The sequence below is a fragment of the Mytilus trossulus genome, chromosome 7 (genome assembly GCF_036588685.1).
Source record: "Mytilus trossulus isolate FHL-02 chromosome 7, PNRI_Mtr1.1.1.hap1, whole genome shotgun sequence".
Taxonomy (NCBI): Eukaryota; Metazoa; Mollusca; class Bivalvia; order Mytilida; family Mytilidae; genus Mytilus; species Mytilus trossulus.
In genome coordinates, this window is record NC_086379.1 from 50,545,139 (window position 1) to 50,617,227 (window position 72,089).

The 72,089-nt window shown below is 31.9% G+C and overlaps 3 protein-coding genes across 4 annotated transcripts in view; all 3 read right to left on the minus strand.

Moving 5' to 3' along the window:
• Positions 1 to 12,670: 12,670 nt before the first annotated feature.
• On the minus strand, positions 12,671 to 22,290 carry LOC134725228 (uncharacterized). Of its 2 annotated transcripts, none has more exons than XM_063588879.1 (8): positions 22,189 to 22,290; positions 21,095 to 21,870; positions 20,406 to 20,553; positions 19,799 to 19,972; positions 18,275 to 18,361; positions 16,930 to 17,022; positions 14,063 to 14,147; positions 12,671 to 12,927 (listed from the first exon to the last, which is right to left on the minus strand). In XM_063588879.1, the coding sequence occupies exons 2-8, from the start codon at positions 21,152 to 21,154 to the stop codon at positions 12,750 to 12,752; spliced, it is 825 nt and encodes a 274-aa protein (XP_063444949.1). In that variant the 5' UTR covers positions 21,155 to 21,870; positions 22,189 to 22,290; the 3' UTR covers positions 12,671 to 12,749. The 2 variants fall into 2 exon arrangements, with proteins under 2 accessions (XP_063444949.1, XP_063444950.1); XM_063588880.1 differs by having other exon boundaries at positions 21,095 to 21,873.
• Positions 22,291 to 27,447: 5,157 nt separating this feature from the next.
• On the minus strand, positions 27,448 to 39,610 carry LOC134725230 (uncharacterized). The gene is made up of 5 exons (XM_063588881.1): positions 39,460 to 39,610; positions 37,954 to 38,040; positions 30,565 to 30,651; positions 28,968 to 29,037; positions 27,448 to 27,848 (listed from the first exon to the last, which is right to left on the minus strand). The coding sequence occupies exons 1-5, from the start codon at positions 39,584 to 39,586 to the stop codon at positions 27,635 to 27,637; spliced, it is 585 nt and encodes a 194-aa protein (XP_063444951.1). The 5' UTR covers positions 39,587 to 39,610; the 3' UTR covers positions 27,448 to 27,634.
• A 29,875-nt stretch (positions 39,611 to 69,485) lies between these two features.
• LOC134726498 (uncharacterized) overlaps positions 69,486 to 72,089 on the minus strand; it is a 3,679-nt gene continuing 1,075 nt past the window's right edge. Inside the window, exons 2-4 of the mRNA XM_063590902.1 lie at positions 71,631 to 71,717; positions 70,746 to 70,850; positions 69,486 to 69,559 (exon numbers count right to left, since the gene is read on the minus strand). Of these exons, the coding sequence (XP_063446972.1) occupies positions 69,486 to 69,559; positions 70,746 to 70,850; positions 71,631 to 71,717 (266 nt within the window). The remainder of the gene's footprint in view (positions 69,560 to 70,745; positions 70,851 to 71,630; positions 71,718 to 72,089) is intronic.

Consider the following 72,089-nt stretch of genomic DNA (forward strand, 5'->3'; position numbering starts at 1 on the left):
ATAATTCAATAAAGATACAATGCAGAAGCATCGGAAATAACAGGTTCCAACTAGAGGCTCTCAAGAGCTTTTGTCGTTCACCTTGGTCAATGCATGCAATGCATATTCAATGCAGGATAAAAATAGAATTCATGACAAAATTTCTGTTATTGTGTTTTATTGGGTGAATTGACAATTTTGGTCATGCTGACTTATATGTAAATCTTATGTAACTTAACATTCTTGCTGTTTACAGTATGTCTATCTTTAATGATTTGGCCAAGTATTGTCAGAGGAGAAGATTTTTGTAAAAGATTACAAAAAGTTATGAAAAATTGTAAAAATCTGACCTTGACTTTAAAGGTCAATAAATCCTGAAGGAATAAATTGTCCGTATTTGTCATGCTGACTTACGTGTAGAGCAATTCTGCTGTTTACAGTTTATCTCGATCTGTTATAATATTCGAGAGAATAACCAATATTTGCAAAATTTCCTTGAAATAACAAATTCAGCGGCAGCAACCCAACAAACAGTCTGATGCGTCTGACAATTACAGGTCAGATAGATCTTGACCTGGTAAACATATCAACATCTTGTCAGAGATATATTTCAAAAACTGAGTTTTACCCGCATAATCTATTTTTAGCCATGGCGGCAATCTCGGATGATTGGCGGGTCATCGGATACATTTTTTTAACCACATACCTTCAGGATGATTTAGCCCAAGTAAGGGATGATTTAGGTCAAATAAGGTTTAATTTAGCCCTGTAGTTACAGAGGAAAAGATTTTTTTGTAAAAGATTACAAACATTTAAGAAAAATTATGAAAAATTAACCTTGAAAGGGAAAAACTCCTTACTGGGTCAAATAATAATTTTGTTCACGATTACCTTTTTACAGAGCTTACTTTGCTGAGTAATTTTGCTGTTTACAGTTTAACATTTATCTATTATAATATTCAAGAAATACTAAAATCTGCAAAATTGCCATAAAATTACCAATTCAGAGGCAACAACCCGGTTACGGATTGTCTGATGCATCGGAAAATTTCAGGGCAGATATATATTGACCTAATAAACTATTTAGTCCACCCATGTCAGACTTTCTCTTTATGTTTTAGTGTCAGAAATATATCCCCAAATTTGCAGTTTACCCCATGTTTTATTTTTAGCCATGATGGCAATTTTGGATGTTTGGCGGGATAATCAGATACAGTTGTTTTAAAATGGCTACCCTACGGATAATTTGACAATTTTTGTAGTTTCAGAGGAGAAGAACCTTGTTAAACGGATGACGACGACAGATGACGGACATCAAGTGGTGAGAAATGCGCACTTGCCACTGGGCCAGGTGGGCTTAGAAGGTGATTCAATTTTATACATCTGGTGCAGCTCATCCTTATATGTGTCAAAAAATTTATAATAACGTAAAATGGTTGCCTCAGTCAAATATACGTCCAATAGCAGTGAAACTTTTCAAATTTAAAATCTGCATGCAATTGTTATTCTTGACCCTGAATATTTATTAATTTAAACTAGAGGCTCTCAAGAGCCTGTATCGCTCACCTGATTCTACTTGGGTTTTTGAAATCATATAAAAAAATATAAAATTTGGCTAAAAGTGACAACACAACCTCATTTATAAGAAAAGGAACATGTTTAATTTCATTCAAAAGTCCCCCACTGGCGGCCATCTTGGATGACGGATCGGCTACAAAGTAACAACACTTGGTCAGCACCTCATAAGGAACATTCATGCCATGTTTGGTTTTATTCCATTCAGTGGTTCTCTAAAAGAAGTCATTTGTATGCATTTCCCATAGGGTCCTATGTTAAACTAAGTTCCCTGCTGGCGGCCATCTTGGATGATGGATCAGCTACAAAGTAACAACACTTGGTCAGCACCTCATAAGGAACATTCATGCAATGTTTGGTTTTATTCCATTCAGTGGTTCTCTAAAAGAAGTCATTTGTATGCATTTCCTTATAGGGTCCTATGTTAAACTAAGTCCCCCGCTGGCGGCAATCTTGGATAATGGATCGGCTACAAAGTAACAACACTTGGTCAGCACCACATTAGGAACATTCATGCCATGTTTGATTTCATTCCATTCAGTGGTTCTCTAAAAGAAGTCATTTGTATGCATTTCCCATAGGGTCCTATGTTAAACTAAGTCCCACGCTGGCGGCCATCTTGGATGATGGATCAGCTACAAAGTAACAACACTTGGTCAGCACCACATAAGGAACATTCATGCCATGTTTGGTTTCATTCCATTCAGTGGTTCACTAGAAGAAGTGATTTGTATGCATTTCCAATAGGGTCCTATGTTAAACTAAGTCCCCCGCTGGCTGCCTTCTTGGATAATGGATCAGCTACAAAGTAACAACACTTGGTCAGCACTCCATAAGGAACATTCATGCTATGTTTGGTTTCATTCCATTTAGTGGTTCTCTAGAAGAAGTCATTTGTATGCATTTCCCATAGGGTCCTATGTTAAACTAAGTCCCCCGCTGGCGGCCATCTTGGATGATGGATCGGCTAAAAAGTAACAACACTTGGTCAGCATCCCATAAGGAACATTCATGCTATGTTTGGTTTTATTCCATTCAGTGGTTCTCTAAAAGAAGTCATTTGTATGCATTTCCCATAGGGTCCTATGTTAAACTAAGTCCCCGGCTGGCGGCTATCTTGGATGATGGATCAGCAACAAAGTAACAACACCTGGTCAGCACCTCATAAGGAACATTCATGCCATGTTTGGTTTCATTCCATTCAGTGGTTCTCTAAAAGAAGTCAATTGTATGCATTTCCCATAGGGTCCTATGTTAAACTAAGTCCCCCGCTGGCGGCCATCTTGGATGATGGATCGGCTACAAAGTAACAACACTTGGTCAGCACCCCATAAGGAACATTCATGCTATGTTTGGTTTTATTCCATTCAGTGGTTCTCTAAAAGAAGTCATTTGTATGCATTTCCCATAGGGTCCTGTGTTAAACTAAGTCCCCTGCTGGCGGCCATCTTTGATGATGGATCGGCTACAAAGTAACAACACTTGGTCAGCACCACATAAGGAACATTCATGCCATGTTTGGTTTCATTCCATTCAGTGGTTCACTAAAAGAAGTCATTTGTATGCATTTCCAATAGGGTGCTATGTTAAACTAAGTCCCCGCTGGTGGCCATCTTGGATAATGGATCGGCTACAAAGTAACAACACTTGGTCAGCACTCCATAAGGAATGAATATTCATGCTATGTTTGGTTTCATTCCATTTAGTGGTTCTCTAGAAGAAGTCATTTGTATGCATTTCCCGTAGGGTCCTATGTTAAACTAAGTCCCCCGCTGGCGGCCATCTTGGATGATGGATCGGCTACAAAGTAACAACACTTGGTCAGCACCCCATTAGGATAATTCATGCTATGTTTGGTTTTATTCCATTCAGTGGTTCTCTAAAAGAAGTCATTTGTATGCATTTCCCATAGGGTCCTATGTTAAACTAAGTCCCCGGCTGGCGGCCATCTTGGATGATGGATCGGCAACAAAGTAACAACACTTGGTCAGCACCTCATAAGGAACATTCATGCCATGTTTGGTTTCATTCCATTCAATGGTTCTCTAAAAGAAGTCATTTGTATGCATTTCCCATAGTGTCCTATGTTAAACTAAGTCCCCCGCTGGCGGCCATCTTGGATGATGGATCGGCTACAAAGTAACAACACTTGGTCAGCACCTCATAAGGAACATTCATGCCATGTTTGGTTCCATTCCATTCAGTGGTTCTCTAGAAGAAGTTCAAAATGTAAATTGTTAACGACGACGACGACGGACGACGACGACGACGGAGGACGGACGCCAAGTGGTGAGAAAAGCTCACTTGGCCCTTCGGGCCAGGTGAGCTAAAAATGAGATAATTTCTCTTTGTGCAAAATGGGAAACCGTATATTTGTTTTAAAACTTTAATGCTCTTGATTCCCGTGTAGCAATAATCGAAAGTCAAATTATAGTGTTTTGATTAATGCAAGAACTAGCGTTCACGAAAAGCAATTCAATACATGGCATCATAAGTTTTGATGCTCACCAAGTAATCAGTATCATCATAACAATAACAAAGACAAACTACCTCTGTGTTTTACCTGTTTTTCGTCTATGAATTGCAAAGATTAACAACCCTGTTTCACCTTGACAGTAGATTTCATCTGATTCTTTACATACGTCTAAACAGTAATTGGTGAATGTGTCCACATCATGCACAATGTTAGTGATATGGACAATGCACTGACAAATCGTTTTCTACAAAAATATTTAAGATGAAAGAAAATATTTTACAATCATTCTTTCATTTCGAAATAATCAAATTATTAACAGTAGTTTAAACTAATGTTAATAATTTTATCATTTCGAAATTCATATATATAACTGTTAGATTGAAAAGTCACATGGTTGAAAGAATGATGCAAACAAATAAATTGCATTCTAATAATCTTTAGAACATCTTAATGTTGATGATCGTTTAAAAATTGTTTTTCTAAAATTCCATTTTAACAAGCATAATTATGCAACTGAAAAGACTCCTTGTACATTACTATTCCAAAGAAATCATTTCATAACTGATCAAATTTGGTAAATGAGTTTAGTCTACGCGGTTTTAAGAGCCGTATACAATTTAAACTTGCTGTCTTGCTCCAATTAGATATATTTAAGGTTCATGAAAATGTGTGAGTAATTTTTGAAAACGCGAATGTCAAGCGCAATATACTGTCGGCTGCAAAAGATATATTTGAACCGCCGTGATATTTTCAATTTATGTGAGTTTAACAACATATGAGCTATAAACGCCGTCACAGTCGAATTTTGCAAGAAGACGTACAAATTTATTTAACAGATGACAATAATCTGTAGGCTTTTTCGCATTACGTACTACATTTTTTTAAGCACTCAGATACAACTAGAGATACAATCATTAACGTCATTATGCTGTCAGGATATTATGTGCACTTTACTACTTAACATACTGTATTGAAAATTAAAGACATCAAATAAAGCGCGTTTATTTTATCCGTATTCTTTCAATTGTACATTGACCATCATATATCATATCCTACTCTACAAATTAGGCAGGATATTAAGTATTTTGTAAATCCGTATGTCCCTCCGTCAGACTCAATCATTTTTAAATTATTCATTTCGAAATGAATAAAATGCTTTGCCGAGCACAGCTTGACACGACACTGCGATCGTTCAAGTTTGGATACGATATTCAAGCTTGATAATGTCTAAACTTGGATTGTTATCATATTTTTGACATAATTTAGGTTTCTTACACCAAATAAATGTTGTCAAATATCTTGCAAATTTGAAATGAAACATTCAAATTTTAACTAGCATGGTCTCATATCCAAAATCTGGCAACATAGTTGGATTCGGCATATAAGACAACACCAACTATTCTATTTTGAGTTGAACGGAAAACAGTATATTTTAGACCTTTCAAACCAGTATGAACTTATTTCATGATTTTCCTAAGGTCCTATTATTTTTCTCTTTTACACAAAATTGAATTTGATTATTAGATAATACATTGAACTTTCAATAGCACACTTTTTTTTTTAAACACAACACTTTCTTTCTACAACGTTCCAAGCTGCTGCAATTCATTTTGCATTATTATCGAACAAGGGATAAATGGACTTGAAATTAAAGAAAACAAGAGATTATCTATATACATGTACTCACAAGGTAAACAAAGTAATTTGCATCTTCATTAGATGAACACTTGAGAACACAGTTATGCCTGTTTCTTGTGCGAAATGAATCGTTTCGGAACTCTTGACGAAATTTTTTTTTAACATTTGTTTGTGTGTCAAATTTTGTAAAACTTCTATATCCACAACCATAGCATTTACAATATGAAATATAAAAACAAAATAAAAACAAAAAATGGTCAACACTTGTGATAAATTGCCATTAATTTTAACCTGCTTAAATATTATAATCTTGTATTAAAATTAAAGATAATAGAGGATACTTATATCATTTTCATTCTAGTGATGTTATAATCTTTTTGTGCTTATTTCCTGTTATTTTTCTCCTTTACAAAAGAATAAAACGTTTAAATCTAATAATATATTCAACTTGCAAGGACAATCTTTCTGTGTTGTTTTTAAAGCAACGATGTAAACTCATGGGATGAATAAACATACATTGTAGATTATAGTAAGAAATAATAATAATAAAAAAAAGAAATGCATATCCTTAGCATTTTAAATTATGATAAAACTTTATTGCCTGCTCTGTTTGCAATAATAGTAATAAAATCTCATTTGGTTATACCTGCAAACGAAATCAACTGAGACACATCTATTAATTCTCGGTAGGGAGCTGCATAGTACTTGTTTGTCGCTGTAGGACTTTTCTTGCTTCTACTCAAAGGTAAATATTCAGAGGTTACATTCGGATACGTCAATACATTTCTGGTTGTCTGTGGTTTTTGAGCTGCAATCAATACACCATTTTATCATTTTATAAAGCAAAGTAAATACAACATCGAGATAATCACAAAATCACACATGTACTAATGATATAACTACGAAATAGATAATAATTTAATAAGGACATGGGCCATTTGCCAATTACCGATTTGATTCAGTTATTATACACTTTTTAAACAAATTACTTCCCTTTGTTAATCGTAGACTGGTTCCATACCGAAAAAAAATGGCTTTGGCTTTTGCAAAGTTTGATGACATGAAAGTGATGTATCGGCGGTTTAACCAATTTTTCATAAAAAAACAATTTTTGATTTCAAAATCATTTAAGATTAACCACAAATTAATGTAACAACGTATTAGATTTTAGCGAGAGAAATTTATGTATTACTGAAAAATTATTACACCAGGGTTTTCGATATCACAAACTGGTCAAAACATTTACTAAGTTTTATCACCGGTATAAGGAAATAAATCGTAAATATAACTCAACATGCAGACATCTTATACGTTCAGGTATTTCACATCCAAAATTTTATGGAAATATTCTTTATAAAGCACAAAAATGTCAGTATTCTCCTCAGAAACTAACAAAACCTTTAAATAGACTTATTAAAAGGGGATATACATTTTGTAGTTACGATACTGTTGTCAGGTCATTAAAGATTGCATATTTTGGCTTTAACATTGATTCACTGATAGGGTCTTTGCATCGGAACTAAACACATTTATTTCTAAAAAAACAGTTGTTGGCATGACACGGGTAATGTTCTTCTCATATATTTTATGATAGTATGATACTAAACCCCTAACGGGATGGGTGGTACCTGATATTCATATGATGAAGACATAATCTTTCAATCAGTTTGATTGAGGTCTGGAGCTGGCATGTCAGTTAACTGCTAGTAGTCTGTTGTTATTTATGTATTATTGTCATTTTATTTATTTTCTTTTGTTACATCTTTTGACATCGGACTCGGACTTCTCTTGAACTGAATTTTAATGTGCGTATTGTTATTCTTTTACTTTTCTACATTGGCTAGATGTATAGGGGGAGGGTTGAGATCTCATAAACATGTTTAACCCCGCCGCAATTTTGCGCCTGTCCCAAGTCAGGAGCCTCTGGCCTTTGTTAGTCTTGTATGATTTTAAATTTTAGTTTCTTGTGTATAATTCGGAGTTCAGTATGACGTCCATTATCACTGTACTATTATGCATATTTTAGGGGCCAGCTAAAGGACACCTACGGGTGCGGGAATTCTCGCTGCATTGAAGACCAATTGGTTGCCTTCGGCTGTTGTTTGCTCTGTTGGTTGTCGCTTTGACATATTCAACATTTCCTTTCTCAATTTTAATTAAAAGATTTGAAAGCCTTAAATATTACTCATATTACGCACAGATAAATTTGCTCGTTCTGCTTGCTCTCCATTATAAATTAAAATTAACGTCCCTCATAAGGGAGACAACTGAAAGTGGGACTCTAATCACAGTGTCAATTACGGGAATTGGCAAATAGCCTATTGATTCATCTACCTGGACGTTTTACCATCCATGCAACATGGAATATATACACCAAATACATTTTTGTTAACTTAAAATTGTAATGGAAGATACCACGGTCCCAATATGGCGGAGATAGAAAAAGGATTACATTTGGATAGCTGTTGTTTTTGTGAGTTCTTAATGAAATTGACGGCTTCGTTACCAAAATCAAAGCCTTCGAAATTTTTGGGAAGATAATCGTAATTTCATGAAATTGGTTTGATATTATAATATTAACAGGACTTTATAATAGTCGTTATGTGGGAAATGGCAATATAAATTAACAAGAAGTGTCTGAATCCGACCTGAGGTCGACTGCGAGTCAAAGTAAGACCGCTTAAATAATAGGTTGCAATCCTTAAAATATAATATTCCCCAAAACGCCAACATACTTCCACAATGGTTTCAAGTTGGTGACGATCATACCTTCAAAGAGTTCTAATGACTGTACATCATTTCAACTCGCCGATAACATATTCAACGGATCTCAGTATTATGTTATAAATAAATCTGTTAAACTTTCTCCACTGTTTTTTTTTTTTAATTTCCTTGTTTAAGTTTCTGGTTATCTGCTGTCTAGCGTACGACTTCACAACAGGATAGCAGTTTGTATCCTACAATTATGTGTCTTAATATCATACATGTACATATGCATTTACAACATAACATATGTCGCTAGCCTGTATGTTTATACAGGATCCTGATATTCAGTGGTCGTCGTTTGAATTGTTGATGTGGTTAGATGTGTTTCTCGTTTCTCTATTTTTATATAGATTCGACAGTTGTTTTTCCTGATTAAATGGTTTAACACTAGTAATTTACATGCTCATTGATGTACATTTATTGAATTTGTGTCAATGAAGGATAGCTTTATCCTTTTTACTATAAAAGAGGAGCGAAAGATTCCAGAGGAACATATAGATCGAAAATAAACTGACAACACCATGGCTAAAAACGAAAAAGACAAACAGAAAAATAATAGAACATATGACACATAGAAAACTAAAGACTTAGCAACACGATCCCCCTCCCAAATAAATAAATAAATAAATGGGGTTGATCTCATGTGCTCCGGAAGGGTGAGCAAATCCTCCTCCACATGTGGCATCCGTCGTACTGCTCATAAAATACGCAGTGAAACTTTTAATATTATTCATATTATAGGCTAAAGAGTTTCTTTCTGCTGAGTGTTTGTGTGTGCTTTTTCTGTATTCCTGTTACGTCTTGGTGTCATTTTAGTGGTATTGTGAACACAACTATAGATTCTATATATACAAATTTCTAAGGACAACTTTCATCTACTTTTAACTAATGTTTATTTGGAAGAAGCAGAAGGTTAATTAGTTAGCAATAAACCCATATTCAATCTTTAATTGTTTTTAAAATGGCGTGTACCAAGTCAGGGATATTGGTATTTATCATAAAATAATACGTTTCTATGTCGCTAAATCGAGTTATGACTCTTAAACAGCGGTATAGGACTAATGCCTTTAACTATTGTCATTATCTTCGCGGCCTTGCTGATAACAGTAATCCCTTGTGTTTTTCTTCTAAATCATCCAATGTCTTAATACATGAGTGAGAATGTCAAAAAGATATCTTAACAACAATTTATTTTGGTTTTACTGTTAGAACTATTCTGATTGTATTATGCTTTAAAATAGGACCAAAAGATACCAGAGGGACAGTCAAACTCATAGATCGAGCATAAACTGACAACACCATTGTTTTAAAAGATAAAGAAAAATAGACAAATAATTGTACACAAGACTAAGACTAAATTATCTTTTAAAACAGAACCTGAGTCAATGAGACAACAATACGACAAGACAGCAGAAGATTTATCAATGGATCTTTAACATGACGAGAACATCAGACACTTGGAGAAAAAAGAGGGGGGGAGCTTCATCTGGCAAATAAACGAAAATGTTTGCTTCTTCATAAAATATAGACGTTACTCTAAGCTCCGAAACATAATAATGAACCATAACATAAATCAAAGAATGTTTCATGCGCACTTACCGAGATAAGAACTAATATTACTCAATATAAAAATATACATAAACCACCACTTGCATGAATGCATTTTCAAGTTTCATTGACAATATGCTTTATGCAAGAGAGGAATATGATTAACTTGAATTTTGGAACTGTTTCCGGTTACACGATGACCTTGCACGGATAAACAATAGTGTGTTATGAAGTATTAACTTCCACTGTTCCAATAGAATTATATATATTTAACATATAGTTAATGCGTATATGTATTTTGGAAATATTTCCTTGTTTCCTAACAAACATTTTATTAGAAATTAACTTTCCAATAAAATGTATAAAAAAATGTTCGAGGGGAAATAAATCAACAATAGTTCATCATCTAAATTTTCACATATTTGATTTTGACTTGAACATAAATATTTTGAACGCCGGCAGACAACGTTAAAAATTAAAAGTGAACAAAAAACCCTTTCTCATACATATTGAAATTGACTAATTTTCATGCGTTTTTCGACAGTTAATTATAAAGTGATCATATTGCATTATGAACAGGTGGTTTTTAAAGACTGGCTGAGTCAAGATAACCATGATAACTGTTTTTATTTCACCTTATGATATAGATTAGAAATTTAAAAAAATTACGTTCATTGAATCGTATCAAATGGTGGTTATAACAATCACAAAGTTTGTTTCCCTGTTGTAGCAATGCAGAAAAGATTAATAACATTAAAAGAAAAACCCGCTGACAAATCTAGTTAAATCAGATAGCACATGTACATATCTCAGAGCAGACAACACACAAGTAGACAAGACATCCCATGCAAACCAAGCCAATTTATTCACATTGACACACTCTTACGTAATCAAACGTTAATAGTGACCAATTTTATTTCTTAAGATCTTGATTTGAGAATTTCTCTTAGAAATATGCAGATTGAAATTAAGGTCATCTCACGACATTTTTAAAGGTTACATATTTATAGTATTACTGATATTATATATATCTGTGTTACAAATGACCACGGATAGATGTTAAAAGAGGGATAAAAAATACCAGAGTAAAAGTCATAAATCGAAAATAAACTGACAACGCCATGGCTAAAAATGAAAAAGACAAACAGACAAACAATAGAAGACATGACACAACATAGAAAACTAAAGAATAAGCAAAACGAACCCCGCCAAAAACTGGGGGTGATCTCTGGTGCTCCGGTAGGGTGATAGGATCCTGCACCACATAGCACCCGTCGTGTTGCTATAATGTTATGTAAATGTTATAACATATCTGTTAAATAGTATAATTCGGTAGATCACATTCATGAAAGGGAAGAGGATTGTAGTTACGACGTAAGGAACATATCCGATATCATCTGTGAAACGATTATTCCAATACCATGGATACGGTCAACCAACTTGTAATGGCGTTCGTAAAATTTACGAAGGGATTGTCGCAACCACAGTTCTGTCTTGCCGTAAATTCTAATCAACTAGATATTTTTATTAGTTATATACTTTTACACGGATATAGATACAAGATGATTATATGATCAAAACGTTTAACTTGTTTGAAAATGAACATACAAACTGAGTGACAAGACTCCACAATTTTAATTAATAATAATTATTACCGTTATTTGTCATCTTTTTCTTTAGGTGTATATAGATATAGGATGATGTGGTGTGAGTGCCAATGAGACAATAACAATTAAAATACCCAGTATAGGTCAATGTACAGCCTTCAACACGGAGCCTTTGCTCACACCCAACAAAAAGCTATAAAGGGCCCCAAAATTACTAGTGTTAAACCATTCAAACGGGAAAACCAACGGTCATGGATTGTCATCCACATTAGCCATATATTTTTACCTTTGAGAGCAAAACCAATCAGATCACTTGTATGAGCAACACGACGGGTGAAGCAGAATCGGTTAATGACGGGGACATAACACGGTGTTTTTTTTTTACTTACTTTAGACAATATTTTCTTCAACAAGCTTCACGAAAACGCTATCAATGGGAAGCATTGTAACGGTAGAATGGAGAAATTACAGTAATATCAGTTTCGTAGCTTTATTGATATCCCAACTGTCGTTATTATTGCTGGTCAAACTACCACGAGAGGAAAAGCTTCTGAAGGCCATTTTGTAATGTGTTTGACAATAGATAAACAATCAATCAGTAATGATTGCCGTGATTTTCTTCTCCAGATGTGAAAAAAGAAGTCACAGATTTATAATAAATTGACGAAAGTCCTTATACTTTGTTTTTATTGTGCTAAGAAAACAAACAAAAAGTAAACTATATCTCGCTCAATATTTTGTATGAGATTGGTTAGCCAGACTTTGTGTCTTTTTATATATCCACATGCACGAAACAATTTCATTAATTTGCCTTCATCATAAACGTAAAAAACTAAGTACTTAAAAGCCGAGGATGCATAAGACCCGAAAAAGTTGATTGTTACATGTATATGACCACACAATACATACAAAAACAGCCAAATCAATCAAAGGTACATTTATATAGATGCATACGATCAACCAAATTGAGTCAGGTTTGAAATTTCAACAATATAAATCTTGATCCTGCCAATTAAACGCCCGTTTTGAAACAAAGCCAAGTACACATAACATGCATAATATCATCCGTATCCAATCAACAAATGGCAAATATTTTTATTTTAAATAGATCAAGTGGTAAATACATGTCATACATAAGAACAAAATATTAAAAAGTCGGTTCATTCAGGAATACATGTGTCGCTATACGTTTCATTTGTAATACGAAAAGGACGTGAAATGCTGACCTCACTTATTTGTTCGTAATTTGATGTCCTTGGTGATTGGCTGGTTGAAGATGTTTGTTCCTGTCTTGTGGATGATGCCTGCTTCTTGAGCGTCGTATCTTGTTTTCCTGGCCTAGAAAATTAAGAAATCAGTTTAATCTGTGTTATGCTAGGAATTAAATTCATAATGTTTTAGAGATATAAAACGGTTCATTTTTTTTCATAATACAAAATCACGATAATGACATTAAATGCGTGACATGCATTATTAACAGTATATTTTTAAAGCTTTGTTTTACGCTGAATTGCCTAATGATGGTCAAGCATTCATATATATTCAATCCATGTTTCGTAAGTTCTACGCCTTTACAGTTACTGTAAGGAATAGATTAATGTTCGTATCGTATCATGTAAGAATATTCAATGCATTTATAACTTGTTAAGTAACATTGCAAACTAAGGAATTGTCAAATGTAGTACAGTGCAACGAAATCATTCATAAACATAAGCACAATTCAAAATAAAGGTATATGTAACAGTAGTATACCGCTGTTTAAAAGTCATAAATCGATTGAGAGAAAACATATCCAGGTTACAAACTAAAATCGAAGGAAACACATCAACTATGAGAGGAAAAAACGAAATAATAAAACACAGAGGGTAACAAAAACAAACAACAATGAAACAATCATAGATACGAAAACCAAAATTCTTAAAACAGTAACTTTGAAATATTGTACTTATTTATGACAAGATTATCAAAAGACCTTACATCTAAACTAGAAAATGATGTAATCTCGAGTACTTGTGAGTACAATACACAAGCTAAGTTACACACAAGGATGTTATTATCTGTATAATTAATTGCGATGAAAAAAACAATTAGTCAAATTTGAATAAAATCAAAACTAGGAAGGTCACACGAGTAGTGCATCTCAAAATAAAAAAAGATCGGGATTTTTGTTGTTGTTGAAACTAACATGTATATGAATAAAGTAGACGGATGTAAAAGCAGCCAACTGAATACGATTGAACGAAATTAATCACTTCCTTGTGCCCAAATTTCAAAATAATTTTCACATTTTCATATTTTATAATATTTCAGGATGACTCAGTTTGGAAAGCCTTGATTATGAATTACGTGGTTTTCCACATAATCATACGTCAACGAGGATGTTTTAACGACATTAACTCCCCACGATGGTCTTGTTTGGTCGGCTTAATCCTACATTATGAATTTATAATGCAGATCTGTTATATCAGTATACCTGAAGTGCTTTAAGTATAATATGATCCAGACAAGAAGTACCAGCAAAAATAGAATACAGTTGCAAATTATTATGGTGTAGTTATCTGTAATGAAAGTATAAACATGATATTCTGAACATTGAAATAAAAAGCATTCTTAAATATGGAGGCTGGTTAATTAGTATGTGTAGTAATATTCCTTTTCAAGAAAAATGCATGTAAATATAAGTTTGAATATATACATGTAGATATAAGAAGATGTGGTATGAGGGTCAATTAGACAACTCTATATTCAAGTCACAATTTATAAAAGTAAATCATTATAGGTCAAAGTACGGTCTTCAACATTGAACCTAGGCTAGAATATGTATACTTTCGTCGGAGACACGTTTTTCAATGCAATACTGTATAGCATCGTATTTAATAGTAAATGGTAAATTTGAAAAAATAACGCAGTGTTTGTTTTGGCGAAAAAAAACCAACCTTACATACTTGATACAAATCAGAATTAAGAAACTGAATGGGTCTATCAATGCCCATTCTACGTCAATTTTTTAAGGCCCAAATGTTGGAAAACACCTATCCTACCTCCATTACAAATATGTTGTTGTCCCCGCAGATAAAGCCTCAAACAACATCGTTTTTATGTGTAAAACTCATTACATTAACTGCTTGATAAACGAATTAGGTATTGACAATTCACTTGGAAACCTAACGACACTTACCAAAGAGAAAATCTTAAGATAATCATAGGTCTGTTCTATGTTCCTTTGGAATTTCAAACAAAGATGAAGAACTGGATCTCCCATCACTGTATTGGATACCTAAACTACATAAGTGTCCTTACAAACAACGGTATATTGCTGGGTCTTCCAAGTGCTCCATGAAACCTCTTTCTTAATTATTAACATATATTTTATCAGCAATCAATGATGGGCTTCAAAGATATGGTGAAACTGCCTACTCTAGATGTGGCGTGAATCAGATGTGGATACTTAAAAATTCCAAAGATCTTCAAGAGTACATACGTTCTAACTCTCTTTCATTTTGTAACAGTATTAAAACATTTGACTTTTCTATTCTTTACACAAGAATTCCACATTCGTAATAAAAGACAAATTGAAAGACTTGGTATTGCTTTAGTTCATAAAAAAGAATGACCAACGTAGATACAAGTATCTTGTCTTAAGGAGGGATAAATCCTACTTTGTAAAGGATCACTCTGATTCAGTAAAAAATTTCTCTGAAACTGATATTATCAAGATGCTTGGTTTCTTAATTGACAACATATTTGTTACGTTCGGGGGACGTATATTTGAACAGACTGTCGATATTGCAATGGGAACAAACTGTGCCCCTCTTCTTGCCGACTTGTTTCTCTATTATTATGAGGCTGACTTTATGCAGGAACTTCTTAGAAAGAGTTTTAAGAAGAAAGCAATATCCTTTAACTCTACTTTCCGCTATATAGATGATGTTCTTTCACTAAATAATTCAAAAATGCGTGACTATGTGGAACGCATCTCTCCCATCAAACTAGAGATAAAGTATACTACAGATACAGTTAAGTCGGCCTCATATCTTGACTTACATCTAGAAATTGACAATGAGGGTCGGTTGAAATCTAAACTTTACGACAAAAGAGATGATTTCAGCTTTCCAATTGTGAACTTTCCATTTCTAGGTAGCAACATTCCAGTAGCACCTGCATACGGGGACTATATCTCCCAATTGATACGATATTCCCGTGCTTGCATTTCCTATCTTGATTTTCTTGATAGAGAGTTGTTGCTCACAAGGACACTATTAAACCAAGAGTTACAAATGGTGAAGTTGAATTCATCCCTTCGTAAATTTTACGGACGCCATCACGAGTTTGTTGACCGTTATGGAATAACCGTTTCACAAATGATATCGAATATGTTCCTTACGTCGTAACTACAATCCCCTTCCCTTTCATGAATATGACCTACCGAATTAGACTATTTACTGGATTTGTCTTCACATAAGCAACACGACGGGTGCCACATATGGAGCAGGATCTGACTACCCTTCCGGAGCACCTGATATCACCCCTAGTTTTTGGTGGGTTTCGTGTTGTTTATTCTTTAGTTTTCTATGTTGTGCTATTGTTTGTCTGTTTGGTTTTTTTTTCGTTTGTAGCCATGGCGTTGTCAGTTTATTTTAGATTTATGAGTTTGACTGTCCCTTTGGTATCTTTCGTCCCTCTTTTATAATCATGGTGATTTTCCTTGTAGAATTGTAAACAAATATACAAATGACTTCTTTGTCCCTGACGCGACAGTCTTTTTCGTCTTCAAAAAGTCCTTAACAATCTTTATAATCCAAAATACTTTGGTTATGCTTCTAGTGTACGAAAAGAAAAGAATGAAGAAAAAAGCAAAAAAAGCGATACTTTAGAATACAGCAATGGAGAAACTCCATCCAGACCCATTTATATATTTGTAGTGTGATCTACCAATAGGTCTTTAAATTGGAAATTGTCAATAGATGGAAGTCGGTAAGTTTTCATATGAAAAAAATGCATATTGCTGGTAAGCTTTTTCACTGGCATGTTCTTCTTTAATATCAATATTAGAAAAAGTCATATGTGTAATGATTCAATTTATTTTTATTTAAAAATGAAGAACAAAAAAGGAAGACAACAGTGCACAGTTAGTATTTTCTCGATGTATCACCTAAATTCATGCATTTTATTAATTGCATACGCTCAGAATACCTTATAATGATAACTCTCTAAGATATTTTGATTTCGAATACCAAGTTTACACTTTTGCTTGAATAATTGATATCGAATATTCTAAAACTTAGTTTGACTAGAAACATTAAATGAAAAAACAAGTAATACTTTATAGAATTCACTTACTTGGTGTTGGTACGTCAGCAAGTACAGGTGTTGTTGTGGATGTGTTCATGTATATGGAGCTGTCTGGCTTATTGAAAGCAGTGGTTGAGATTTCTACAAAACAGAGAAACAATTTACTGTAGTAATTTGTGCAACTTATCATACCTAAGTAATTTTTTTTAATGTATTACCGCTAACGTGAACATATGCGCATAGCTGCTACGACGCAAATTTTGAAAGGGTATTAACGATACCACTACTTGTGTTCAATGGTATGCTATAATGAACATGAGGTGCCTGTACATCTCATATGAAAATATCATCTATGGGATAATAAAAGGGGTACACCAAATTACTTGTCTTCACGGTTACATTTCAAACTTAATCATAATGTATAAATATTGCACTGATCGGGTTGTCCGAATTCTGCTGCAATAAACGACATAGACATTAGCAAAAGACCTGAAAGGACCCTTGCGTCCAATCTTTAACAACAGTACGGTAAGTTGATTCTGAAGGTTTAGATAACATATAAATTCTAGATTTTAAAGAGGGTATTTTTAAGGTATACACGACCTGTTAATATAGAAAACTTAAATGAAATTGAAATACAATGTTGAGGTTTCATCATGACTTATGAAATAATTTATTATTATAATTTGTCAAACGGAGACATTTCTTTCTTTATGGCTTTGGTTTGAAAACTGTAAAACCTTAAGACGACGAAGGCCGCTCCAACTACACAGATTTGATAAAAACAAAAATGTAAAGGTTTCTGGCAATTAACTGATAACGGTACCTTTTGAACCAAAATTTGTAGTATAAAGTCGAAAAAGTCTATATTATTTTATAAGACAACTTATTTCAAACGGGATAGCACATCCTCTATTATGCGTAAATTTATCGATGGTTTAAAGAAACTTATTACTAAAAGGTTACTAATTCAACACTGTAATGGGATCTTTGAATAGTGTTTTTATTGGATTAACATTGATATTGATATTAGTAAATTAAAAGCAAACTGAATATTATAATTGTTATATGCATATGCACATTCATTAGTCTACAATCTGTCGATACCAGTGTCCTTGTATTGTACAATATTTGTTTCTCTGTCTCACTCAAATGGAAATTGAATAGGTACTGATTGATAATTTAGCCTTAGATGCACGATTTTAAAAAAAAAAGTTGCTTTGGCCTTTGAACTAGCTACCAGTAACTGCAGTACTCTCAGATCTTCTATTGGAGTGTTTTTGTTATTGGGATGTACAATTACATGGTCACGCAAATTTAATGTACATGTATTGACAGTTGGAATATTAATATCAAAAATCAATATCGCAAAATAAATTATCAAAATACTCACTGTTGTCTATTCGTGATATAACTCTGAAGTAGGGTTTAGCTAGAGGATCTTGAAACCGTTTACAAATCCATTGTAAGTATTTAATATCTGAAATTGTACTTTTTAAAAGGATAAAGAATCTGATATGTTTATTTTTTGTTGTTTTAAATTGAGATGTTACTCGACGTTTCTACGTTATCACATTTTATATTTGTATAAAAAAGATACCAAGTTAACATTTCATCTGAACTGACTTAAATATGGCCTTAAATAAACTCATCATGAATTACCAGGACTAATTTTTTACATTTACGCCAGACGCGCGTTTCATCTGCAAAAGACTCATCAGTGACGCTCGTATCCAAAAAATTTAAAAGGCAAAATAAAGTACACAGTTGAAAAGCATTGAAGGTCGAAATTCCTTAAGGTTTTGCCGAATAAAGCTAAAGTAATCTATTCCTGAGGTAGCACTCATCTCCATCATGAATAAAATTTGAACACTTGAGGAACCTTCACCATGACAAAATCCCGTGCCTACGTGGCGTGATCAAAAACATTTTATTCCTTCATTTCCATGTAAGGAATAGTAAGCAGGCTGAAATATATTGCTTATTTTTTTTACTCCAACATAGAAAATCAAATATTTCATTTATTACAAGCTTGCACTGCTCCCCTTTAGTCAAGCATGATGTGCTGTCCTTGGGTTTCCCACTTCGTTTTCTTGCTATTTGTTGAATAGTGCTTAACAATTAGTTGGGGTTTTTTTTCACTGTGAAAGTCAGAATCGAAATCGTCGATTTCCAGCATCAAATACCAGAAGTTTCGTACTCGTTTTGTAAAACGCTGAAGAAAATATTTGGAGGGCAAACGTTTACAATTTTTTTTAATAACTTTAGCATGTTTAGATAGCTTGTTTCATATTAATATATAGACTATGTAACATACATTTTCCATTCTGAATGAAAACTCTATTTTATTGTAAATTACGGAACAAATTGGGAATCACGATACGACATTTCTTCAGACATTATCAAGTTGCAGTTGATAATTGTGTATTTACTTTTAAACTTGTAAAGATATTAAATATTATCAATAATTGCTGTGCTCGTGTTTATGGCATGAATAAAGTTCAGTTTAACGTCTTATTGTGTACTCTACTGTAGAAAACCCTTAGCATTTCAAAAATTCTAAAGCTTTATAAACAGTTAATTTATAAATATGACCGTATCAGCGCAGAAGTGGTGATATCCTCGGGAAATCAACCACTGGGTCATCGACCCAGTGGTTGGTTGTAAATAAACTAGCTCTATTTTACTAAACAAACGAATGGGCTTTATCATGTTTATAGTCCTCAAAGATATTATGTATTGTGACTTGGATGAGCGACATTGCATATCGAAACTTGCAGGGTATGATACAAGATGGAAGAAATAGTCATATGCGAGTTAACTGACAAATTCAATAGTATTTTTTTTCGGATATTGCATAATAGGAATTACATAGGAATGGGAAATAAAATATGAAGATACTAAACTCAACACTTACTTAATCGGAATATGATGCTAATAATATTGCCATCACAATAAAAATCCATCAGTTTCCGTCTGCAATATACCATCTGCTCTGTTGTGTATACACCCTTCGCTATTACAAGACAAGTCGAACTTGACATATTATACACTTTATGCTTTGACAATATATCTATTTCTTCCGTTTGAGCTTTGAAAATAAAAGGTATAACAATAATAGATTATTATAAGACCATATGTTGACTTATATATGATAATGTAATAAGCTATGATGCTTTTTAAAACAGATAGAATTTTAAAATAAAACTAATTCAACATGAAGATGACATTATACAATTTTCTCCATCACCAGGACTATCAATAAAAATAAATAAGATGATTACTTTTTTTTGAAGTTGTCTTCTTGTATGTTTATTGCTGAAAAAAAATTACATATTGATTTCTATTAACTGCGTCTTTCTCCTTTTAGACATTTAAGATATGAAGTGGAAGCTTATGTTTAAAAACAATATTTTATAACCTTGCAATTTTAATTAGTAATCAACAATCAGACATCAGTATTGTAACCAAGTTCATGAAGCAAATCTTAGGCTTCGTATACTTTACGAAAACGTGTGTCTTGCCTGTATGGTTTCTTTCAATTGCAAAGACTAATACTCCAATATCACCTTGGCAGTATAGGTCATAAAATGATGAACATTTATTCACACAATAGTTGTACGTTGTGTCCAGTTCTTCATCAAGATTCATAATACACTGACAAACCATTTTCTGAAGAAAAAAAACATTGCAAAGAAGCATTGTTTAATTACAGTTGTAACAAAATAGCTCGAAAGTTAATCAAAATAATATCTTACATTTTATCAAATGTCTTTAAGAATCATATTCCTAAGGAAAATGAACACAAAACAAAAATTATTTCTCTCATTTCAAATTTTAAACTGTAACATGTGTAACAAGCTAATGGGAGGACCAACAGTTAAAACATGTTAATACATTGATTGTAACATCAACAATGTTGTAACATCCCTCAAATTATTAACTGGATATCGCACTATATGCAAGTATTAAAAGTTAAATATGCATTTACCTTTTGTGTTTTATAACAATACTCATATAATAAGAACTTATTTTGCTCATTGTTGAAAGCCGTACGGTGATATAAAGTGTCAAAATATACATTATATGCCGCCATAAGCTACCAACGCTTTCATCAATATGTTTAATATCTAATAATGAAAATTGCTATACAAATAAGATATAATAAGAGAAATGAAGATCGAAAATTTAATAGATATTTCAATATACTCACAAAATATACGATATAATTAGCACCTACATATGATGAACACTTAAAAGTGCAGTCATACATGTTTTCTGCGCGAAGTGCATCGTATTGAAATGTTCGATCAAAAGTGTCTTTAACCTTTGTCTGTGTGGAGAATTTATCAATACTCCAATTTCCACAACCATAGTAATCACAATATGAAAATATAATAATAACAAAAACAAGAAATAGTCAACAGATGAGGGTAAATTTTGTAGTGTTTGTCCTAAGATTTGCTCACGTAAAAGTTGTGGCCTAACTGGTTTTATACAGCTTATCATTTCACTGGTATGTAAGAGACAACATGTTTACCAGTGAAGTGGAAAGATTTAATGATATAACAAAGTGTTAACCTTCTCTTAATGATATTTATTTTATGATTGTACAAAAAAGTTTCTGGTACTATTGGCATGTTTCTTTCTTTGATTGTTTGCCTTTGATCAGTAGATAGATTTTTTTTATTAGAAAGGTAACAATTACCTCTGCTTTTTTCAGTCTGGTGAAGTCACGAAGCCGTTCTACCTATTGTTTTAACTGTCGCATTGATCTAGTTTAATCAGAGTCAGAGTAACTTTATTATGACCAATGCCGAATTGATGTATTACCTGCAAATGAAATCCATGGAGATATATTGATTTCCTCTCGAGACGGAACAGTTTTCACGTCCTTAGATGCTTGAATAATGATATTTTCTGTCCATGATGAATTTTCTAGGATAACATTCGGAAACCTTTTTTTGTTTCTTGTTGTCTGTACTTGAGCTGCTGTAAAGATACAATTTCATAAAATTATGATCTTTATTTAATGCAAAACATATAAAATATTTTTGCAATAAAGAAAACGAAAACAAGACAAAGTTTCATTGAACGAAGAATCTAAAGTTATTTTCTGTGTTAATAAATGTATTAAATTTAGCAAGTAATTTTTTCACGTTGTAAATATATATTTGTTTTAGCGAAAGTTTGTTTTTTTAGTCAATCATATTTCTTTTAAAAAAAAATAATTGACATCAAATAAATGTCACTTCTAACGAGCTTGTGTATTAAACTTGTAAAATATTAAGTTGTATGCAGACTTACCGGGATTTAAAAAAAGATTTCTCATCATAACAAAGAACAAAAACCTGCAGATGTTTGAAAACATGGTCGAGTCTAGTTTAAAAATATTTACGTGTAGAGTTCATTTTATGAAATCAAATTATAATTGTTTCCGATTAAATGATGTACGTAAAAACAATTGATATTAGAAGTGTCCACTTCAACTGTTCCAAAGGTCACATAGAACAATATTGAACATGCCGTTTGAGCGTGTATATGATTTTGAAAAATGTCCTCTTTTTATTTAAGGAATGACTGTAATATTTTTTTGGTTTATGAAGAAATAACATAAAAAAAAATGTGCGGGTTATTTAACAGTGTGCACAACATTTTTTTCATATCTTATTTCGATTAGACAGAAAAAATAATACAGTCATTTCTCATAATTTAATTATAAATTTTATTTTTAACCGTAGCAAATCATGAAAAACGTTAATGACGGGTCACATCACTAAATTATGTCTATGGGCTCATAACAAAATAACGTTTGCCAATCAGAAGACGCGTTACATCCAAAACTAAATTATCATCAAAATGTTATTAAACTACATTGTACAATAACAATGATACAGACAGAAAACATATTGGGAAAATGAAACAATTAGTGTTTTGTGTATTGTTGGTCATCGTTTCTTCGTCTATATTTTTGTCATGGCATTGTCAGTTTGTTTTCCAGTTGTGACTGCATTATCATTTGGGATCTTTTTTATCGTTTACACAATCATGTACAATTTTGGAAAACCGATATGCATGATGTTAACTTTTAATTTTCAGATGTCGATTTTACCGATACGTTGATACAGTATAGCTTCCTCGTTCCTTTTATAGATTTTTTAGCTCACCTGGCCCGAAGGGCCAAGTGAGCTTTTCTCATCACTTGGCGTCCGGCGTCCGTCGTCCGTCGTCGTCCGTCGTCGTCCGTCGTCGTCGTCCGTCGTCGTTAACTTTTACAAAAATCTTCTCCTCTGAAACTACTGGGCCAAATCAAGCCAAACTTGGCCACAATCATCATTGGGGTATCTAGTTTAAAAAATGTGTGGCGTGACCCGGTCAACCAACCAAGATGGCCGCCACGGCTAAAAATAGAACATAGGGGTAAAATGCAGTTTTTGGCTTATAACTCAAAAACCAAAGCATTTAGAGCAAATCTGACATGGGGGTAAAAATGTTTATCAGGTCAAGATCTATCTGCCCTGAAATTTTCAGATGAATCGGTCAATCGGTTGTTGGGTTGCTGCCCCTGAATTTGTAATTTTGAAGAAATTTTGCTGTTTTTGGTTATTATCTTGTATATTATTATAGTTAGAGATAAACTGAAAACAGCTATAATGTTCAGCAAAGTAAGATCTACAAATAAGTCAACATGACCAAAATGGTCAGTTGACCCGTTTAGGAGTTATTGCCCTTTATAGTCAATTTTTTAACCATTTTTCGTAAATTAAAGTAATCTTTTACAAAAATCTTCTCCTCTGAAACTACTTGGCGATATTAATCCAAACTTGGCCACAATCATCTTTGGGGTATCTAGTTTAAAAAATGTGTGGCGTGACCTGGTCAACCAACCAAGATGGCCGCCACCGCTAAAAATAGAACATAGGGGTAAAATGCAGTTTTTGGCTTATAACTCAAAAACCAAAGCATTTTGAGGAAATCTGACATGGGATAAAAATGTTTATCAGGTCAAGAACTATCTGCCCTGAAATTTTCAGATGAATCGGTCAATCGGTTGTTGGGTTGCTGCCCCTGAATTGGTAATTTTGAGGAAATTTTGCTGTTTTTGGTTATTATCTTGAATATTATTGTAGATAGAGATAAATTGTAAACAGCAATAATGTTCAGCAAAGTAAGATCTACAAATAAGTCAACATGACCAAAATGGTCAGTTGACCCCTTTAGGAGTTATTGCCCTTTATAGTCAATCTTTAACCATTTTTCATAAATCTAAGTAATCTTTTACAAAATCTCCACTGAAACTACTAGGCCACAATCATCTTTGGGGTATCTAGTTTGAAAAATGTGTCTGATGACCTGGCCATTCAACCAAGATGGCCGCCACGGCTAAAAATAGAACATGGGGGTAAAATGCAGTTTTTTGCTTATAACTATGAAACCAAAGCATCTAGAGCAAATCTGACAAGAAGTTAATTTTTCAGATGAATTGGACAATGGTTGTTGGGTTGCTGCCCTCCAATTGGTAATTTTTAAAGAAATTTTGCCGTTTTTGGTTATCTTGAATACTATTATAGATAGCGATAAACTGTAAACAGCAATAATGTTCAGCAAAGTAAGATCTACAAATAAGTCAACATGACCTAAATGGTCAATTGACCCCTTAAGGAGTTATTGCCCTTTATAGTCAATTTTTAACAATTTTCATTAATTTGGTAAATTTATGTAAATTTTTACCAAATATAGTTCTCTGTTACTAATGGGCAAAGTTCATGATAGATATAATTGTAAGAAGCAAAATCGTTCAGTAAAGTAAGAACTTCAAACACATCACCATCACCAAAATACAATTTTGTCATGAATCCATTTGTGTCCTTTGTTTAATATGCATATAGACCAAGGTGAGCGACACAGGCTCTATAGAGCCTCTAGTTTATATATTTAATCTTGACTGATACATATCATACTTTAAAAGCTAAGAAATGATCTTAAGGGGATACCCAACACTAACCCAACAATGACCAAAACAGATTTGGCTCTTTTAAATTTCATTAAGTTTTGACAAAATGTTTACTTTGACCTGTTTACAAAAAATAAAAAATTCTAGAAAATTGAATCACACAATTTTTTTGGCACCTTGCCGTAATAAATTAAGTCTTTAAAATGTGTATCCATTGGCCAATTTATTGGACAAATTAAGTGGTAATATTTAACCTTATTCGATACTTTATCATTTATAATATTACATGTCATGTATGAATAGTTATCAAAGGTACCAGGATTATAATTTAGTACGCAATTTCCCTTCATCTACGAAAAGAATCTTACTCTTATCGGGGAAATTATTTCACAAGAGAAAGAATAATACTTAGCCTCTTGTATCACTCCTTTTCTCTCCAATGTTTGTTCCACTGGATTGTTGTATTTTATATCACATTTTATATTTTAATTTCAAAATATATAGTAGAGAATTAATCTGAATTTTGTTAAACGATAATCGCATAAGTCAATAATTTGTAATTATTATACTACTTACATAAGGGGTTTAGTTTGATAGTCGGCATGACTTACGAACTACGAATCAAAGAAATCAATTTTATATATGACTAATATAGGACAAAGGTATTGTTTGAAAATACACCATTCTAGGCCCTTTTGTTTTTAACAGAATTACCAGATCACTTGTGAACAGGTCTCATTAGTCATATCAAAATTAGATATTTATCATTTGTCAATATTAGCTTATTCCGTATATATGGTGTAAAGGCTTTTTTAACGTCGATTGGATAATATCTAGGTACATCTATTATTTGTGACCGTGTCTGTCAGACCGGAAAGGACATCATGATTGTAAATCTTTAAAATAACTGAGGTGTTCAAAAAAGTTGATACTGAAGTGTTGAATCGATATTTTAACGCCGTGAGGTGCAAAAAAGTTAATCAAATAGATTGAGTTGTTTTGTCTTTATTATTCAATTGTGTTTGCATCAGATAAGAAACCTGTTCTTGTGTAATGTATTTTGTTTGTATTCAAATCAATTTGCGTATTCATCTATATATTACATTCAGTTCAATGATGATGCATTCATAAACATGTGTATCTACGAAACCCGCATACACTGAATAACTTGATGAAAAGTATAATAATAAAGTCGGTATGCATTTTCATCCGTAAAAACAACATGCCTTTCAATATTAAAAACAATTATACAATAGACTTTAACATATTGTGTACGCTCACTTTTATTATTGGATATAGTTCATTGATCCCGATAATTCGTTTGGTTTAACTTCATTCTTATTTTCAAAGTCTGACTGACGTAAACTCCGTTAACTCATAACTAGAATCAATGATCAGGAAACAAAAACCCTTATATTTTCCAAAAAATATCGCGCTTGTATTAACTTCAGATTGGTCATTTCAGGTTGAGAAATGAATCAACAAAATTCAGTGGTTGTTGTTTGTTTATGTGTTACATATTTGTGTTTCGTTCATTTTTTTTACATAAATAAGGCCGTTAGTGTTTTCTCGTTTGAATTGTGTTACATTGTCTTGAAGGGGCCTTTTATAGCTGACTATGCGGTATGGGCTTCGCTCATTGTTAAAGGCCGTACAGTGACCAATTGTTGTTAATGTCTGTGTCATTTTAGTCTTTTTTGGATAGTTGTCTCATTGGCAATCATACCACATCTTCTTTTTAATAGTTGATCTACGCTCTATCTATTAATTGATGTATCATAGGTTTTAATATACTTGTATGACTTCAAATCGTTCGAAAAATAACCAATGACATTAAAGTTGTCGGAAACAGAGGGTTCACAAGTGTTTTAATGACATTTATTTATTACTGTTTTTTATATCGGATATGTTCCTTACGTCGTAACTACAATCCCCTTCCCTTTCATGAATTTGACCTACCGAATTAGACTATTTACCGGATTTGTAATCACATAAGCAACACGACGGGTGCCGCATGTGGAGCAGGATCTGCTTACCCTTCCGGAGCACCTGAGATCACCCCTTGTTTTTGGTGGGGTTCGTGTTGTTTATTCTTTAGTTTTCTATGTTGTGTCATGTGTACTATTGTTTTTCTGTTTGACTTTTTCATTTTTAGCCGTGGCGTTGTCAGTTTGTTTTAGATTTACGAGTTTGACTGTCCCTTTGGTATCGTTTGTCCCTCTTTTACATACTGCATAAACAATTGTATACAAAAATGTTTCGAAGATTGTGTCATCAAATTGCCGTATCAATGGCATATTCGTCACAACCCTTTTACCGTTCATCAAGTCACTCATCACAAAAGTGATCATCTCTCTATTTCAAACATCAAAATAATTAGTCTATCGATTTACATTAGGTACAATGTCTAATCTCTATTTACAATAGGAACTTGGATTAGGTATTACGACCTGTCTGGAATGAACCAATGCACAAAAAAACATGTTGTGAATTTTTCAAATTAAAAAGAAGTGACAGCTACATAAATTTTCAATTACAAATTTTTGGGTCATAAGCTTTTTTTTTGTCCGTGATGTTTTTTCATGATAATAATGAAGGAATAAAATAGAATGTGTTATTCGATACAAGAAAATTTAGATTATCATTAAAAAATATAAACACTTTTAAATATAATTCATCAAAAGGTATTTGCAACAGGTAGGTGGTCACATGACAGACATCTATATATACACAAGTTTTTGCCAAAAAAATATCCATTTGTAAGATTGTTTTATTCTAATTGTCACTGGATGGAATAATTTATAATGAGGTATCCACTTGCTGTCTCTGATCTATATTGTGTTGGTCAGTTGGTTGATATCTTGATGAAGCCATTTCTGACAATGGCACTATCTCATGATAATGACCAGTAACAGAAGATTGACCCGTCGTTTCGTTGTATATATGTTGATCTCGCCTTGGTGTCAGACCTGTGTAGGAAGCCACTTTTAATTTTCGTCTAAGAATATATACACTGAAAATTGATAAAATTCATGATTATTTAGCTGATAAATGGAGCCAAATATAGAAATCTCAAGGTCGTATTACTGATATTTATGCATAGTTTAATTTCTCTGTTTATTTGTATTTCATCTGGTTTGTTGCTGCAAACTTTAAAACAAATGGAGATGATACCACAGAGAGGTTAAAGACAAAACACGCATCATAATAAATGAGGAAACTACACACAGTAAACAGAAAATCGAACTCAGCGCAACAAAGTGGTATTTATATCTGTTTCTACTTCTGATACCGGTCGTTGTTTTGGTAAGTTTCATAATTTCTATGAGTAATTTTCTTTCAATTGAAAATTTATTTATGCTACTGCTGAAAATGTCAGAGGTAGAATTAGGCGAATCATTCAAATAGTACGTTACTGTCAACATACTACAACACTAAGTATTTATCAGTAAGAAATAATATTGGTGAATAATATGGATATCATGCTGATCTGTCATCGGCATATGTATTTCTTTTTTTCAATGATATTTAGCTTTGTAAAGTTCTTATGTGATTGGAGCGTTGTTTGCACATTATAAAAATCATTTAAAATCTTTCTTCTTTCTTCTACTTAACCATACATTTCTTTCGCAATTTTGAAATTAAAGCAATGACATACGATTGGACAAAAGAGAAGCTAATATTAAAATAAAATAGTTTATTATAGATAAAAGTAAGGGTTGGACAAAAGCGTTATTCAAAATTAGAAGAACGCTATTCTTACTTTATAGATAATTCTATGATCGGAAACAAAATATTTCCAAATATTATAATAGAGAAAAAAAGAGTTTGTAATGAAAATACTGTGCTTAATTCTTTTCTAAAATGGCGATCAGCACGCAATAACTTAACTTTGAATTTTTCGAAAAACTAAGGATTTTCTTACCCCAGGAGTAGATTACCTTAGCCGTATTTGGCACAACTTTTTTGGAATTTTGGGTCCTCAATGCTCTTCAACTTTGTATTTATTTGGCTTTTTAACTATTTTGATCTGAGCGTCACTGATGAGTCTTATGTAGACGAAACGCGCGTCTGGCGTATAAAATTATAATCCTGGTACTTTTGATAACTATTAACAACGATTTGAACTTACATTAATAAGAGAAAAACAATAATAGCTCCGAAGAAAACAGCTGAACCAACAATTATTCTTATACATAAATCTGAAATAGAAATTCAATAAAGACAAACGAAATTTCAATATATTTTTCAAAGACATCTGTAACATCCTAATTTTAATGTCAGTTGTATAATGCAAATACGAGTGTTGGTCCCCATTTTTCTTGTCACATATAAGACTAAAAATAAAACTGGATTCAAACAGATTGAAAATGTATTCTTTATATTTCAGCAGCAGAACTTATTCCGTAGAGCAATTCCACCCGAAAAAAAAAGAAACATGGAAATGTGTGCAGTCATAAACTATTTAAAGAATAATTTCTTGAAATTATAACAAATATTAAGAGTGAACGTTCTGTTCTTAACGTTCGATACGACCGTCAATGGTCGACTATAACTATGATCCTTGTATAAGGTGGTACCAAACACCTCGACTAAAATCGGTTTGTCTCCTTCTATATAATAATTTATAAAATTTTGACAAAATATTAACTTTGGCCCTTTAACAAATACAAATGTATGTAAAAAAAGTTATCGAAGAAATTTCATTGGTCAAAAGCAGTTTCACAAACTACAATTTGGATCATTGAGAAGCTTGGTATTCATTCAACAATAGGACGCGATGAAAAAATGCCCATCTCAATTTTACAGAATTATCTCTCTAGTAATAGTTTATTCACTTGTGTTTGTGTTGATGAATTAAGTAACGTCAATAGAAATCTTTTCTACAATATGTTCATTTATTTGTTCCTAATATAAACTCGATGCAAGAGTAAGTTGTTGATGTTTTATTCCTATAAATCAACTACATTTTAACACATCATCGAGGAAACTGCATTAACCACAAAACTGAAAAATAGCAAAATCCAATGCTATGCATGTACTAATTGCCGTTTAAATTCCCGTTTTGTCAAAATTTAACATTTGTGAAAACAAACTATTGGTAAATTTACGATAATAATTGGATCCACAAATACGAGCTTGAACACATTTCGCTAGTGAATGAAGAAATCGATCAACCGATGTATGCAATTGACTGTTGAACATCTGAGGTCTTGATTTCAGTCTGGTATAACTTAAATCTCCAAATATGTTTCAATATAAATGTGAATACTGAAAATCCAAATTTTTGTAAAATGTCATGGTCATGAGTTTTTATTGTCTACGCTCAGACTTCCTGCTGATTCTGTAAATCATTATGATTTCGGATACCTTGTTTCCAATGTAGCGTGTAACAAATATTTCCTATAAAAAACATAGAATTTATTCTAACATGAATTCATTTAAAATCAATGACGAATCTGATATTACAGAGAGCAAAAGATACCAGAATATGCAGAAGGTAATTCAAACTCATAAACCAAAAATAAACTGATCACAGCAATTGCAAAAAAAGAGACTATCAAAACCGATAGACAGAAAGACAGACAAACAATAGTACACTTAACACAACATAGAAAAATAAAGATTGAGCAACACGACCCTCCCCTAAAAAAATCCAAAAAAAAACCAGACAAAAAAACAAAAAACTGGGAGTGATGATAGGTGCTCCGGAAGAATAATACACTAACCGTCGCCTTTTACTTCATTTTGTACATCAGTAGTTGTAACTGCGTATTTTGTGTTTTCTGTATTACCGAACGTAGTGTATGCATATTCTACAAAATACGGAGAAACCATTATATATTCATCTTCAGCAGATCATACAAAAATGATTCTACACAAAAAAGTTAAACACCAAAATAAAAACTTAACTCAAACACATCAAAAGAAAAAATAACAGCTGTTATATATGCTCCAGAGTTGATACAGGTATTTTCTTAATATGTAGAAAATGGTGGGTTTAACCCGGTTTAATAGCTAGCAAAACCGCTCAGAGTCGCATCCAATACGTGAACAAAACAAACAGACACAATATGTCAAAATGTAAAAAATACGGGTACATATATAGGGGAATATATACACTTCATATGCTTACAGGAAAACTTAAAAGAAACACACGTGTTTGTTCTCTAGTTTTAAGCTTGTCGTACGCGTCCTGATAACACATGCATGTAACTAGAATTACAATGCATAATACACGTATTTGTTAATGATATATATATATTCCTTTTTTCGTACATTTTGTTTGAAGGATGTAATAGTCTTGTAAAGGATCAAGGCCGTTGCAAAGTGAATGATGTGATAACAAATAAAATTGTACAAAAGTGGCCACAATTCATATCTTGATTTTTTTGTACGGTTTAGATCAAGTCGAAGGTTTTGTTTCCATTCCATTGACAATCAGGCTTCAAGCTAATCGTGAAGTTACATGTATGATTGCACACAAATATAATTGTTTACAGCCAAGATTTGCCAGTTTGTATATAAATTTATTAAAGTAAAGTAAAAAAAAAGACTTACAAATACCGCTGTATACCGTATAGCGGGTTATTTTCGTGGGGTGTTTATTTTCACTTATTTTGGCGGATAAATGAAAATCGCGAAAATAAATTCCGCGAAATTTTATGCAAACGTTTGGTACTTTCTCAAAGCTTAAAGTGAGAACGATGATTTTTTTCCGGTCGGCAGGTCAATAACGGAATATTTTAGTTTAAAATTATAAATGCCAAAGGGCATTGTACATACATGTATTTTATAAAATGACGTCGTGAGTTCTAATTAAACTGAGTTTTCTTCATGTAGAAATATCAGTGGTTCATTAAAGTCCGAAGATGAGTATCTTTAAACCTAAGAAAATAAGACCGGCTGAGAATTCTGGACTTGCTGATGTAATTGGACGATCTGCACTGAAATAAGCTAATGAACGTGTTGACAAATTTATAGGGAGCCCTTCAAATACTCAAAATTCACCAAAAACACCTGGATCTGCAAAACGAGGGATTTATTTAACTTTTTCACCAAAGGATCGTGCCGATATTGGTAAATACTGCGCACAAAATGAACCAGCCGTAACCGTTAGAAAATTTTCAGGAGCGTATCCCAATGTAGCTGAAAGTACTGTTCGCGGAATAAAAAGAAAATACGACGAACATTTAAATGTAAAAAAAAAGGAAATTGAATTTTGAAGGGGATGTAGATGAAATCCATTCAAAAAAACGTGGCAGACCTCTCCTTGTTGGGACAGAACTAGACTCAAAAGTGCAAAAATATATAAATGTGTTGCGTGACAACGGGGCTGTGATTAACACCCAAATTGTTATCGCAGCCGCAAAGGGAATAATCATAGGAACTGATAAAACTTTATTAGTCGAAAACGGAGGTTCCATAGAAGTAACTAAAAACTGGGGAAAATCTTTGCTGCATAGGATGAACTTTGTAAAACGTAGAGGTTCAACTGCTTGTAAAAACGATAAAGTTGAAAATTTCGATGAACTTAAAAAAGAATATCTCGAACGTATTGAAAAAAAACGTTGTTGATTTTGTCATCCCATCAAATCTTGTTATAAACTGGGAACATGCTGGTTTAATTGTAGTTCCTGTATCAAATTGGACAATGGCTGTGGAAGGTTCTAAAAGGGTAGAAATTAGTGGTTTGGGAGATAAACGACAAATAACAGGAGTCTTTGCTGGCAGTCTCTCAGGTATGTATACCCTTATTATATTAAATAGTGTCAAATACTTTAAGTGTGTAAAGTACTTTGTCAGGTATTTCACCCTTATTAATTAGTGTCAAATTACATAAGAGAAGTAAATTCATATTGATAATTTTATTACCTAATTAGAAAATCAAAGGTCCGATCAATTTCATAATTTATCAACAGTAACATTAACAAATATCGATCTTTGTTACCGGTATTCTAAGGATTAACTGCATTTAGCACATACTTTTCGTCCAATTAAATTGCTTTAATTTGTCTTCTAACTTTCATAGTACATACTTTTTCGTGTACTAAGTAACTACAAATGAATGACCACAAGGGTAAGATTTCATTGTTTCGTAATCAAAATATTGAAACACAAATTGCTACTGGCTATTTTGAAAAAATGTTGTGTTCCAAATAAAACTAAATAGTTTGTTATTAGTTTTCAAATTAATTTTTAAACATCCCACTATTTAAACATTGTTAAACTTTGGATAAAAAAATGTTTGAAAGTTTCTTTCAATTAAATAAAGAGTAACAAATATACATTGTAGTTTATTATAACTTGATTATGCGCATCTGGTGCAAGAAAATTGGTACCGTTAATCTTATTACTACCACTGGGTCGATGCCTCTGCTGGTGGACTATTAGTCCCCGAGGGTATCACCAGCCCAGTAGCCAGTACTTCGGTCCTGGCATGAAAATACGGATTTTTGTGTTATTAAAATTTGCTGTTGCAAAATGATAGAAATTATTATAAATTAAGGAAAGTATCTCCCTCGTGCAAAGCTCTGATTCCTTTCACGGATTTGGCTATACTTTTTGGACCTTTTGGATTTTATCTCTTCATCTTTTATATAAGCTTTGGATTTCAAATATTTTGGCAACGAGCATCACTGAAGAGACATTTATTGTCGAAATGCGCATCTGGTGCAAGAAAATTGGTACCGTTAATCTTATTACTACCACTAGGTCGATGCCTCTGCTGGTGGACTATTAGTCCCCGAGGGTATCACCAGCCTAGTAGCCAGTACTTCGGTACTGGCATGAAAATACGGATTTTTTGTGTTATTAAAATTTGCTGTTGCAAAATGATAAAAATTATTATAAATTAAGGAATGTATCTCCCTCGTGCAAAGCCCTGATTCCTTTCCCAGATTTGGCTATACTTTTGGGACCTTTTGGATTTTAGCTCTTCATCTCTTCATCTTTTATATAAGCTTTGGATTTCAAATATTTTTGCAACGAGCATCACTGAAGAGACATTTATTGTCGAAATGCGCATCTGGTGCAAGAAAATTGGTACCGTTAATCTTATTACTACCACTGGGTCGATGCCTCTGCTGGTGGACTATTAGTCCCCGAGGGTATCACCAGCCCAGTAGCCAGTACTTCGGTACTGGCATGAAAATACGGATTTTTTGTGTTATTAAAATTTGCTGTTGCAAAATGATAGAAATTATTATAAATTAAGGAATGTATCTCCCTCGTGCAAAGCTCTGATTCCTTTCACGGATTTGGCTATACTTTTTGGACATTTTGGATTTTAGCTCTTCATCTTTTATATAAGCTTTGGATTTCAAATATTTTGGCAACGAGCATCACTGCAGAGACATTTATTGTCGAAATGCGCATCTGGTGCAAGAAAATTGGTACCGTTAATCTTATTAATTAGAGTACAATGCCATCTAAAATTATTATCTTCCATGTAATTAATTTGTACACAACAACAGAGTGAACCATGAAACCTTGTAAAGGGAAATACAAGCAATTTTATATATTTCGTCATGAATGGATTGATAATTGGTTGCTTAATGTCCAGTTGCAGATATTTCATGCATGTTAATTATTCACTAGACTACCTATGGGTACATACCAGGGGGAGATCTATCCATTTTTTAAAGAGGTTCCAACCCAAAATAAAGGGGGAGGGGTTTAACTGTATGTTCTTATTCAAAGCTTTGATCATCCCCCCAAATAAGCGTTTTCCACCACCCTCTTTTGGGATCTGCTACTGCAAGCTATCTGTATGTTTTTAAATTTATCATGTATAATAAAACACAGCTTTATATAATTATAACAATAAACATACTTACACCAGCAACTACAATCTTTTCATTCTGAAGTCAATATCTTACAATGACAATTGTGAGTAGATTTACAAAACTATGTAAATGAGCTACAGCTAGTCAGCCAAAACATATCAATCGACTAATTACAGGATAACTCAAGTTGTAAATATGTGCTAAATTGGATATTGTATAGAAAGGTATATACTATGAAAATAAGAGCTTGTGGCAAAGCCCCGCGCTCTAATTTTCTTAGTATATACCTTTTTATACAATAACTTAGACCATTATAACATACTCACCCCTTTTCGTCCAATGAAAAGTCAGCTTTTGCCCTCTAATTTTCATAGTACATGGTTTTCCATGCACTATGAAATGCTATACATGAATGACATTTCATTGTCAGTTAATTATGAAAGTGAACTCCTAATAGCTGCACTAAAGAAGTGTACAATCCCCTCAGGCATTTTCCTTGGGAAAATAGCCTACAGATTAAAGATGAAAGAGCAAAGATTAAAAATATTTTGAATTTTTGAAAATTTCATACATTTGCTAATGTTACACATATATAGAATACACAAAAAAAAATTGGTAAGGATAAATAAAATGATATTTATTTAATTCATATATCTTTCATTTGAGGGAATTATTTTCTTTTTCTTTAAAAAAAAACACAATGCCAGACTGTCGATATATAAAAGCAAAGGATTGTTTTCAGAGAAACACAATGCATTTAAATTTATCATTAAAAAGTAAGCATTAAATGTTGAATGGTCTGAATTCATTATTCATACAGAGAGTTTTATATTTATAAAAAACAATCAAATTTTAAAAAGGGAATTTATATAACATTGTGTTGCTGTTTAAAAAAAAGAAGTCTAAAAATATACATGTAAAAGTATTAAATTTTACCTGAAGCAGAAGAAAAACAATTTATCCTTCACAAACTATGTCAGTGCTATTTCATTTCATCCATTGAAATGATCATTGCCTACGTTTTATATTTTAGTTCATTATAAAAAGTGAACTCTTATTTAGGTTTGACTATTACAATTGGAAAGGATAATTTTGTAAGGTCACTCGAAAGTGTGAATATGTTCTAAATTGGTCAGACAATACTTGGTCATGTTTTATGAAGATTTTAGCCCTCGGTTTCGCCTTGGGCTTAAATCTTCATAAAACATGACCAAATATTGTCTAACCTATAAGTAATAAATACATCAGAGGTCATTCAGGTAACACAAAATAATTAACTATAACAATAGACACTTATTTGATTAATAACAATACACTCACTTATACTTATATTTTTTTAGAAGAATTTCTTCCTCCTCAGATAATCTATGGCGGAAAAACTGACAAATGCCACCCTACTTATTAATTTCGTTCTGACTGGGACATTACGCATTCGGAGAACCATTGGGCAAATACTGATACACAAATGGAGTATGTTAAAAACATAATTTTACCGTACATTAGAAAAATCAAACGTTCCGCAAAACTTTATAAAGATCAAAAAGCACTATGCATATTTGATGTCTTTAGAGCTCAGATGGGAGAAGATTTTCTAGCTTTATTGGACGAAAAAAACATTAAAGTCGTGTTTGTCCCACCATAGTGCACAGACATTCACAACCGTTAGCTATTAGTGTACAAAAAGCAGTAAAAAATAAAATGCGTAACTTATTTGAACAATGGTATTCTAATGAAATCGTTAAACAGTTGGATGGAAAGGAAATTGTTGATCCGAAAATGAACCTATTGTGCCGGTCGATTTGTCTATAACAAGGCTTAAACCATTATCAGCAAAATGGTAAGTACAGATGTTCCAACACATAAAAACCATCCGGATATTGTCCGTAGTGGATTCCTTGAAACAAGTATTAGTGGCGCCTTGGATGATTATCTTGAAGACGAACTTCCGCTTTCAAAAATGTCACGAGACAAGTAAATCAAAGATATATCTGTAAATATTGGACTATTCAAGACATGTGTTTTAACTGAAATATTGTTTCCAATTACCAAATGTTTTTATTTTTACTATTAAAATCATCATTTCTTTTAATTTCTTATATTCATACAGAACTACAACACAGATGTTTCAAATGTTTTCTTCCTGTCAATTTGTCAACTTTTTTTAACTACACTGATTTTAGGTACCGCCAAAATATTTTATTGGGAATTATAAATCTGACAAAAAAAACCCGCCAAAATTTCTTGTATACCTTGTTGCCCCTCAATCGCGAAAATTTACACCTGCAAAAAAAACCCGCTATACGGTATTCGTGAATAATGAAAGACTTGTCAAATTTCAAATAAAATCAACTAATTTCGTTTTAATCAAATCAACTAACGAATAATTGCACTCCTAATAAAAAGAACTCGCTTGTCATAAATCTCATATGAAAATATCATCTATGGGATAATAAAAGGGGTACACCAAATTACTTGTCGTCACGGTTACATTTCAAACTAAATCATAATGTATAAATATTGCACCGATCGGGTTGTCCGAATTCTGCTGCAATATACGACATGGACATTAGTAGAAGACATAAAAGTACGCTAACGTCTATTTTTTAACATCAGTACGGTAAGTTGATTCTTAAGGTTTAGATAACATATACATCTATAGATTTTAAAGAGGGTATTTTTAAGGTATACGCGACCTGTTAATATAGAAAATTTAAATTGAAATACAGTTTTGAGGTTTCTTCATGGCAATTAACTGATAACGGTACCTTTTGAACCAAAATTTGTAGTATAAAGTCGAAAAAGTCTATATTATTTTATAAGACAACTTATGTCAAACGGGATAGCACATCCTCTATTATGCGTAAATTTGTCGATGGTTTAAAGAAACTTATTACTAAAAGGTTACTAATTCAACACTGTAATGAGATCTTTGAATAGTGTTTTTATTGGATCAACATTGATATTGTTATTAGTAAATTAAAAGCAAACTGAATATTATAATTGTTATATGCATATGCACATTCATTAGTCTACAATCTGTCGATACCAGTGTCCTGGTATTGTACAATATTTGTTTCTCTGTCTCACTCAGATGGATATTGAATAGGTACTGATTGATAATTTAGCCTTAGATGCATGATTTGTTTTTAAAGTTGCTTGGGCCTTTGAACTAGCTACCAGTAACTGCAGTACTCTCAGATCTTTTCTGGGAGTTTTTTTGTTATTGGGATGTATAATTACATGGCCACGCAAATTTAATGTACATGTATGGACATTTGGAATATTAATATCAAAAATCAATACCGCAAAATAAATTATCAAAATACTCACTGTTGTCTATTTGTGATATAACTCTGAAGTAGGGTTTAGCTTGAGGATCTTGAAACCCATTACAAATCCATTGTAAGTATTTAATATCTGAAATTGTACTTTTTAAAAGGATAAAGATTCTGAAATGTTTTTGTTTTTTGTTTTAAATTTAGATGTTACTCGACGTTTCTACGTTATCACATTTTATATTTGTATAAAAAAAAGATACCAAATTAACATTTCAACTGAACTAACTTAAATATGGCCTTAAATAAATTCATCATGAATTACCAGGATTATTTTTTTATATTTACGCCAGACGCGCGTTTCATCTACAAAAGATTCATCAGTAACACTCGTATCCAAAAAAATTATAAGGCAAAATAAAGTACACAGTTGAAAAGAAGTGAGGATCAAAATTCCTTAAGGTTTTGCCGAATAAAGCTAAAGTAATCTAATCCTGAGGTAGCACTGATCTCCATCATGAATGAAATTTGAACAATTGAGGAACCTTCACCTACGTGGCGTGATCAAAAACATAATATTCCTTCATTTCCATGTAAGGAATAGTAAGCAGGCTGGAATATATTGCTTATTTTATTTACTCCAACATAGAATATCAAATATTTCATTTATTACAAGCTTGAATTGTCCCCTTAAGTCAAGCATGATGAGCTGTCCTTGGGTTTCCCACTTCGTTTTCTTGCTATTTGTTGAATAGTGCTTAACAATCAGTCGGATTTTTTTCACTGTCAAAGTCAGAATCGGAATCGTCGATTTCCAGCATCAAATACCAGAAGTTTCGTACTCGTTTTGTAAAACGCTGAAGAAAATATTTGGAGGGCAAACGTTTACAAATAATTTTTTTTTAATAACTTTAGCATGTTTAGATAGCTTGTTTCATATTAATATATAGACTATGCAACATACATCTTTCCATTCTGAATGAAAACCGGGAGACCGGATGTATCTATTTGATTGTAAATTACGGAATAAATTGGGAATTACGATACGACATTTCTTCAGACATTATCAAGTTGCAGTTAATAATTGTGTATTTACTTTTAAACTTGTTAAGATATTAAATATTATCAATAATTGCTGTGCTCGTGTTTATGGCATGAATAAAGTTCAGTTTAACGTCTTATTGTGTACTCTACTGTAGAAAACCCTTAGAATTTCAAAAATTCTAAAGTTTTATAAACAGTTAATTTATAAATATGACCGTATCAGCGCAGAAGTGGTGATACCCTCGGGGAATTAACCACTGGGTCGGTGGTTGTAAATAAACTAGCTCTGTTTTACTAAACAGTCGAATGGGCTTTATAGTCCTCAAAGATTTTATGTATTGTAACTTGGATGAGCGACAATGCATATCGAAACTTGCAGGGTTTGATACAAGATGGAAGAAATAGTCATATGCGAGTTAACTGCCAAATTCAATAGTATTTTTTTTTCGGATATTGCATAATAGGTATTACATAAGAATATGAAATAATACATGCTGATACTAAACTCAACACTTACTTAATCGGAATATGATGCTAATAATATTGCCATTACAATAAAAATCCATCAGTTTCCGTCTGCAATATGCCATCTGCTCTGTTGTGTATACACCCTTCGCTATTACAAGACAAGTCGAACTTGACATATTATAAACTTTATGCTTTGACAATATATCTATTTCTTCCGTTTCAGCTTTGAAAATAAAAGGTATAACAATAATAGATTATTATAAGACCATTTGTTGACTTATATATGATAATGTAATAAGCTATGATGCTTTTTAAAACAGATAGAATTTTAAAATAAAACTAATTCAACATGATGATGACATTATACAACTTTCTCCATCACCAGGACTATCAATAAAAATAAATAAGATGATTACTTTTTTTAAAGTTGTCTTCTTGTATGTTTATTGCTAAAAAAAATTACATATTGATTTCTATTAACTGCGTCTTTCTCCTTTTAGACATTTTAGATATGAAGTGGAAGCTTATGTTTAAAAACAATATTTTATAACCTTGCAATTTTAATTAGTAATCAACAATCAGACATCAGTATTGTAACCAAGTTCATGAAGCAAATCTTAGGCTTCGTATACTTTACGAAAACGTGTGTCTTGCCTGTATGGTTTCTTTCAATTGCAAAGACTAATACTCCAATATCACCTTGGCAGTATATGTCATAAAATGATGAACATTTATTCACACAATAGTTGTACGTTGTGTCTAGTTCTTCATCAAGATTCACAATACACTGACAAACCATTTTCTGAAGAAAAAAAACATTGCAAAGAAGCATTGTTTAATTACAGTTGTAACAAAATAGCTCGAAAGTTAATCAAAATAATATCTTGCATTTTATCAAATGTCTTTAAGAATCATATTCCTAAGGAAAATGAACACAAAACAAAAATTATTTCTCTCATTTCAAATTTTGAACTGTAACATGTGTAACAAGCTACTGGGAGGACCAACAGTTAAAACATGTTAATACATTGATTGTAACATCAACAATGTTGTAACATCCCTAAAATTATTAACTGGATATCGCACTATATGCAAGTATTAAAAGTTAAATATGCATTTACCTTTTGTGTTTTATAACAATACTCATATAATAAGAACTTATTTTGCTCATTGTTGAAAGCCGTACGGTGATATAAAGTGTCAAAATATACATTATATGCCGCCATAAGCTACCAACGCTTTCATCAATATGTTTAATATCTAATAATGAAAATTGCTATACAAATAAGATATAATAAGAGAAATGAAGATCGAGAATTTAATAGATATTTCAATATACTCACAAAATATACTATATAATTAGCACCTACATATGATGAACACTTAAAAGTGCAGTCATACATGTTTTCTGCGCGAAGTGCATCGTATTGAAATGTTCGATCAAAAGTGTCTTTAACCTTTGTCTGTGTGGAGAATTTATCAATACTCCAATATCCACAACCATAGTAATCACAATATGAAAATATAATAATAACAAAAACAAGAAATAGTCAACAGATGAGGGTAAATTTTGTAGTGTTTGTCCTAAGATTTGCTCACGTAAAAGTTATGGCCTAACTGGTTTTATACAGCTTATCATTTCACTGGTATGTAAGAGACAACATGTTTACCAGTGAAGTGGAAAGATTTAATAATATAACAATGTGTTAACCTTTTCTTAATGATATTTATTTTATGATTGTACAAAAAAGTTTCTGGTACTATTGGCATGTTTCTTTCTTTGATTGTTTGCCTTTTATCAGTAGATAGAATTTTTTTTATTAGAAAGGTAACAATTACCTCTGCTTTTTTCAGTCTGGTGAAGTCACGAAGCCGTTCTACCTATTGTTTTAACTGTCGCATTGATCTAGTTTAATCAGAGTCAGAGTAACTTTATTATGACCAATGCCGAATTGATGTATTACCTGCAAATGAAATCCATGGAGATACATCGATTTCCTCTCGAGACGGAACAGCTTTCACGTTTTTTGATGCTTGAATATTGAAATTTTCTGTCCACGATGAATTTTCTAGGATAACATTCGGAAACCTGTTTTTGTTTCTCGTTGTCTGTACTTGAGCTGCTGTAAAGATACAATTTCATAAAACTATGATCTTTATTCAATGCAATACAAATAATATATTTTTGCAATAAAGAAAACGAAAACAAGACAAGTTTCATTGAACGAAGAATCTAAAGTTAATTTATGTGTTATTAAATGTATTAGATTCAGCAAGTAATTTTTTTCACGTTGTAAATATATATTTGTTTTAGCGAAAGTTTAGTTTTTTTACTCAATCATAAAAAGTTAATTGACATCAAATAAATGTCACGTCTAACGAGCTTGTGTATTAAACTTGTAAAATATTAAGTTGTATGCAGACTTACCGGGATTTAAAAAAAGATTTCTCATCATAACAAAGAACAAAAACCTGCAAATGTTTGAAAGCATGGTCGAGTCTAGTTTAAAAATATTTACGTATGGAGTTCATTTTATGAAATCAAATTATAATTGTTTCCGATTAAATGATGTACGTAAAAACAATTGATATTAGAAGTGTCCACTTCAACTGTTCCAAAGGTCACATAGAACAATATTGAACATGCCGTTTGAGCGTGTATATGATTTTGAAAAATGTCCTCCTTTTATTTAAGGAATGACTGTAATATTTTTTTGGTTTATGAAGAAATAACATAAAAAAAATGTGCGGGTTATTTAACAGTGTGCACAACATTTTTTTTTATATCTTATTTCGATTAGACAGAAAAAATAATACAGTCATTTCTTATAATTCAATTATAAATTTTATTTTTAACCGTAGCAAATCATGAAAAACGTTAATGACGGGTCACATCACTAAATTATGTCTATGGGCTCATAACAAAATACAGTTTGCCAATCAGAAGACGCGTTACATCCAAAACTTAATTATCATCAAAATGTTATTAAACTACATTGTACAATAACAATGATACAGACAGAAAACATATTGGGAAAATGAAACAATTAGTGTTTTGTGTATTGTTGGTCATCGTTTCTTCGTCTATATTTTTGTCATGGCATTGTCAGTTTGTTTTCGAGTTGTGACTGCATTATCATTTGGGATCTTTTTTATCGTTTACACAATCATGTACAATTTTGGAAAACTGATATGCATGATGTTAACTTTTAATTTTCAGATGTCGATTTTACCGATACGTTGATACAATATAGCTTCCTCGTTCCTTTTATAGATTTTTTTATATATTTAATCTTGACTGATACATATCATACTTTAAAAGCTAAGAAATGATCTTAAGGGGATACCCAACACTAACCCAACACTGACCAAAACAGATTTGGCTCTTTTAAATTTCATTAAGTTTTGACAAAATGTTTACTTTGACCTGTTTACAAAAAATAAAAAATTCTAGAAAATTGAATCACACATTTTTTTTTGCACCTTGCCGTAATAAATTAAGTCTTTTAAATGTGTATCCATTGGCCAATTTATTGGACAAATTAAGTGGTAATAGTTAACCTTATTCGATACTTTATCATTTATAATATTACATGTCATGTATGAATATTTATCTAAGGTACCAGGATTATAATTTAGTACGCAAGTACCCCTCATCTACGAAAAGAATCTTACTCTTATCGAGGAAATTATTTCACAAGAGAAAGAATAATACTTAGCCTCTTGTATCACTCCTTTTCTCTCCAATGTTTGTTCCACTAGATTGTTGTATTTTATATGACATTTTAAATTTTAATTTTAAAATATATTGTAGAGTTGGTTTTTAAGAAAACTTTGGAATTAATCTGAATTTCTTGAAACGATTATCGCATAAATCAATAATTTGTAATTATTATACTACTAACATAAGGGGTTTAGTTTGATAGTCGGCATGACTGACGAACTACGAATCAAAGAAGTCAATTTTATATATGACTAATATAGGACAAAGGTATTGTTTGAAAATTGCACCATTTTAGGCCCTTTTGTTTTTAACAGAATTACCAGATCACTTGTGAACAGTTCTCATTAGTCATATCAAAATTAGATATTTATCATTTGTCAATATTAGCTTATAACGTATATATGGTGTAAAGGCTTTCTTAACGTCTGATTGGATAATATCGAGGTACATCTATTATGTATGATCATGTCTGTCAGACCGGAAACGACATCATGATTGTAGATCTTCAAAATAACTGAAGTGTTCAACAAAGTTGATACTGAAGTGTTGAATCAATATTTTAACGCTGTGAGGTGAAGAAAAGTTAATCAAATAGATTGAGTTGTTTCTCTTTATTATTCAATTGTGTTTGCATCAGATAAGAAAACTGTTCTTGTGTAATATATTTTGTTTGTATTCAAAAGCAACTTGCGTATTCATTTATATATTACATTCAGTTCAATGATGATGCATTCATAAACATGTTTATCTACAAAAACCGAAAACACTGAATTATGTGAATAACTTGATGAAAGGTATAAAGAAGTTTGAATTATCATCCGAAAATACAATGCCTTTCCATATTAAAAACAATTATAAAATAGACTTTAACATATTGTGTACGCACATTTTTATTATTGAATATAGTTCAGTGATCCCTATAATTCGTTTGGTTTAACTTCATTACTTATTTTCAAAGTCTGACTGACGTGAACTCCGTTAACTCATAACTAGAATCAAAGATCAGGAAAAAAACACCTTATATTTTTCACAGAATATCGCGCTTGTTTTAACTTCAGATTGGTCATCTCAGGTTGAGAAATGAATCAACTAAATTCAGTGGTTGTCGTTTGTTTATGTGTTACATATTTGTTTTTCGTTCATTTTTTTACATAAATAAGTCCGTTAGTTTTTCTCGTTTGAATGGTTTTACATTGTCTTATCGGGCCTTTTATAGCTGACTATGCGGTATGGGCTTTGCTCATTGTTAAAGGCCGTACAGTGACCTATAGTTGTTATTGTCTGTGTCATTTTAGTCTTTTTTGGATAGTTGTCTCATTGGCAATCATACCACATCTTCTTTTTTTTTATAGTTGATCTACGCTCTATCTATTAATTGATGAATCATAGGTTTAAATATACTTGTATGACTTCAAATCGTTCGAAAAATAACCAACGATATTAAATTTGTCGGAAACAGAGGGTTCATACGTGTTTTTAATGACATTTATTTATCACTGTTTTACATACTGTATAAAAAATTGTAAACAAAAATGTTTCGAAGATTGTGTCATCAAATTGCCGTATCAATAGCATATTCCTCACATCCTTTTTACCGTTCATCAAGTCACTCATCACAAAAGTGATCATCTCTCTATTTCAAACATCAAAATAATTAGTCTATCGATTTACATTAGGTACAATGTCTAATCTCTATTTACAATAGGAACTTGGATTAGGTATTACGACCTGTCTGGAATGAACCAATGCACAAAAAAACATGTTGTGAATTTTTCAAATTAAAAAGAAGTGACAGCTACATACATTTTCAATTACTAATTTTTGGGTCATAAGCTTTTTTTCTGTTCCTTGAGGTTATTTCATGATGATAATGAAGAAATAAAATAGAATGTGTTATTCGATACAAGAAAATTTAGATAATCATTAAAAATATAAACACTTTTTAATATAATTCATCAAAAGGTATTTGCAACAAGTAGGTGGTCACATGACAGACATCTATATATACACAAGTTTTTGCAAAAAAATATCCATTTGTAAGATTGTTTTATTCTTATTGTCACTGGATGGAATAATTTATAATGAGGTATCCATTTGCTGTCTTTGATCTATATTGTGTTGGTCAGTTGGTTGATATCTTGATGAAGCCATTTCTGACAATGGCACTATCTCATGATAATGACCAGTAACAGAAGATTGACCCGTCGTTTCGTTGTATATATGTTGATCTCGCCTTGGTGTCAGACCTGTGTAGGAAGCCACTTTTAATTTTCGTCTAAGAATAAATACACTGAAAATTGATAAAATTCATGATTATTAAGCTGATAAATGGAGCCAAATATAGAAATCTCAAGGTCGTATTACTGATATTTATGCATATTTTAATTTCTCTGTTTATTTGTATTTCATCTGGTTTGTTGCTGCAAACTTTAAAACAAATGGAGATGATACCACAGAGAGGTTAAAGACAAAACACGCATCAAAATAAATGAGGAAACTACACACAGTAAACAGAAAATCGAACTCAGCGCAACAAAGTGGTATTTATATCTGTTTCTACTTCTGATACCGGTCGTTGTTTTGGTAAGTTTCATTATTTCTATGAGTAATTTTCTTTCAATTGAGAATTTATTTATGCTACTGCTGAAAATGTCAGAGGTAGAATTAGGCGAATCATTCAAATAGTACGTTACTGTCAACATACTACAACACTAAGTATTTATCAGTAAGAAATAATATTGGTGAATAATATGGATATCATGCTGATCTGTCATCGGCATATGTATTTCTTTTTTTCAATGATATTTAGCTTTGTAAAGTTCTTATGTGATTGGAGCGTTGTTTGCACATTATAAAAATCATTTAAAATCTTTCTTCTTTCTTCTACTGAACCATACATTTCTTTCGCAATTTTGAAATCAAAGCAATGACATACGATTGGACAAAAGAGAAGCTAATATTAAAATAAAATAGTTTATTATAGATAAAAGTAAGGGTTGGACAAAAGCGTTATTTTAAATTAGAAGAACGCTATTCTTACTTTATAGATAATTCTATGATCGGAAACAAAATATTTCCAAATATTATAATAGAGAAAAAAAGAGTTTGTAATGAAAATACTGTGCTTAATTCTTTTCTAAAATGGCGATCAGCACGCAATAACTTAACAACGATTTGAACTCACATAAATAAGAGAAAAACAATAATAGCTCCGAAGAAAACAGCTGAACCAACAATTATTCTTATACATAAATCTGAAATAGAAATTCAATAAAGACAAACGAAATTTCAATATATTTTGCAAAGACATCTGTAACATCCTAATTTTAATGTCAGTTGTATAATGCAAATACGAGTGTTGGTCCCCATTTTTCTTGTCACATATAAGACTAAAAATAAAACTGGATTCAAACAGATTGAAAATGTATTCTTTATATTTCAGCAGCAGAACTTATTCCGTAGAGCAATTCCACCCGAAAAAAAAAGAAACATGGAAATGTGTGCAGTCATAAACTATTTAAAGAATAATTTCTTGAAATTATAACAAATATTAAGAGTGAACGTTCTGTTCTTAACATTCGATACGACCGTCAATGGTCGACTATAACTATGATCCTTGTATAAGGTGGTACCAAACACCTCGACTAAAATCAGTTTGTCTCCTTCTATATAATAATTTATAAAATTTTGACAAAATATTAACTTTGGCCCTTTAACAAATACAAATGTATGTAAAAAAAGTTATCGAAGAAATTTCATTAGTCAAAAGCAGTTTCACAAACTACAATTTGGATCATTGAGAAGCTTGGTATTCATTCAACAATAGGACGCGATGAAAAAATGCCCATCTCAATTTTACAGAATTATCTCTCTAGTAATAGTTTATTATAATATGAATGTTCTTATCCTGGGCATACAAACAATGCCGTATTTGGCAAAACCTTTTCAACTTTTGATCTTCAGTGCTGTACAATTTTGTATTTTTTTCGTCACTGGTGAGTCTCGTGTGGACTAGACGCGTTTTTGGCGTATTGAATTTTAAACCTGATGCTTTTTGTTATCTATTAATCATGCTTTTCTTTGTCTAATATGTTCTGCTTTTTATTTGTATTGTAGTCCTGTAATATTTTGTTTTCATTTCAATGTTATATTTAACTGTGCCATTAAAGTGCGAGGTTTGGCATGCCTTAAAACCAGGTTCAACCCACCACTTTTATTCCCCTTTTAAAGTGTCCTGTACCAAGTCAGGAAGATGGTCATTGTTATAATATTGTTCGTTTCTGTGTGTGTGTGTTGCATTTTAACGTTGAGTCGTTTCTGTTTTCTCTTATTTTTGAGATAAGACGTGGCACGGTACTGGTCTATCCCATATTTATGTATTTGGTTTTGATGTTATATTTGTTATTTTCGTGGTGTATTGTCTGTTGCTTGGTCCGTTTCTGTGTGCTGTTGCGTTTCGATGGTGTGTCGTTGTTCTCCTCTTATATTTAATGCGTTTCCCTCGGTTTTGGTTTGTTGCCCCGATTTTGTTTTTTGTCCATGGATTTATGAGTTTTGAACAGCGGTATACTACTGTTGCCTTTATTATTCACTTGTGTTTGTGTTGATGAAATAAGTAACGTCAATAGAAATCTTTTCTACAATATGTTCCTTTATTTGTTCCTAATATAAATTCGATGCCAGAGTAAGTTGTTGATGTTTCATTCCTATAAATCAACTACATTTTAACACATCATCGAGAAAACTGCATTATCCACAAAACTGAAAAATAGCAAAATCCAGTGCTATGCATGTACTAATTGCCGTATAAATTCCCGTTTTGTCAAAATTTAACATTTGTGAAACCAACTATTGGTAAATTTACGATAATTATTGGATTCACAAATACGAGCTTGAACACATTTCGCTAGTGAATGAAGAAATCGATCAACCTATGTATGCAATTGACTGTTGAACTTCTGAAGTCTTGATTTCAGTCTGGTATAACTTAAATCTCCAAATATGTTTCAATATTAATGTGAATACTGAAAATCCAAATTTTTGTAAAATGTCATGGTCATGAGTTTTTATTGTCTACGCTGAGACTTCCTGCTGATTCTGTAAATCATTATGATTTCGGATACCCTGTTTTCAATGTAGCGTGTAACAAATATTTCCTATAAAAACCCTAGAATTCATTCTAACATGAATTCATTTAAAATCAATGAAGAAACGGATATTACAGAGAGCAAAAGATACCAGAACATTCAGAAGGTAATTCAAACTCATAAATCGAAAATAAACTGATCACGCCATTGCAAAAAAAAAGAGACAATCAAAACCGACAGACAGAAAGACAGACAAACAATAGTACACTTAACACAACATAGAAAAATAAAGATTGAGCAACACGACCCCCCCCCCCCAAAAAAAAAAATCCCAAAAAAACAGACAAAAAAACAAAAAAACTGGGAGTGATGACAGGTGCTCCGGAAGAGTAATACACTAACCGTCGCCTTTAACTTCATTTTGTACATCAGTAGTTGTTGGTGCGTATTTTGTGTTTTCTGTAATACCGAACGTAGTGTATGCATATTCTACAAAATACGGAGAAACCATTATATATTGATCTTCAGCAGATCATACATCAATGATTCTACAAAAAAAAGTCAAACACCAAAATAAAAACTTAACTCAAACACATCAAACGAAAAAATAACAGCTGTTATGCTCCCGAGTTGATACAACAGGTATTTTCTTATTTAGAAAATGGTGGATTTAACCCGGTTTAATAGCTAGCAAAACCGCTCAGAGTCGCATCCAATACGTGAACAAAACAAACAGACACAATATGTCAAAATGTAAAAAATACGGGTACATATATAGGGGATTATATACACTTCTTATGCTTACATGAAACTAAAAATAAACACACTTGTTTTTTCTCTAGTTTTAAGCTTGTCGTACGCGTCCTGATAACACATGCATGTAATTAGAATTACAATGCATAATACACGTATTTGTTAATGATATATATATATATTCCTTTTTTCGTACATTTTGTTTGAAGGATGTTATAGTCTTTAAAAGGACCAAGGTCGTTTCAAAGTGAATGATGTGATAACAAACAAAATTATACAAAAGTGGCCACAATTCATATCTTGATTTTTTTGTACGGTTTAGATCAAGTCGAAGGTTTTGTTTCCATTCCATTGACAAGCAGGCTTCAATCTAATCGTGAAGGTACATGTATGATTGCACACAAATATAATTGTTTACAGCCAAGATTTGCCAGTTAGTATATTAATTTATTAAAGTAAAGTAAAAAAAAAAGACTTACAAATACCGTTGTATACCGTATAGCGTGTTATTTTCGCGGGGTGTTTATTTTCGCTTATTTTGGCGGATAAATGAAAATCGCGAAAATAAATTCCGCGAAATGTTATGCATACGTTAGGTACTTTCTCAAAGCTTAAAGTGAGAACGATGTCTTTTTTCGGGTTGGCAGGTCAATAACGGAATATTTTAATTTAACATTATAAATGCCAAAGGGCATTGTACATACATGTATTTTATAAAATGACGTCGTGAGTTCTAATTAAACTGAGTTTCTTTTTCACACATGTAGAAATATCAGTTGTTCATTAAAGTCCGAAGATGAGTATCTTAAATTTCTTTAAACCTAATAAAATAATACCGGCTGAGAATTCTGAACTTGCTGACGTAATTGGACGATCTGCACTGACATAAGCTAATGAACGTGTTGACAAATTTATAGGGAGCCCTTCAAATACTCAAAATTCACCAAAAACACCAGGATCTGCAAAACGAGGGAATTATTAAACTTTTTCACCAAAGGATCGTGCCGATACTGGTAAATACTGCGCACAAAATGGACTAACCGCTACCGTTAGAAAATTTTCAGGAGCGTTTCCAAATTTAACTGAAAGTACTGTTCGCGGAATGAAAAGAAATTACGACGAACATTTGTAAAAAAAAAAAGGAAATTAAATTTTGAAGGGGATGTAGATGAAATCCATTCAAAAAAACGTGGCAGACCTCTCCTTGTCGGGACGGAACTAGACTCAAAAGTGCAAAAATATATAAATATGTTGCGTGAATAACACTCAAATTGTTATCGCAGCCCCAAAGGGAATTATCATAGGAACTGATAAAACTTTATTAGTCGAAAACGGAGGTTCCATAGAAATAACTAAAAACTGGGGAAAATCTTTGCTGCATAGAATGAACTTTGTAAAAAGCAGAGGTTCAACTGCTTGTAAAAACGATAAAGTTGAAAATTTCGATGAACTTAAAAAAGAATATCTCGAACGTATTGAAAAAAACGTTATTGATTTTGACATCCCATCAAATCTTGTTATAAATAAAGGCAACAGTAGTATACCGCTGTTCAAAACTCATAAATCCATGGACAAAAAACAAAATCGGGGCAACAAACCAAAACTGAGGGAAACGCATTAAATATAAGAGGAGAACAACGACACAACACCGAAACGCAACAGCACACAGAAACGGACCAAGCAACAGACAATACACCACGAGAATAACAAATATAACATCAAAACCAAATACATGAATATGGGATAGACAAGTACCGTGCCACGTCTTATCTCAAAAATAAGAGAAAACAGAAACTAACAATGGCCATCTTCCTGACTTGGTACAGGACACTTTTAAAGGGGAATAAAAGTGGTGGGTTGAACCTGGTTTTAAGGCATGCCAAACCTCGCACTTTAATGGCACAGTTAAATATAACATTGAAATGAAAACAAAAAATTGCAGGACTACAATACAAATAAAAAGCAGAACATATTAGACAAAGAAAAGCATGATTAATAGATAACAAAAAGCATCAGGTTTAAAATTCAATACGCCAAAAACGCGTCTAGTCCACACGAGACTCACCAGTGACGAAAAAAATACAAAATTGTACAGCACTGAAGATCAAAAATTGAAAAGGTTTTGCCAAATACGGCATTGTTTGTATGCCCAGGATAAGAACATTCATATTATATAAAACAATTCACACTATTGCAAACAGTAAATTTTAACAAATGAATATGAAAGAGATATACATAATGAAATTGAAGTAAAAACTAATTACAGAAAACTAAACCCAAATATATAACGCCCAGATATACAAGATCGAAAGTGAAAAAAGTACAAAGTTGTACAGCACTGAAGATCAAAAGTTGAAAAGGTTTTGCTAAATACGGCATTGTATTATGCCCGGGATAAGAACACTATTATATAGAACAATTCATGCTATTGCAAACAGTAAATTTTAACAAATGAATGTGAAAGATATATTCATAATGAAACTAAAGTATTAACTTATTACAGAAAACTAAACCCGAATACATGATGCCAAGTTCAATACAGCATAGAGACACCAGAATCAGTCCAGGCGTTAACGCAATTAAAAAAATGACGTCACATACGATGGCGAAAAGGCAAACGTTATGCTACATTTGAATTTATAAAATTTAGAAACAGCATGACGTCACACATGAATCCTGGTACTTTTGATAACTATGAAAAACTATAATTTAAAAGTGAGCTAGAATTAGGATTGCTTTAAGATTGTATTAAAACTAAATACTGATAATTCATTAAAACAAAATGCATATTGCAATACTTATTAATAGCAATTAACTGTAATATATATATGTCCAGTTTGTTATGAATCCAACTTCAAACGTAATTAATCGTACAAAATTAAATACAATTAATAAAGGCGGTGATTAATTTTTCTATCCGTAACACCTAAATATAATAAAAAGACGTCAACACATTTGACAAAATGAGAAGATGAGAATTACAAATATAACATTAAACATATAAACTAAATACATGAATTTGGGATAAACAAGTACAGAAACACGTCTTATAGTAATACGAATTCACATACAGCAAAACAGGTCACAATCGGGAATAAGTCACGTTTTGGTAATTAAAAGATAAGACGACATAATGACAAACCACAATCTACCATGTGGTAAAAATGTCCTTAGCTAGTTTGGTTAAAGAGACATCATATGGACCCACCAATTCGTGATGGTGTCCATAAAATTTACGAAGTGTCAATTTTAATCTGTCCTCCTCATAACTTTGTTGGAGCAGTTTCTGCGTAAGGAGCACACTCCTGTATATGAAGTCCGTATAGTGTGAACAAGCACGTGAATAACGTATCAATTGTGATATGTAAACACCATACGAAGGGGCAGAGGGTATGTTACTGCTAAGAAATGGGAAATTGATAATTGGGAAGTTGAAATCGTCCCGTTTATCATAGATTTTCGTGTGAAGTCGTCCATCTACGTCAATATTTAGGAAAAGATCAAGGTATGAAGCAGTCCTTCTAGTTTCAGTAGTATCCTTAATTTCAAGTTCACTAGGATATATGAGATGTAAGTATTGGCTGAAGTATGGGTTGTTCAATGATAAAACATCATCAATATATCGGAAGGTAAAATTAAAGAATTTCGCAAGGTGCTTTTTCTTTTTGTCTTTTAGAAGGTTCTGAATAAATTCTGCTTCATACGAGTACAAAAACAAATCAGCCAGCAGGGGTGCACAATTAGTACCCATTGGAATACCGACTGTCTGTTGAAATATAAATCCTCCAAACTCAACAAATATATTGTCGATCAAAAAGTCCAGCATTTTAATAATATCATCTTCAGTATATTTTCTGGAAGATTCAGTGTGATTCTTTACAAAATATGAATTATTGTATCCCAAAACAAGAAATTTGTATCTACGATTCCCATTTTTATAGAAAAAGCTCTGTTTTATGAGATGGTGAAGTCGATCTTTCAACTGAGCATGGAGAATAGTAGTGTATAGCGTAGAAAAATCAAAAGTTTTTATGTTGCTGCAAAATTGCAAAGATTGTGATCGAAGGTTAAGCAGTAGATCTTTCGAATTTTTGAGAATCCACATCTGGTTAACACCACTGGTAGAATATATCTCCTCACAATATTTTTGCAGCCCATCTTTAACTGTAGAAAGAATAGTAGTCAATACTTTAGAAAGATGTTTAGTCGAACATTTTGAAGACCCAGCTATGTATCGTTCTTTATATGGAGTTTTGTGTAATTTAGGTATCCAGTATAATAAGGGCAAGTTTTCTTCGTTTTCTTTGATGTTGATACCAAAAGAAAGAAGGACAGATTTATGATTTTGTAAAATTTCATCCTTGGTAAATGATGTTAAAGAATATGTAGGATTACCAGTAGTTTTATCAATTCCAAGCTCTGTAGTGAGACATTGCAAATAATGTTTTTTACATATGAAGACAATATTATTGGAGGCTTTATCTGCCGGAACAACGACATATTTGTCATGCAAAGAGGACAAAGCATCCACAACCTCCGGATTCTTGAAAGGGTTAGAAACTCTAGTACTCATGTTACATCGTAGTTTTTGTATGCGCCTCTGAATGCATGATCGAATAGCTTTGATCCATTCAGACAAAGTGTCCAGTTCGGGTTCGTCTGGTTCGCGCTTTACCCATTTTCTTGCATAGTCCTCAACTGCATCCATCAGTAACTTGAAATTCTTTTTCCAGTTGATGGGCTGGGGGATTCTATACTTTGGTCCCTTGGCTAGCAACTCTCTTAGTTGTTTATTGGTAACAATACCAAGGTCACCAGTAATAATATGACCAGCTGGACTATAATTGTATTGAGAAGATGAACATGAGCAATCCGGAGGCTTGGATTTTGTATCTTTGATCTAGGATCATGCTGGTTTAAATGTAGTTCCTGTATCAAATTGGACAATGGCTGGGGAAGGTTCTAAAGGGGTAGAAATTAGTGGTTTGGGAGATAAACGATAAATAACAGGAGTCTTTGCTGGCAGTCTATCAGGTATGTATACCCTTATCTATCAGGTATGTATACCTTTATTATATTAAATAGTGTCAAATAATTTAAGTGTGTAAAGTACTTTGTCAGGTATTTCACCCTTATTACAAATGTAATTAGTGTCAAATTACATAAGAGAAGTAAATTCATATTGATAATTTTATAACCTAATTAGTACATCAAAGGTCCGATCAATTTCATAATTTATCAACCGTAACATTTACAAGAAGTTTTAACACCTGTGACAACTATCGATCTTTGTTACCGGTATTCTAAGGACTAATTATAGGTTAGACTATACTTGGCCATGTTTTATGAAGATTTAAGCCCAACGCCAAGTATTGTCTGACCAATTTAGAACATATTCACACTTTCGAGTGACCTTACAAAATTATCCTTTCGCATTGTAATATATTCAAACCTAAATAAAATCATATGCAAAACAGTGTGGCTGTGACCATTGATTGACGTCCTAAATTATCCCACTGACTGAGACAGATTATGTGAACGTTTGTCTGTAACGACCACTGCTCATTTTGTACTGGTTAAAGACACTTAAACTGTGGGGTTACCAAAGGTTCTCAATACCTAAATAAAGTAATTCGAAAAGTTAATTATGAATAACACGATGTTATGATTTATATCAATAATATAAATCAAAACATAAAGGTTATTCCTGATTATATTTTCGGATTATTTCATTATTAAAGGCGTTAAGAACCTTTGGTAGCCCCACAGTTTAAATTCTATAAGAAGTAAGTAGTGAGCAGTGTCGTTACAGACAAACGTCCACATAATCTGTTCCAGTAATTGGATGAATTAAGGACGTCAATCAATGGCCACAGCCACACTGTTTTGAATATGATTCTAAGAGTTCACTTTTTATAAAGAACTAAATGTAAAAAAATAGGTAATCATCATTTCAATGGATGGAATAATATAGCTCTGACATAGTTTGTCAGGACCAAATGGATAAATTGTTTTTCTTCTGCTTCAGGTAAAATTTAATACTTGTTGATCTTGAGATATTTTTATTTTGAAAAGCAACACAATATGTATATAAATTCCCTTTTTGAAATTTGATTGTTTTTTATAAATATAAAATTCTCTGTTTAAATATTTAAATTCAGACCATTCAACATTAAATGCTTACTTTTTATTGATTAATTTACATGTATTCTCTGAAAAAAAACCTTTGCTTTATATATCAGCAGTCTGGCATTGTTTTCTTGAGAGAAAAAGAAAAGGTCCCTCAAATATACAAATTATATAAATACTATTTTACCTATATCTTTACCCAACTGATTTTTGTTTATTCTATATATGTGTACCATTAGAGAATGTATGAACATTTGAAATATTTAAACTGTTTTGTTTTAATCATTACTCTTTCACCTTTAATCAGTAGACTTTTCCCCTATGGAAAATGCCTCAGGGGATTGTTCACTTCGTTAGTGTAGTTGTTAAGAGTTTACTTTCATAATTAACTCCCAATGAAAAGTCATTCATGTATAGCATTTCATAGTGCATGAAAAACCATTTACTATGAAAATTAGAGGGTAAAAAACTGACTTTTCATTGGACGAGAAGGGGTGAGTATGTTCTAACTGCATTTAGCACTTAGTAATTACTACGCATGAATGACCACAAGGGTAAGATTTCATTGTATCGTAATCAACATATTGAAACACAAATTGCTGCTGGCTATTTTGAAAAAATGTCGTGTTCCAAATTAAACTAAATAGTTTGTTATTAGTTTTCAAATTAATTCTTAAACATCCCACTATTTAAACTTTGGATCAAAAAATGTTTTTGACAATTGAAAGTGTCTTTCAATTAAATAAAGAGTAACAAATATACTTTGTAGTTCATTATAACTTGATTAGAGTACAATGTCATCTGAAATTAGTATCTTCCATGTAATTACTTTGTACACAACAATAGAGTGAACCATGAAACCTTGTAAAGGGAAATAAAAGCAATTTTATATATTTCGTCATGAATGGATTGATTATTGGTTGCTTAATGTCCAGTGGCAGATATTTCATGCATGTTAACTATTCACTAGACTACCTATGGGTACATACCAGGGGAGATCTATCCAGTTTAAAGAGGTTCCAACCCAAAATAAAGGGGGAGGGGTTTAACTGTATGTTCTTATTCAAAGCTTTGATCATCCCCCCAAATAAGCGTTTTCCACCACCCTCTTTTTGAATCTGCTACTGCAAGGTATCTGTATGTTTTGAAATTTATTATGTATAATAAAACACAGCTTTATATAATTATAACAAGAAACATACTTACACCAGCAACTACAATCTTTTTATTCTGAAGTCAATATCTTACAATGACAATTGTGAGTAGATTTACAAAACTATGTAAATGAGCTACAGCTAGTCAGCCAAAACATATCAATCGACTAATTACAGGATTACTCAAGTTGTACAATGTAAATATGTGCTAAATTGGATATTGTATAGAAAGGTATATACTATGAAAATAAGAGCTTGAATTGGGAGAAAGCCCCGCGCTCTAATTTTCATAGTATATACCTGTCTATACAATAACCGAGACCAGTAATTAATATATCAGAGGTCATTCAGGTAACACAAAATAATTAACTGTAACAATATTTGATTTAATAACAATAAGGAAACTGATCACTTATACTTATATTTTTTTAGAAGAATTTCTTCCTCCTCAGATAATCTATGGCGGAAAAACTGACAAATGCCACCCTACTTATTAATTTCCTTCTGACTGGGACATTACGCATTCGGATGTCTTAAGAACTCAGATGGGAGAAGATTTTCTAGCTTTCTTGGACGAAAAAAAACATTGTCCCACCATGTTGCACAGACAGATTACAACCGTTAGATGTTAGTGTACAAAAAGCAGTAAAAAATAAAATGCGTAACTTATTTGAACAATGGTATTCTAATGAAATCGTTAAACAGTTGGATGGAAAGGAAATTTTTGATTCCGAAAATGAACTTATTGTGCCGGTTGATTTGTCTCTAACAAGATTTAAACCATTATCAGCAAAATGGTTAGTACAAATGTTCCAACACATAAAAAACAATCCGGATATTATCCGTAGTGGATTCAGTGAAACAGGTATTAGTGGCGCCTTGGATGATTATCTTGAAGACGAACTTCCGCTATCAAAAATGTCACGAGACAAGTAAATCAAAGATATTTTTGTAAATATTGGACTATTCAAGACATGTGTTTTAACTGAAATATTGTTTCCAATTACCAAATGTTTTTATTTTTACTATCAAATTCATCATTTCTTTTAATTTCTTGTATTCATACAGAACTACAACACAGATGTTTCAAATGTTTTCTTCCTGTCAATTTGTACAATTTTTTTTAACTGCAATGATTTTAGGTACCGCCAAAATATTCTATTGGGAATTATTAATCCGCCTAAATAAAAACCGCCAAAATTTTTCGTATACCTTGTTGCCCCGCGAAAATTTACACCCGCGAAAAAAACCCCGCTTTACGGTATTCGTGAATAATGAAAGACTTGTAAAATTTCAAATAAAATCAACTTATTTCGTTTTAATCAATTCAACTAACGAATAATAACACTCCCCTAGTAAAAAGAACTCGCTTGTCATAACTCCCATATGAAAATGTCATCGATGTTTAATAAAAGGGGTACACCAAATGTACTTGTCGTCACGGTTACATTTCAAACTTAATCATAATTCTTAAATATTGTACCGATCGGATTGTCCAAATTCTGCTGCAATATACGCCATGGACATTAGCAAAAGACCTGAAAGGACCATTGCGTCCAATTTTTAACAACAATACGGTAAGTTGATTCTGAAGGTTTAAGTTGCACATACATTTATAAAATTTAAAGAGGGTATTTATAAGGCATACACGACCTGTTAATATATAAAACTTAGATGAAATTGAAAACAATTTTGAGGTTTCTTCATGACTTATGAAATTATTTTATTAGTAAAATTTGTCAAACGGAGATATTTCTTTCCTCGTGGCTTGGTATAAAAAATTTAAAACCTTAAGACGACGAAGTTCGCTCTAACTAAACAGATTTGATAAAAACAAAATGTTAAGATTTCGGGCAATTAACTAATAACGAAACCTTGTGAACCTACATCTGAAGTATTAAGTTGAAAAGTCTAGATTATTTTATAAGACAACTTATTTCAAACGGGATATAATCCTCTATTATGCGTTAATTTATTAAACGTTTAAAGAAACTTATTACTAAAAGGTTACCAATTCAATATAAAAAAGAAGATGTGGTATGATTGCCAATGAAACAACAAAAGACCAAATGACACAGACATTAACAACTATAGGTCACCGTACAAATCACATACCGCATAGTCAGCTATAAAAGGCCCCGATAAGACAATATAAAACATTTCAAACGAGAAAATTAACGGCCTTATTTATGTTAAAAAATGAACGAAATACAAATATGTAACACATAAACAAACGACAACCACTGAATTTACAGGCTCCTGACATGGGACAGGTACAAAAACAAATAATGTGTCGGGGTTAAACATGTTAGCGGGATCTCAACTAAACACTGTAATTTGATCTTTGAATAGTGTTTTTATTGGATCAACATTGATATTGTTATTAGTAAATTAAAAGCAAACTGAATATTATAAGTCTTATATGCATCTGCACATTCATTAGTCTACAATCTGTCGATACCAGTATCCTGGTATTGTACAGTATTTGTTTCTCTTTCTCACTCAGATGGATATTGAATAGGTACTGATTGATAATTTAGCCTTAGATGCATGATTTGTTTTTAAAGTTGCTTGGGCCTTTGAACTAGCTACCAGTAACTGCAGTACTCTCAGATCTTCTCTGGGAGTTTTTTGTTATTGGGATGTACAATTACATGGCCACGCAAGTTTAATGTACATGTATGGACATTTGGAATATTAATATCAAAAATCAATACCGCAACATAAATTATCAAAATACTCACTGTTGTCTATTTGTGATATAACTCTGAAGTAGGGTTTAGCTTGAGGATCTTGAAATCCATTACAAATCCATTGTAAGTATTTAATATCTGAAATTGTACTTTTTAAAAGGATAAAGATTCTGAAATGTTTGTTTTTTTGTTGTTTTAAATTTAGATGTTACTCGACGTTTCTACGTTATCACATTTTATATTTGTATAAAAAAGATACCAAATTAACATTTCAACTGAATATTTTGACTATTTTATTGATTGTGACTGTTTATTTAACGCATCATGTAAATGTAACGGAATTTGATGAGACTGTTATTAAAGTGAGAGGGTTAGCGCTATAGAACCAGGTTTAATCCACCATTTTCTACATTTGAAAATGCCTGTACCAAGTCAGGAATATGACAGTTCTTGTCCATTCGTTTTTGATGCGTTTTGTTTTTTGTTTTTTTGATTTTGCCATGTGATTATGGACTTTCCAAATTGATTTTCCTCTGAGTTCAGTATTTTTGTGATTTTACTCTGAACTAACTTAATTATGGCCTTAAATAAATTCATCATGAATTACCAGGATTAATTTTTTATATTAACGCCAGACGCGCGTTTCATCTACAAAAGACTCATCAGTAACACTCGTATCCAAAAAAAATATAAGGCAAAATAAAGTACACAGTTGAAAAGAAGTGAGGATCAAAATTCCTTAAGGTTTTGCCGAATAAAGCTAAAGTAATCTATTCCTGAGGTAGCACTGATCTCCATCATGAATGAAATTTGAACAATTGAGGAACCTTCACCTACTTGGCGTGATCAAAAACATAATATTCCTTCATTTCCATGTAAGGAATAGTAAGCAGGCTGGAATATATTGCTTATTTTATTTACTCCAACATAGAATATCAAATATTTCATTTATTACAAGCTTGAATTGTCCCCTTAAGTCAAGCATGATGAGCTGTCCTTGGGTTTCCCACTTCGTTTTCTTGCTATTTGTTGAATAGTGCTTAACAATCAGTTGGATTTTTTTCACTGTCAAAGTCAGAATCGGAATCGTCGATTTCCAGCATCAAATACCAGAAGTTTCGTACTCGTTTTGTAAGACGCTGAAGAAAATATTTGGAGGGCAAACGTTTACAAATATTTTTTTTTAATAACTTTAGCATGTTTAGATAGCTTGTTTCATATTAATATATAGACTATGCAACATACATCTTTCCATTCTGAATGAAAACCGGGAGACCGGATGTATCTATTTGATTGTAAATTAAGTAATAAATTGGGAATTACGATACGACATTTCTTCAGACATTATCAAGTTGCAGTTAATAATTGTGTATTTACTTTTAAACTTGTAAAGATATTAAATATTATCAATAATTGCTGTGCTCGTGTTTATGGCATGAATAAAGTTCAGTTTAACGTCTTATTGTGTACTCTACTGTAGAAAACCCTTAGAATTTCAAAAATTCTAAAGTTTTATAAACAGTTAATTTATAAATATGACCGTATCAGCGCAGAAGTGGTGATACCCTCGGGGAATTAACCACTGGGTCGGTGGTTGTAAATAAACTAGCTCTGTTTTACTAAACAGTTGAATGGGCTTTATAGTCCTCAAAGATGTTATGTATTGTAACTTGGATGAGCGACAATGCATATCGAAACTTGCAGGGTATGATACAAGATGAAAGAAATAGTCATATGCGAGTTAACTGCCAAATTCAATAGGTTTTTTTTTTCGGATATTGCATAATAGGTATTACATAAGAATATGAAATAATACATGCTGATACTAAACTCAACACTTACTTAATCGGAATATGATGGTAATAATATTGCCATCACAATAAAAATCCATCAGTTTCCGTCTGCAATATGCCATCTGCTCTGTTGTGTATACACCCTTCGCTATTACAAGACAAGTCGAACTTGACATATTATACACTTTATGCTTTGACAATATATCTATTTCTTCCGTTTGAGCTTTGAAAATAAAAGGTATAACAATAATAGATTATAATAAGACCATATGTTGACTTATATATGATAATGTAATAAGCTATGATGCTTTTTAAAACAGATAGAATTTTAAAATAAAACTAATTCAACATGATGATGACATTATACAGTTTTCTCCATCACCAGGACTATAAATAAAAATAAATAAGATGATTACTTTTTTTTTAAGTTGTCTTCTTGTATGTTTATTGCTAAAAAAAATTACATATTGATTTCTATTAACTGCGTCTTTCTCCTTTTAGACATTTTAGATATGAAGTGGAAGCTTATGTTTAAAAACAATATTTTATAACCTTGCAATTTTAATTAGTATTTAACAATCAGACATCAGTATTGTAACCAAGTTCATGAAGCAAATCTTAGGCTTCGTATACTTTACGAAAACGTGTGTCTTGCCTGTTTGGTTTCTTTCAATTGCAAAGACTAATACTCCAATATCACCTTGGCAGTATAGGTCATAAAATGATGAACATTTATTCACACAATAGTTGTACGTTGTGTCCAGTTCTTCATCAAGATTCACAATACACTGACAAACCATTTTCTGAAGGAAAAAAAACATTGCAAAGAAGCATTGTTTAATTACAGTTGTAACAAAATAGCTCGAAAGTTAATCAAAATAATATCTTGCATTTTATCAAATGTCTTTAAGAATCATATTTCTAAGGAAAATGAACACAAAACAAAAATTATTTCTCTCATTTCAAATTTTAAACTGTAACATGTGTAACAAGCTACTGGGAGGACCAACAGTTGAAACATGTTAATACATTGATTGTAACATCAACAATGTTGTAACATCCCTCAAATTATTAACTGGATATCGCACTATATGCAAGTATTAAAAGTTAAATATGCATTTACCTTTTGTGTTTTATAACAATACTCATATAATAAGAACTTATTTTGCTCATTGTTGAAAGCCGTACGGTGATATAAAGTGTCAAAATATACATTATATGCCGCCATAAGCTACCAACGCTTTCATCAATATGTTTAATATCTAATAATGAAAATTGCTATACAAATAAGATCTAATAAGAGAAATAAAGAGAATTTAAAAGATATTTCAATATACTCACAAAATATACTATATAATTAGCACCTACATATGATGAACACTTAAAAGTGCAGTCATACATGTTTTCTGCGCGAAGTGCATCGTATTCAAATGTTCGATAAAAAGTGTCTTTAACCTTTGTCTGTGTGGAGAATTTATCAATACTCCAATTTCCACAACCATAGTAATCACAATATGAAAGTATAATAATAACAAAAACAAGAAATAGTCAACAGATGAGGGTAAATTTTGTAGTGTTTGTCCTATCATTTGCTCATGCAGAAGTTGTGGCCTAAATGGTTTTATACAGCTTATCATTTCACTGGTATGTAAGAGACAACATGTTTACCAAAAAAGAGGAAAGATTTAATGATATAACAATGTGTTAACCTTCTCTTAATGATATTTATTTTATGAATGTACAAATTGGTACTATTGGCATGTTTCTTTCTTTGATTGTTTGCCTCTGATCAGTAGATAGACTTTTGTTAGTAGAAAGGTAACAATTACCTCTGCTTTTTCAGTCTGGTGAAGTGACGCAGCCGTTCTACCTAATGTTTTAACTGCCGCATTTATCTAGTTTAACCAGAGTCAGAGTAACATTATTATAACCAACGCCGAGTTGATGCATTACCTGCAAATGAAATCCATGGAGATATGTCGATTTCCTCTCGAGACGGAACTGCTTTCACGTTTTTTGATGCTTGAATATTGAAATTTTCTGTCCATGATGAATTTTCTAGGATAACATTCGGAAACCTGTTTTTGTTTCTCGTTGTCTGTACTTGAGCTGCTGTAAAGATACAATTTCATAAAACTATGATCTTTATTCAATGCAATACAAATTATATATTTTTGCAATAAAGAAAACGAAAACAAGACAAGTTTCATTGAACGAAGAATCTAAAGTTAATTTATGTGTTATTAAATGTATTAGATTTAGCAAGTAATTTTTTTCACGTTGTAAATATATATTTGTTTTAGCGAAAGTTTAGTTTTTTTTCTCAATCATAAAAAGTTAATTGACATCAAATAAATGTCACGTCTAACGAGCTTGTGTATTAAACTTGTAAAATATTAAGTTGTATGCAGACTTACCGGGATTTAAAAAAAGATTTCTCATCATAACAAAGAACAAAAACCTGCAAATGTTTGAAAGCATGGTCGAGTCTAGTTTAAAAATATTTACGTGTGGAGTTCATTTTATGAAATCAAATTATAATTGTTTCCGATTAAATGATGTACGTAAAAAACAATTGATATTAGAAGTGTCCACTTCAACTGTTCCAAAGATCATATAGAACAATATTGAACATGCCGTTTGAGCGTGTATATGATTTTGAAAAATTTCCTCCTTTTATTTAAGGAATGACTGTAATATTTTTTTTGTTTATGGAGAAATACCATAAAAAAAAAATGTGCGGGTTATTTAACAGTGTGCACCACATTTTTTTAAAAATCTTATTTCGATTAGACAGAAAAAAATAATACAGTTATTTCTTATAATTTAATTATAAATTTTATTTTTAACCGTAGAAAATCATGAAAAAACGTTGATGACGGGTCACATCACTAAATTATGTCTATGGGCTCATAACAAAATAACGTTTGCCAATCAGAAGACGCGTTACATTCAAAACTAAATTATCATCAAAATCTTATTAAACTACATTGTACAATAACAATGATACAGACAGAAAACATATTTGGAAAATGAAACAATTAGTGTTTTGTGTATTGTTGGTTATCGTTTCTTCGTCTATATTTGTGTCATGGCATTGTCAGTTTGTTTTCGAGTTGTGACTGCATTATCATTTGGGATCTTTTTTATCGTTTACACAATCATGTTCATTTTCAAAAAACGATATGCATGATGTTAATTTTTAATTTTTCAGATGTCGATTTTACCGATACGTTGATACAGTACAGCTCCCTCGTTCCTTTCATAGATAGTATTTATATATTTACTCTTGACTGGTATATATCGTACTTTAAAAGCTAAAAGATGGTCTTAAGGGGATACCAAACACTAACCCAACACTGACCAAAACAGATTTGGCTCTTTTAATTTTTATTAAGTTTTGACAAAATGTTTACTTTGACCTGTTTACAAAAATATAAAAATTTCTAGAAATTTGAATCACACAATTCACTCAAATATTTTTGTTGGATATGCAGCAGTTTGAAAAACAATTTCGATCGTTGAAAAGCTTGATTTCTCCTTATATTACTTATAGCATGTGACTAGAAAATGTCTGCTAAGTTGAAAGAGTTAACTTCCTTAGGTGTCCTGTATCCCCTGAAACCAAAACAAATGAAGGAACAACGTTAACACAGAGCATCCCATAGCTTATATCTGAACTTCAATGCAAGTAAGTTACTGGTTGTTCTGATGTCTGTTTGTTTTATTCATGCAACGCTATCAATATAATTGAACTTGATCCGACTGTCATACAAATGAGAGGTTAAGCTTGCTATAAAAGAAGGTTGAATCCACCATTTTCTACATAAAAAAATGTATTTATCAAGTCAGAATTATGACATGTGTTATCCATTCGTTTGATATGTTTAAGCTTAAGATTTTGCCATTTGTCTAGACATTCCCTTTTTTAAATTTCCTCGGCGTTTGTTTTTGTAATTTTACTTTTTGCAAGTTTTTCATAAACCGGTATCGGTGGTTATCAATTATGGAATATCTGTAATACATTTGATAACAGTTGCATTAAATTTGTAGGAACTACATCCTTGTTTTGTTGTCAGCGAAGGTAACTTCTTCCAGAATTTGTGCTCGTCAAAAGGAACCGATAAGTTGCACATGGTAGCGGAATCACCTCACTCTAAGAGATCTAGAGCACTTGAGCAGTTCTGATTTTTCTATGAGATTGTCGGTTTTCTTTGACGTATGGGTATAATTTTTCCTTCTAAATCTCCTTATGTCTTTTATGATAAAAAGCACGTCTTTTACAATCTGTTATTTTGTTCTTTCTGTTGATGATTGTTGCTGGTTTTTACTGATGTACATTTCTATAAACGTCTCATGAACAGTCAAACGCTAGCTTTTTATTTTTGTACTTTTTGTCAATGTTTGGAAGGGTTGTTAAATTCAACAAGTCGTTTGAAACTGAAAATGTCTATATAATTTATTGTTTAATTGTACAAAATATGTTTGCATCTTGCCGTAATAAATTAAGTCTTTTAAATTTGTGTCCATTGGCCAATTTATTGGACACATTGAGTGGTAATATTTAACCTTATTCGTTACTTTATCATTTATAATATAACATTTCATGTATGAATTTTACCCTTCATCTACGGAAAGAATTGTACGCTTATCAAGGAAATTATTTCACAAGGAAAAAATATAATTATTATGGACTCCAATGTGAGTGCATTGGCTGATGAACAATACTTAGCCTCTTGTATCACTCCTTTTCTCTCCAATGTTTGTTCTACTGGATTGTTGTATTTTATATTACATTTTATATTTTGATTTCAAAATATATTGTAGACAAAATGATTTGAAGTTGGTTTTTAAGAACACTTTGGAATTAGTCTGAATTTCTTGAAACGATAATCACATAAATCCATTATTTGTAATCGATATACTACTAACATAAGGGGTTGAGTTTGATAGTCGGCATGACTTTATACAAACTACGAATCAATGAAGTCAATTTTATATATGACCAATATAGGACAAAGGTATTGTTTGAAAATTGCACCATTCAGAATTACAGAATTGCCAGATCACTTGTGAACAGGTCTCATTAGTCATATCAAAAATAGATATAGATAATTTGTGAATATCAAAATTGAGAATGGAAATGGGTAATGTATCAAAAGACAACAACCCGACCATAGAAAAAAAAACAGCAGCAGGTCACCAACAGGTACTCTATGTAACGAGAAATTCCCGCACCCGGAGGCGTCCTTCAACTGGCCACTAAACAAATATATACTAGTTCAGTGATAATGAACGCCATACTACATGCAATTTCCAAATTGTACACAAGAAACTAAAACCAAAATAATACAAGAGTAACAATTATTAGCCTATTCCGTATAAACATGTATGGTGTAAAGGCTTAATTAACGTCTGATTGGAAAATATCCAGGTACATCTATTATTTGTGACCGTGTCCGTCAAACCGGAAACGACATCATCATAGTAGATCTTCAAAATAACTGTGAAGTGTTTAACAAAGTTGATACTGAAGTGTTGAATCATTATGTTAACGCCGTGAGGTGAAAAAAAGTTAATCAAATAGATTAAGTTGTTTTGTCTTTATGGTTTAATCGTGTTTGCATCAGATAAGAAAACTGTTCTTGGGTAATATATTTTTTGGTATTGAAAATCAACTTTCGTATTCAGCTATATATTAAATTCAGTTCGATGATGATGCATTCATAAACATGTGTATCTACGAAAATTGCAAACGCTGGATAACTTGATGAAAGGTATAATAATAATAAAGTAGGTATGAATTTTCATCCGTAAATACAACATGCCTTTCCATATGAAAAAAAAAACAATGATACAATAGACTTTGACCTATTATGTACGCACACTTTTATTATTAAATATAGTTCAGTGATCCCTATAATTCTTTTGGTTTAACATCATTACTTATTTTCAATGTCTGGTTGACGTAAATTTCGTTAACTCATAACTAGAATCAATGATCGGGTAACAAAAACCCTTTATATTTTCCACAACATATCGTGCATGTTTTAACGTTTGATTTGTCATTGGTTGATATATGAATGAACTAGTTTATCTACGCTCTATCTATTAATTGATGTATGATAGGTATTCTAACATGACGTCCTTCAAACGCTTTGAGTACACACCCGTGGTAAAATATGAATATATTTCATGGGCTGTTCCCATTGTACCCCCACGTCATATGTTTTTTATTGAATGAGGAACACGACGTCATAGAACGATGCCGTAAGAATATAAGCATTTTACGGGAAAATTCACGCTTGTGAATCCGAAAATCATCACGACAAGGAAACGTAAACAAACGATTATAAAATGTGATATAAGCCATTTTTTTATATACATGTTAGACATATAAGTAAATTATCATTTAAATTCACCCAAAACCATCTAATACGTTTTTTTAAATAGTTAAAACATGTAACTAATTCAGTTTGCTCCGTTTTTTTACGTCAATTTAATAGTGCGTTTATTTATGAGAACGGCAAATATTTGCCTCCACCTAGAGCGCTTTGATCCTAAGGAATTGCCGTATTTGTCCTATTAGAATCGAAATAATTCATGGGGGCTTGAATATATCTAGATTTCACCACGGGTTGTCCCTTTGTGCCGATATTTTACCCCTCTCTAACGCTCAGGGTAAAATATTTGTCATAAAGGGCCAACCCGTGGTAAAAGCACGATATATTCAAGCCCCCATGAATTATTTCTTAATTAATATACATGACGTATGACTACAAATCGTTCGAAAAATTACCAAAAGAAATAAAAGTTGTCGGCTACAGAGGATTCATCAACGTTTTTTTAATGATATTTATTTATTACTGTTATACATACTGTATAAACAATTGTATAAAAAAAAACTATTTTGAAGATTGCGTCACTAAATTGTCGTATCCATGGCATATTACTCTCATCTCCTTTACCGTTCATCAAGTCACTCTTCACAAAAAGGATCATCTCTCTATTTCAAACATCAAAATAATTTGTCGATCGAATAACATCGGATAAAAGGTCCAGTTTCTTTTTACAATAAGATTAAACTTAGTTTACTTATTACGGTCTGTCTGAGATTAACCAAAGCAAAAATATTTTGAATTTTTCAAATTAAAAAGAAGTGACGGCTACATAAATTTTATTTTCAAACTTTTTGGTCATAAGGCTTATAAAGCTTAAAGCTGTTTTTTTATGTTCCGTGATGTTATTTCATGATAATAATGAAAAAATGAAATAGAACGTATTGATCGATACAAGAACATTTAGATAATCTTTAAAACATGTAAAACATTATGATATATACACTTTTTAATATAAATCATCAAAAAGTATTTCCAACAGGTAGATATTTATATGACAGACATCTATATACAAATATTTTTTGGAAAAATGTATCCAAATATAATATTGTTTCATACTAATCGTCACTTGCTCGAATTGTGCTGGATGGAATAAGATATCCTGAGGTATCCACTTGCTGTATACATGGTCTATGATCTATATTGTGTTGATCAGTTGGTCGATATCCTGAGGAAGACATTTCAGACAATGGCAATATCTCATGATAATGGCCTGTATCATAAGAATGATGCATCGTTTCGTTGTAAATATGTTGATCTCGTCTTGGTGTCAGACCTGTGAAGGACGCCAAAAACTCGCGTCGTCCACACAAAACTCACCAGTGACGTCTAGATATAAAAGATCGAAAGTGAAAAAAAGTACAAAGTTGTACAGCACTGAAGATCAAAAGATTGTATCAAATAAGGCTATGTTTTTATGTATGGGATAAGAACATCCTTATGATTTAGAACAATTTATGCTATAGCAAACAGTAAATTTTATCAAATTTTACACATTATTTTTATTTATCTAACAAAATTGTATCTCATCTGTTTTGATGCTGCAAACTTTAAAATGAAAGAAGATGATAGCACAGAGAAAATTAAGATAAACCACGCACCAAAACAAATTAGAAAAATGTCCACAACAAATAGTAAACATAAAAGCCACAAAAAGGATATTTGTATCCTTTCCCCATGTCTGATAGAGGTCGTTGTTTTGGCTAAGTAACAACATTTCTATTAGAATTTTTTGCATCAAATGACAATATTTCAAGGCTACCGCTTTAAAAGTCAAAGGAAGAATTATGCGAATAACTCAAATAGAATGTTACTGTCAACATATTACAATACTCGGTAATTAGCAGTCAGAACTTATAGTGGCTGAATAATATGAATATCATACTGATCAATAATCAGCATTTAACATATATTTTTTTTTATTTTGTTAGATGATATAGGTTTGTTTGGCCCTTTTTTTGGAATAGAACTTTGATTGGATATAATGAAAATCTTTCATGTAAAGTCTTTTTTTTTTGTCTCTCTAGCTGACAGGCTTTTTGTGCCGCAATGAACAAATCAATGCAATTACTTACAATTTGTCAGAAGATAAGATTACCTTAATATAGTGTTATGAAATATCCTTTTATTGTAGATAGTTGAAAGGGTTGAACAAAAGGAATATTCAAAATTAGGTGAACTCTCTTCTTATCATATATACAATCTTGATAGGAAACAAAGAAATTCCGTCAATCATCATAGAAAAAAAAAGAGTTTGTAGTGACAATACTGTGCTTACTACTAAAAAAAGTATGTTTTTTTTAGAATGGCGATCAACGCGCAATAGTTAAACAACGATTTGAACTTACATAAATAAGAGAAAAACAATAATAGTTCCTAGGAAAACAGCTGAACCAACAATTATTCCTATAGATAAATCTGAAATAGAAATTCAATAGTCAAATACTGAGACAAGTTAAATTTTAATATATTACAGTACTATAAATAGGTGTAATAAATGCCTATTCTTACGACAAATCTCTTTTTTTACATAGAATACCCTTCCAGACGAATTAATTATTTCAACTTTTACTGTCAAAATCGAACTCAATGTCAAGCTAATAATGTGTACTTATCATTTATGAATTATATACAAATAGAAGTGAAAACATGCATTTATTGCTCATTTGTTGTAACAGTTATAATTGCCACATTCACGATTATCCATATTCATATCGTTTAGCAAAATTTTCCTGTTTCAAGTTGTGTTTTGCAACTCCTATCGATTATAAGGTTTGTTTTCAAAATAATCAAACTCAATTGCAAAAAAGGATCTGATTTTGTTTTTCATGTTTTTGTAGGTTCATAGAAAAATGCAAGTTGTTTTATACTTGAATTTATTGAAAATGATATAGTAACAATAAACACCAGAATCAGTTAATTTCCACACAAGAGTTACAGTTATGACAATATAAATCTTTTCTACATTTTGTCCCCACGTGCATGGTATTAATATTTGTTTCTAAAGTTGAGGCAAAAGTAAGTTTTTTAATGTTTTAATCCCAACAAGTACCTACGAAGGAACAAATACAGGTATACAAAAAAATAGGGAAACACATGACATAAAGTAGCCACAACGGATGCATAGACATGGTAAGTGAAACTGCTTTGCATACATCGCCCGCCCTGAGAATCCACACTTGGTCAAAATGTCACATTTGAGAAAAAGTAAGCAATTGGTAAATTTACGATAATTATGGTATCCAAAATACGACCGCGACGACATCTTCCTAGTGAATTAAGAAACCACGCATTAGCCAACCGACGAATGTTTTTAATTAATGTTAAACTTGAAACGTAGTATAACTTTCAGCTCCAGATATGGTTCATCACTTGTGTAAATACAGAAAATCTTTTTACAATTTTGTAAAATTTAAATGTTATGTGTTTTCAGTGTCTGCGCTCAGACTAGCTTAAGATGATACTTGGTAAATTATTATGATTTAGAATTTCTTTTATCCACTGTAGCGTGCAAATAATATGATCATAAATACCCTAAAATTTATTTTAACCTGAATTCCATTTAAATTCCCCAAAAATCTGATATGATATAAAATATACTAACCCATGTTACCGTCACCTGACACTTCAATTTGTATACCAGTTGTTGGTGTAGCGTTATCATGGTTATTAAGGATTTCTGAATTAGCAAACGTAGTGTATGCATCGTCTGCAAAAAAAAACCAGAGAAATGTTTACTGAAATAACTATTCAGCTGATAATACTTGACTTTTTTTTTAAATTAAAATCACCAATGCTAACGTATGCAATGGTAATGCATCTTAATTTCGAAAGTGTACTTTGAAAAACACTATATAAGTTTGGTTTTACATCTTAATATTCACGAGGTGCCAGTATAGTGACACATTCATATGCTTACAGTAAAACAGAATAATTTTTCTTTTTTTAATATTTTGAGCTTGTCGTCCCGGTTACACATCGATTCAAATTAGAGGTACATTGGATAAAAGACGTATTCATCAATGACTTATATATTCATTTTTTCGTGCATTTGGTTTGAAAGGATGTTCTAGTCTCTGAAACGATCGTTGCAAAGTAAAAGATTAGATAAAAACAATATACAAAATTGGGACAAAGATTGCGAAACCAAAGCTTCGAACCAAATTAAGATTAATTCAGTTTTCAAAACTATACTACTAAACGGTTAATTACGATGAGATCAACTACGTATATCTCCTGAAAAATATGATTGAAGATGGAGACTGATGGTGAAGGAAGGAGTTTAAAAACTATTTTGTAGAAATAATATCGTACAAAAGCGGCCAAAATTCTCATCTTGAATTTTTGAACGGTTTACATCAAGTCGAAAGTTTTGTTTCACATGTACATTTACACAAGCTACATGTATGATTGCACACATATACAGGCAAGATGTGCCAGTTTGTATATTAATTTATTAAAGTAAACTAAAAAAAAAATGAACAAATACCGTTATGTTTTCTTGATATCACTCTGAAGCGGGTTTTATCTAGAGGATCTGACAACTCATGACAAAGCCATTGTAAATATGTGTTATCTAAAATTAGGATGTTTTATAGGATAAACAATGCATTACGTTTTGTTTTTCTTAATTTTTAAATGAAATTGGACGTATGTACGTTTTTGAATTGACACATATTTTTGATGATATTTTTACAAAGTTTTAAACATTGCATATGTTACCAACTAGGAAATTAGGCAGATAGTGTTGTATTTCAATACGAATATTCAACTGCTTCAACATCATAACGATACATCATTGCTAAATTTATAAAAATCTTTCCCCAATGCAATACACATTTACATATAGAGTGGCCTTGCTTGTTTAGAGTCTAAAAAGCACATTTGCAAAACACATAAAGTAAAATTAAAATGATTACAAAAATACATAAACATAATAAGTAAATCA

Coding starts and splice junctions, on each gene's coding strand:
- LOC134725228 (XM_063588879.1), bottom strand. CDS start 21,154: ATGTATGACTGCACTTTTAAGTGTTCATCATATGTAGGTGCTAATTAT. Junction 20,554..21,094: donor CTAATTATATCGTATATTTT/GTGAGTATATTG, acceptor TTTTTTCTTCAG/AAAATGGTTTGTCAGTGTAT. Junction 12,928..14,062: donor TTATACTTAAAGCACTTCAG/GTATACTGATAT, acceptor TTAATTTTCTAG/GCCAGGAAAACAAGATACGA.
- LOC134725230 (XM_063588881.1), bottom strand. CDS start 39,586: ATGTCAAGTTCGACTTGTCTTGTAATAGCGAAGGGTGTATACACAACA. Junction 29,038..30,564: donor AAATGAAGTAAAAGGCGACG/GTTAGTGTATTA, acceptor TTTCTATTTCAG/ATTTATGTATAAGAATAATT. Junction 27,849..28,967: donor ATTGTTTTTCTCTTATTAAT/GTAAGTTCAAAT, acceptor ATCAATTTTCAG/TGTATATATTCTTAGACGAA.